This window comes from Sesamum indicum, linkage group LG11 (assembly GCF_026168435.1).
Source record: "Sesamum indicum cultivar Baizhima isolate 11 linkage group LG11, ASM2616843v1, whole genome shotgun sequence".
NCBI lineage: Eukaryota > Viridiplantae > Streptophyta > Magnoliopsida > Lamiales > Pedaliaceae > Sesamum > Sesamum indicum.
Window position 1 is genome coordinate 6,795,543 of NC_142667.1, and position 72,089 is coordinate 6,867,631.

At 39.1% G+C, this 72,089-nt stretch overlaps 3 protein-coding genes and 2 pseudogenes across 7 annotated transcripts; 3 read left to right on the top strand and 2 right to left on the bottom strand.

Annotated features, from left to right (window-relative positions):
- The first annotated feature begins 24,548 nt into the window (after positions 1-24,548).
- On the top strand, positions 24,549-25,301 carry LOC105173757 (uncharacterized). Its single transcript, XM_011095640.1, has one exon. The coding sequence runs from the start codon at positions 24,549-24,551 to the stop codon at positions 25,299-25,301; it is 753 nt and encodes a 250-aa protein (XP_011093942.1).
- Positions 25,302-26,309: 1,008 nt separating this feature from the next.
- LOC148785055 (uncharacterized) lies at positions 26,310-26,918 on the top strand. Its single transcript, XM_088875212.1, has one exon. The coding sequence runs from the start codon at positions 26,310-26,312 to the stop codon at positions 26,916-26,918; it is 609 nt and encodes a 202-aa protein (XP_088731338.1).
- Positions 26,919-40,821: 13,903 nt separating this feature from the next.
- On the bottom strand, positions 40,822-51,289 carry LOC148785056 (uncharacterized; annotated as a pseudogene).
- Positions 51,290-54,297: 3,008 nt separating this feature from the next.
- LOC105173758 (uncharacterized) lies at positions 54,298-57,327 on the top strand. Of its 5 annotated transcripts, none has more exons than XR_016062870.1 (6): positions 54,298-54,959; positions 55,164-55,253; positions 56,115-56,169; positions 56,264-56,360; positions 56,582-56,638; positions 56,732-57,327. XR_016062870.1 is itself a non-coding variant. In XM_088875727.1 (6 exons), exons 3-6 carry the CDS (start codon positions 56,158-56,160, stop codon positions 56,800-56,802), a joined length of 237 nt encoding a protein of 78 aa, XP_088731853.1. In that variant the 5' UTR covers positions 54,298-54,959; positions 55,164-55,239; positions 56,115-56,157; the 3' UTR covers positions 56,803-57,325. The 5 variants fall into 5 exon arrangements, 3 of the variants coding, with proteins under 3 accessions (XP_088731853.1, XP_088731856.1, XP_088731855.1); XM_088875727.1 differs by having other exon boundaries at positions 55,164-55,239; positions 56,732-57,325; XR_016062869.1 differs by having other exon boundaries at positions 56,115-56,360; positions 56,732-57,321.
- A 1,478-nt stretch (positions 57,328-58,805) lies between these two features.
- LOC105173354 (UDP-glucuronate 4-epimerase 3 pseudogene) lies at positions 58,806-60,987 on the bottom strand (annotated as a pseudogene).
- Positions 60,988-72,089: the final 11,102 nt, after the last annotated feature.

Consider the following 72,089-nt stretch of genomic DNA (forward strand, 5'->3'; position numbering starts at 1 on the left):
ACATACACCTGTCAGCTCTTTAAAGATATGTCAGGTTGTTTTTTTCACAAAATGAAGCTCATAACTCCATTCCTTCCTCTTCTCCTTCCTACTATTTGTTTTTTTTTTTTTTTCCTTCTCTTGCTTCTTTCTTCATTGCTCAGTACTTGAGATTCAGAGTTGTTTCCTAAAGAACTACTCTTAGGCCATGTTTAGTAGGCGGTATGGGATAATGGCTCTTTTGATTAAGTTGGGATTATTGTTGTGATTAATTAGTAGCATATTTACTACTTCATGACAAATTGTTTGATTATCCATTTTTCATATTTATTATCATAACATAGAAATAGGACTAAAATGGAAAATTACATTTGTATCCAGAGATAAGACTAAAGTATTATGCAAAATATGACTTCAAATTTCTTCACTCCTCTTCCTTTTAGATTAATGATTATATTTATTATATTCAAATAAATTATAATATTATAATTTCTAAATAATAATTAAGTATTTGTATTATTATTTGTGTATTTTTCATAATTTTCAATAATTTGTTGCATTTTTCTTAGCAATTATACCATCAATTAAAAATATTTTTCCAGTAATTTTTTTTCTTTCTCTTAGCAATTTCATTAGATATTTTTTTGTTGGCTTTTTCAACTTTATAATCAATTAGATTTTATCCTCAATTGTTTGCTTATAGTGAAAGGCTAGCAAATTACTCAATAATCCAAACTAGAAAATATTCAAATTTTAAAATCTCCTTCTCATAAAATGAATTTTGCCGTGTAATTTTAGTGAAAATCCCAACTAAAAAAATATTTTTTATTAATAAAATAGCAAGTTCATATCCTAACCACATTACTAATGAAAATCACAATTTATTTCCAAATTTAGTTGAAATACAATGGTTTCATGAAAAAGAAAAGTATCGCTAAATAAAATTAAATAAAATAAAGTGGTGTAATTTCAACCAAAATTGGCAGAATTTGAGCACTCGTTCATCTCAAATCGAGCTTGGCACATAAGAGCATCTATTTCAACAAATCTAATCCTAATCTATTTTTGCGAGCAGACAGACAAACTCATCTTCAGTTGCAGGGGCTACGAGCTTAGTCAGGTAGGGCTCCAGGTTGTCATCTAAAGCAGGGTCAAGCTGGGATAGGTCGAACCCTTCAGCAAACCCGTTAAGCTTCTGGATTTGCGACTGGCACTTCTCAAAGCCCATGATCATAAAATCACCAGCCTTGGTCTCAATCGCAGGAGCCTTCATGAAGTCGCGAACCCCGTGTAGACGAGTTTAAGTGATGGCATCCTTGTGCTCATCTGACTGCAAGTAAGATAGGCGACCCTCAGCCATTCTGGCTTCACCAGCCGCGAAACCCTTTCGTTTGCCTGTCTCCAAAGTCACCCGGTGATCTCTTTCAGCAGCAGCCATGGCCTCTGAAGTGGTTGAAGCTGTTGGGTGACATCGTCTAGCTTCTGCTCAGATTTCTGGCCTTTGGCTTCCAGTTGGGATAGCAGGGCAGCCTGTTCGCTATTTTGGCTTTGAGACTGATTGAGTTGCTGCTCGAGCTCAGCAATTTTAGCATAACCCAACATTCCTTCATGGCACCACATCAAGCATTGCAAAGAGAGGTTATGGCCAAAAGCAATTGCCTATAGAGTAGCTAAGTATGAGGCAAGTTAAGGATATTTAATCCAGCAAGAGGGATCTAAAGTTACCTACTCCATGTTGTGGGTGAAGTGCTGCTTGAACTCAAGATCGCCCAATTAGGAATCAACTTGTCCGTCGTTATTTCAGCCACCCTACTGTTTAGGGATCGCAAGGCTTCCCTGGCCTGCCTCGAGACCTCTTCTTGCGCTCGTAACTTGTCACGATTTTGGGCCTCGTTGGCTCGATCCGCTGCCTTGCAGGCTTCTTGTCTTTTCTGTTGACTTGATTTGGACGAGTGGGAGCTTTTACTTCTGCTCTCACTCTTACTCTTCTTCTTAGCCTTTTTCCTCTCCTTGTTGTTACTTGGACCAGCAGGGGCATCTACTATTTCGACTTGAGTATCAGGAAACTATTCATCAAGGCTTCAATAGGGGAGGGGGCAGCTTGAACATTGTGAGTGCTCCCTCTTGCAACCTCAGCCTCAATGTGAGCAACAATAGAACCAAAATGGCCATGAGAAGGGGTACTCTCTGGAGTAGGAGATCGGGCTTCAACCAACTCTTGGAAAACACTAGGAGGAAGGGTCCCCTTCTTTGCCCTCACTTTGTTGGAGATCTGAGCAAGCATGTTGATAGATTCTGTAAGAAAAGGTTAAGGTAAGTAGTAGAATGAGATCGAGGGAATTAAAATCACTTAGAGAACCCCTAATACGGAGAGGTGCTGAGGAGAGACCTGCGAGTTTCAAAGCCTTTTCTATAAGAAGACGCTTAGGAATACCATTATACACTAATGTGGTTTATGATATTGCCATCTATAACTCTCCCCAAATGTTTCAGGTTTGGGCTTTGAGGTACGTCAATCACATCGAAAAGACCAAAATTGAACTAGTGGGGGTCGAATGAAAATAAATCTCTCAAGCTAAGGACCTACGTTAGATTTGGGATCATCTAAATAGCGACAATCCTTGTCGGCTATAAGGTAAAACCAACCCCTCTTGTCCAATCTCTTTGAGGTCTTGAAAGAATAAAGCGATCAAAAATTCTCAAAGAAAGGGGGTAGATCCAAATGTCGCATAACTATGATGAAAAGTAAAATACGACTGACGGAGTTGGGTGATAGTTGCATGGGACAGAGATCTGATCTACTAAGAATGTTATCTATAGTGCGAGGCAAAGAGAAATGAAGACCTGCTTCTAAATGAAGAACCGAGATAGAACAGAACCCCTTGGGGGGGGCGATGTATCCTATCAAAAGAACAGGGAATCAAGATCTCATAATCATGGGGAATGAAGTATTTCTCTTTCAGTTGGTGAATAGGAGTCTAAATAGTGCTAAAGATCTCAGCCCAAGGATCCTTAGCCATCATATGTTAGTATTTTATCTGAAGGGAAATTTCGTCAGGATCAACCAACTCTACTGACTGAGCAGCGGTTGGGACCCTACCACGAGGGGAAGGAGATCATGAGATATTTATAGGGGAACTAGAACCTTGGGAAGTACCTACAAACTCTCTAGGGGAGGTTGCAGATGACCCTGAGGACAAATGCGAGCTAGACTCTGAACTAGAAGAAGACATAAAAGCAGGATAGCAAGTACCTGGGAGGAAGGAAGAAGGCTGAGAATGGGGACGATCTCTAGAGATAGCATAATAGCGATTACAGAAGGGGCGATCAAAGGAGTTAAATGAGGGCCTCTATATAGGAAAAAACGGGAAAAAGTGCGCTTTCCAAGAGCAATGGGATGGTGACACGTCAGCAATGACCTACGGCTAGGGAATGACTATCTGACAAATGACTGATCGACTTCTCCTAGTGTAATTAATGACACTAGAAGAAGTAGGAGAGTAACAATAGGGGTGATACCCCCCCCCCCCCCCGAGCAAAATGATAAAAATGCCCCTCAATTTAAGACAATTTACAAAAGAGGGATAAGATCCGCGTGTTTATTAGCGTGTCGGGTCGTTGGACCGACTCGCCCAATCCGACCTGCAACAAAAACTTGGATTATCAGCCGTTGGATCTTCTAGTAGGCATTCTTCCAAATGTTGCCACATGGAGCTACCCAATATGGTATGAAAACCTGTCAATACTGTCAATCATGATCACTTATGGTATGTTGAATTTATACTCTTTCGACTACATTTAAGCCTTCCAGATCATTTTCTACCCTACTAATTCTAATTTAACCATCGAATGGCCTTAGTTGGGAGGCTTCCCAACGAGCCTAACAGACTTTTTTGTTCTCAGAATCCACATTACAAGAAACTTTGGATTACCCGTGACCCGACCAATAACCATTAGTGGATCACAGCCCGACCTGTTTTAGCGACCTGGATAAGGTGCATCTCAGATTCCCAAACACTTCCTCAATGGTTATGTTCTCATGAAAATACACGCACAAACATGAAAGCCGTGCGTGAGGTCGTGGGTCGGGTCCCTTGGATCCGTCTTGTGTTTGGACCCATAAATATTGAGGATTGTGTGCCGCATGATTAAAGCTGGGAGAAACCCTAATGAAGACATGTGGAATGATCTACAGTGCCAAATTGGACCCTATAAATACTTCAGATCTAATTCACTCGAGGTAACTGGCATTTATTGGTCTGACTATTTAACTTCTAATCGCATATTTCTACCCCGACCCAAACCTAACTTGAGCATCAGAGGGTCTTTGTCGGGGACGATCCCGACAAGCCTGACGTACGTATTTTATTCCTCAAGACCCATCATAGATTTGAGGTGATTACGTGGAAAAATCAAGAGCATTGACCGAGGTCGCATATTTCGAGTTGGATCAGTTGGCGCCGTCTGTTGGAAACTCTGAAGATCGTCTGTCGGAAATATGAAAGAGAATTCAAGAAGAAATGTGCAGGAAATTGAGGATACGCCAGGAGTAGGAGAGCAAGTGATTCAGATAACTAGAGGTGAATTGCAACAAATGATGGAAGAAGTTGGGAGGAATGCTATCGTAGCATATGTGAGGAGGACTGCTACACTAATAGAGAGAGAGAGGCAACAAAGAGACGGTTGTTCAATGAAAAGGAGGTCGAGAGGGGATCTAAAGGAGAGAGTAGGATGTGCTCATGAAAGGCCGCGAGCCGGCCTCATCGAAGGTGGGATCTAGAAATAGAGAAAGGACCAGGAAGAGGGAACCAGAAATCTCTCGAGCTGAGAGGGATAGTGTAGGAAAGTAGATAGAAATGTTAGGCAAGCAGATCACCGAATTAAAGAAAAGGGGCGAATTGGTGGCCCACAACAGAAATTCTCCTTTTTTGCAACAAAATACTGACAGAAGTGGTAAATTCGAATTTCAGGATGCCCGACCTCCCAAAATATGGTGGGACCAAGGATCCCTAAGAGCACGTAGCGGCCTATGAGTTGATAATGAATTTATACAGACAATCTGGTTCCATTAATGCTAAACTGTTTGTTACTACTCTTGCAGGGAAGACACAAGAATGGTTTATGAGCTTGCCACCTAATAGTATAGAATCTTATGTACAACTGTTGAAAAAATTCACGTTTTATTTGCAAGCAAAAGGAAGCAAAAAATGTGAGCTACCTATTTGTTTACAATAAGACAGAAGGAAAATGAAACGTTAAAGAGGTTCATGGGAAGGCTTAATAATGAGAACTTAGAAGTACAAGATCTTTGGATAGATATGATGGTAAGCATTTTGATACATGGGTTGAAAAAGGGGTTACAGATGTAGAGAAATTGATGGGATTGGCCCAGAAATATATTGACGAAGAAGAGATGAATGCTATGAAAAATGGAGAGTGGAGAAGTAATCAGGATAGGGGTCAAGGTCAAGATCGTGTGAGGGACGATAGAGATCGACGCCAAAAGTTTGAGAAGGGAAGAGAATCGCCCTATCAACCAAAGTACCACAAGTATACACCACTCACCATGACCAGGGCAAAGGCATTAATGATGGTTGAAGACTGATGTACTGAAGTGGCTTAGGTACACTAGGTTTACACCTGCTAAGAAATATTCGAATAAGTACTGCAGGTTCCATCAAGAAAAAGGTCACGATATTGAAGACTGCTACGAGTTTAAAGATGAGATGGAGAGGTTGGTGCGACAAGGGTATTTCAAAGATCAGATACTTTGGGGTTGCAAGATGGATAGGGATGAGGTAGATAGGAGTAGGTCGAGAAATAGGGAAAGAGGACAGAACTGAGAACGAGATGAGAGAAGGGATTTGGGAGCTAGAGAAAACTCATCTGTGAAAGGTGTGATCCATACTATAGCAGGAGGAACCGGTGGAGGAGATTCTAGAAGAGTGACAAAAAGGCATGAAAGAGAAAGAATATTAAATAGAAGAGGGTAGTTCGTGATGGATGTGGAACCAGAAGAAGAAAATGTATTTGGGAGTAAGGACATGGATGCTGAGATGGGGTCGCAAAATGATCCTATGGTAATAAAGATGGACATCTCGAACTTTACAGTCCACAAGGTGTTGGTAGATAATGGCAGTTCGACAGACATCATTTTCAAGGACGTGTTAACCAAGATGGGATTAGATAATGCTAGGTTACAACCAATACGAACTATGCTGGTAGGTTTTGGAGGTAGTGAGGTCGCATCGTAGGGTACCATAGAGCTTCCAGTATCCATTGGGGAAGAGCCGAGGCGAAATGGTAAATTGTTTTATCGTAGATACCCCGTTCGCTTAAAATGTGATATTAAGAAGACCCTGGTTGAATTCATTTAAGGCAATAGTATCGACATCCAATTTGAAAATGAAATTCCCGACCAGAAATGGGGTGGGAGAGGTATCCTGTGATCAAAAAGAGGGGAGGAAGTGTTATAATTTGTCTTTGAAAAAGGGCAATCAAAATGGAAAGAAGCGGAAGTCGGAGGAAGAAAATAAAATGTTGTAATTCCAACCAAAATTGGCAGAATTTGAGCACTCGTTCATCACAAATCGAGCTTGGCACATAAGAGCATCTATTTCAACAAATCTAATCCTAATCTATTTTTGCGAGCAGACAGACAAACTCATCTTCAGTTGCAGGGGCTTCGGGCTTAGTCAGGTGGGACTCCAGGTTGTCATCTAAAGCAGGGTCAAGCTGGGATAGGTCGAACCCTTCAGCAAACCCGTTAAGCTTCTGGATTTGCGACTGGCACTTCTCAAAGCCCATGATCATAAAATCACCAGCCTTGGTCTCAATCACAGGAGCCTTCATGAAGTCGTGAACCCCGTGTAGACGAGTTTAAGTGATGGCATCCTTGTGCTCATCTGACTGCAAGTAAGATAGGCGACCCTCAGCCATTCTGGCTTCACCAACCGCGAAACCCTTTCGTTTGCCTGTCTCCAAAGTCACCCGGTGATCTCTTTCAGCAGCAGCCATGGCCTCTGAAGTGGTTGAAGCTGTTGGGTGACATCGTCTAGCTTCTGCTCAGATTTCTGGCCTTTGGCTTCCAGTTGGGATAGCAGGGCAGCCTGTTCGCTATTTTGGCTTTGAGACTGATTGAGTTGCTGTTCGAGCTCAGCAATCTTAGCATAACCCAACATTCCTTCATGGCGCCACATCAAGCATTGCAAAGAGAGGTTATGGCCAAAAGCAATTGCCTATAGAGTAGCTAAGTATGAGGCAAGTTAAGGATATTTAATCCAGCAAGAGGGATCTAAAGTTACCTACTCCATGTTGTGGGTGAAGTGCTGCTTGAACTCAAGATCGCCCAATTAGGAATCAACTTATCCGTCGTTATTTCAGCCACCCTACTGTTTAGGGATCGCAAGGATTCCCTGGCCTGCCTTGAGACCTCTTCTTGCGCTCGTAACTTGTCACGATTTTGGGCCTCGTTGGCTCGATCCGCTGCCTTGCAGGCTTCTTGTCTTTTCTGTTGACTTGATTTGGATGAGTGGGAGCTTTTACTTCTGCTCTCACTCTTACTCTTCTTCTTAGCCTTTTTCCTCTCCTTGTTGTTACTTGGACCAGCAGGGGCATCTACTATTTCGACCTGAGTATCAGGAAACTATTCATCAAGGCTTCAATAGGGGAGGGGGCAGCTTGAACATTGTGAGTGCTCCCTCTTGCAACCTCAGCCTCAATGTGAGCAACAATAGAACCAAAATGGCCATGAGAAGGGGTACTCTCTGGAGTAGGAGATCGGGCTTCAACCAACTCTTGGAAAACACTAGGAGGAAGGGTCCCCTTCTTTGCCCTCACTTTGTTGGAGATCCGAGCAAGCATGTTGATAGATTCTGTAAGAAAAGGTTAAGGTAAGTAGTAGAATGAGATCGAGGGAATTAAAATCACTTAGAGAACCCCTAATACGGAGAGGTGCTGAGGAGAGACCTGCGAGTTTCAAAGCCTTTTCTATAAGAAGACGCTTAGGAATACCATTATACAATAATGTGGTTTATGATATCGCCATCTATAACTCTCCCCAAATGTTTCAGGTTTGGGCTTTGAGGTACGTCAATCACATCGAAAAGACCAAAATTGAACTGGTGGGGGTCGAATGAAAATAAATCTCTCAAGCTAAGGACCTACGTTAGATTTGGGATCATCTAAATAGCGACAATCCTTGTCGGCTATAACGTAAAACCAACCCCTCTTGTCCAATCTCTTTGAGGTCTTGAAAGAATAAAGCGATCAAAAATTCTCAAAGAAAGGGGGTAGATCCAAATGTCACATAACTATGATGAAAAGTAAAATACGACTGACGGAGTTGGGTGATAGTTGAATGGGACAGAGATCTGATCTACTAAGAATGTTATCTATAGTGCGAGGCAAAGAGAAATGAAGACCTGCTTCTAAATGAAGAACCGAGATAGAACAGAACCCCTTGGGGGGGCGATGTATCCTATCAAAAAAAACAGGGAATCAAGATCTCATAATCATGGGGAATGAAGTATTTCTCTTTCAGTTGGTGAAAAGGAATCTTAATAGTGCTAAAGATCTCAGCCCAAGGATCCTTAGCCATCATATGTTAGTATTTTATCTGAAGGGAAATTTCGTCAGGATCAACCAACTCTACTGACTGAGCAGCGGTTGGGACCCTACCATGAGGGGAAGGAGATCATGAGATATTTATAGGGGAACTAGAACCTTGGGAAGTACCTACAAACTCTCTAGGGGAGGTTGCAGATGACCCTGAGGACAAATGCGAGCTAGACTCTGAACTAGAAGAAGACATAAAAGCAGGATAGCAAGTACCTGGGAGGAAGGAAGAAAGGTGAGAATGGGGACGATCTCAGAGATAGCATAAAAGCGATTACAGAAGGGGCGATCAAAGGAGTCAAATGAGGGCCTCTATATAGGAAAAAACGGGAAAAAGTGCGCTTTCCAAGAGCAATGGGATGGTGACACGTCAGCGATGACCTACGGCTAAGGAATGACTATCTGACAAATGACTGATCGACTTCTCCTAGTGTAATTAATGATACTAGAAGAAGTAGGGGAGTAATGATAGGGGTGATACCCCCCGCCCCTTGAGCAAAATGATAAAAATGCCCCTCAATTTAAGACAAGTTACAAAAGGGGGATAAGATCTGCGTGTTTATTAGCGGGTCGGGTCGTTGGACCGACTCGCCCAATTCGACCTGCAACAAAAACTTGAATTATCAGCCGTTGGATCTTCTAGTAGGCATTCTTCCAAATGTTGCCACATGGAGCTACCCAATATGGTATGAAAACCTATCAATACTGTCAATCATGATCACTTATGGTATGTTGAATTTATACTCTTTCGACTGCATTTAAGCCTTCCAAATCATTTTCTACCCTACTAATTCTAATTTAACCATCGAAGGGCCTTAGTTGGGAGGCTTCCCAACGAGCCTAACAGACTTTTTTGTTCTCAGAATCCACATTACAAGAAGATTTAGATTACCCGCGACCCGACCAATAACCATTAGTGGATCACAGCCCGACCTGTTTTAGCGACCTGGATAAGGTGCATCTCAGATTCCCAAACACTTCCTCAATGGTTATGTTCTCATGAAAATACACGCACAAACATGAAAGCCGTGCGTGAGGTCGTGGGTCGGGTCCCTTGGATCCGTCTTGTGTTTGGACCCATAAATATTGAGGATTGTGTGCCGCATGATTAAAGCTGGGAGAAACCCTAATGAAGACATGTGGAATGATCTACAGTGCCAAATTGGACCCTATAAATACTTCAGATCTAATTCACTCGAGGTAACTGGCATTTATTGGTCTGACTATTTAACTTCTAATCGCATATTTCTACCCCGACCCAAACCTAACTTGAGCATCAGAGGGTCTTTGTCGGGGACGATCCCGACAAGCCTGACGTACGTATTTTATTCCTCAAGACCCATCATAGATTTGAGGTGATTACGTGGAAAAATCAAGAGCATTGACCGAGGTCGCATATTTCGAGTTGGATCAGTTGGCGCCGTCTGTTGGAAACTCTGAAGATCGTCTGTCGGAAATATGAAAGAGAATTCAAGAAGAAATGTGCAGGAAATTGAGGATACGCCAGGAGTAGGAGAGCAAGTGATTCAGATAACTAGAGGTGAATTGCAACAAATGATGGAAGAAGTTGGGAGGAATGCTATCGTAGCATATGTGAGGAGGACTGCTACACTAATAGAGAGAGAGAGGCAACAAAGAGACGGTTGTTCAATGAAAAGGAGGTCGAGAGGGGATCTAAAGGAGAGAGTAGGATGTGCTCATGAAAGGCCGCGAGCCGGCCTCATCGAAGGTGGGATCTAGAAATAGAGAAAGGACCAGGAAGAGGGAACCAGAAATCTCTCGAGCTGAGAGGGATAGTGTAGGAAAGCAGATAGAAATGTTAGGCAAGCAGATCACCGAATTAAAGAAGAGGGGCGAATTGGTGGCCCACAACAGAAATTCTCCTTTTTTGCAACAAAATACTGACAGAAGTGGTAAATTCGAATTTCAGGATGCCTGACCTCCCAAAACATGATGGGACCAAGGATCCCTAAGAGCACGTAGCGGCGTTTGAGTTGATAATGAATTTATACAGACAATCTGGTTCCATTAATGCTAAACTGTTTGTTACTACTCTTGCAGGGAAGGCACAAGAATGGTTTATGAGCTTGCCACCTAATAGTATAGAATCTTATGTACAACTGTTGAAAAAATTCACGTTTTATTTGCAAGCAAAAGGAAGCAAAAAAGGTCAGCTACCTATTTATTTACAATAAGACAGAAGGAAATGAAACGTTAAAGAGGTTCATAAGAAGGCTTAATAATGAGAACTTAGAAGTACAAGATCTTTGGATTGATATGATGGTAAGCATTTTGATACATGGGTTGAAAAAGGGGTTACAGATGTAGAGAAATTGATGGGATTGGCCCAGAAATATATTGACGAAGAAGAGATGAATGCTATGAAAAATGGAGAGTGGAGAAATAATCAGGATAGGGGTCAAGGTCAAGATCGTGTGAGGGACGATAGAGATCGACGCCAAAAGTTTGAGAAGGGAAGAGAATCGCCCTATCAACCAAAGTACCACAAGTATACACCACTCACCATGACCAGGGCAAAGGCATTAATGATGGTTGAAGACTGATGTACTGAAGTGGCTTAGGCACACTAGGTTTACACCTGCTAAGAAATATTCGAATAAGTACTGCAAGTTCCATCAAGAAAAAGGTCACGATATTGAAGACTGCTACGAGTTTAAAGATGAGATGGAGAGGTTGGTGCGACAAGGGTATTTCAAAGATCAGATACTTTGGGGTTGCAAGATGGATAGGGATGAGGTAGATAGGAGTAGGTCGAGAAATAGGGAAAGAGGACAGAATTGAGAACGAGATGAGAGAAGGGATTTGGGAGCTAGAGAAAACTCATCTGTGAAAGGTGTGATCCATACTATAGCAGGAGGACCCGGTGGAGGAGATTCTAGAAGAGTGACAAAAAGGCATTGAAGAGAAAGAATATCAAATAGAAGAGGGTAGTTCGTGATGGATGTGGAACCAGAAAAAAAAATTGTATTTGGGAGTAAGGACATGGATGCTGAGATGGGTCGCAAAATGATCCTATGGTAATAAATATGGACATCGCGAACTTTACAGTCCACAAGGTGTTGGTAGATAATGGCAGTTCGAGCAGACATCATTTTCAAGGACGTGTTAACCAAGATGGGATTAGATAATGCTAGGTTAGAACCAATACGAACTATGCTGGTAGGTTTTGGAGGTAGTGAGGTTGCATCGTAGGGTACCATAGAGCTTCCAGTATCCATTGGGGAAGAGCCGAGGCGAAATGGTAAAATTTTTATCGTAGATACCCCGTTCGCTTACAATGTGATATTAGGAAGACCCTGGTTGAATTCATTTAGGGCAATAGTATCGACATCCAATTTGAAAATGAAATTCCCGACCAGAAATGGGGTGGGAGAGGTATCCTGTGATCAAAAAGAGGGGAGGAAGTGTTATAATTTGTCTTTGAAAAAGGGCAATCAAAATGGAAAGAAGTGGAAGTCGGAGGAAGAGGTCGAGATCAAAGGGCAGAAGATGAGTATTCTTGAGAGAATAGAGCCTGTTGAGGACCACAAAGAGATAGAGCTAGTACAAGGGGATTCAACCAAAACGACCAAGATAGGGTCGCACATGAGCGAGTAGTTAAAAACTTTGATGATAGCATTATTGAGAAGTAATGTGGATATGTTCGCTTGGAGTTCGTCTGATTTTAGAGGTATAGATCTGGAGGTGGTAGTACTAGGGGTGGGCGAACGGGTCGGGTTAATCGGGTCCCGACCCGACCTGATCAAATACCAATGATTCAGATCGATTTTATCAGGTTTTTGTACGGATTCGGATTAACCCGTAATCCAACTAAGAGTAGTCGGGTTCGGGTTCGGGCTCGGGCTATAGAAGCCTACCCGAGGAACCCGATCGGGATAAAGGAAATAAGGGCAGGGGAGGGTTCAGAGTCTTCAGATGGGTTTAGACTTCTTTCTCTTCTTTCTTCCCAACAATCTTCTTCCTCCAACGGTCCAACCGTTGCCGCCGGCGCCAAGCCTATTCTTCGTTGCTGCTGCCGCCGACGATCAGAACACCAGAAGCCTGCCACGGTACCACCGACCTACCACCGCGACTTCTCCTTCTTCGCCGATAGAGTTCGCCATCGCTATTTTGCCAGGTAATTTTTAATAATGGAGTTCTAATCATGTAATGGACCTAATGGTGATGCATTCTTTTGTAAAATTAGATTAGATTTTTGGTTAGTTGTTGGGTTTGTTTTGCATTTTGATTTTGAAGGTACATTTCTATCTTTCTATGCATGTTAAGTGTTTGTTGAAATGCCAAATTGAAGTGTTTGTTGATTACGCTTGAAATGCTCTATTTGAGAATGAAGAAATACGTGCAACATGAAATACTAGCTAAAGATCAATGTAAAATTTACTCTATGTATACCTATTAGCCAAATACGTGTAGCATGAAATACTTTAGCATGAAACACAGTGAACTATTAGAACTCTTTTGGCCATTTAAATTAAGAATTCCTCTGAGTTGAAAACAGCTTCAAGATTTCTTGCTCAAAACTAATTTTTTTCTCAAACCTCTTGCCATCAGCAAGGAGTGGTGCGGAATGAAGCTGCCACAACCTTTATAAACAAGAGATGCTATTAGTATTCCCATGGGGTTGAGGGGAAATTATACATTTGTGGGTGGTAATCATTTCATAAGGGTTTGGCAAGAGTGTTAGATAAATCCACAATTTGAGGAAACAGAGCATTGTCTAAAGCATTTTGACTTGGATGAGGACAAGAATGATGACATTTTTCCACTGTTATGAATGGTGATAGATGTTGTGAATTAGTATGTTCCTTTGGATAGATAACCTTTTTCTATTAAGTTCCTTGTGAATGATATGTTTAGATCAGAAGTCATGCATTGTACTCCTCAACAGCACGGTTCAATAGAATGGCTGATCATAATTTTCACTATTGGACAGAGCTTTACTTTTTTTATTCTTTTTGTTCTTATACTTTGCAGATTGGAAACATTGGTTTCTCAATGGATGAAATTCGAAGTCATTCTCAATCTCAGTCTAACTCATCACCGAATGCCCAAACTGTAAACATGCATGGATTGAAAAATCAGGTTAGTGGTGATCATCTTGAGAATTTTGAGCATTATATAGATGATAATATTGATAAAGATTTGGAGGGAGAGGATGAGGAGGAAAATCTTTTAGGTGATTCTAAAAAAAGAAAAAAGAGGGTAGTGACTTTCTATTTTGTTGTAGAGTTGACTAAGTTGGGGGTTGATTCGGCAATTTATCGACATTTAATGGTGCTAACTGCTACTTGTAAATTTTTGACAAGGTATTAGAACGGTAGAACCTCATTGTGTAATATTACATTTTTAATCTGTTTGACTTTCTCTAATAGTTCTTCCACTTTGTATTGTTAATGCTTGACAGGTCGAGGACTCGAGGATAAAAATGTGATATGAGCTGGTTGCTTTTTCAGTCTGTAGGCATTAGGATTTAGGAGGCCTTGGCTTTATTGTTGTTACTGAAATGATTTACAAAAACCTATGATAATTTATGGATGTGATTGAACTCTTTTTTTTTTTTGTGTCCATAAGTTATATTTTAGATTTACATGGAGTGAATTACTTTCATTTTGAAAAATTGACCTTCTACATATTTTGAAGCTAAAAACCCGAACCCGTCAGGTACCCGATTGGTTGGGTATCCTACTTAGTCGGGTTCGGGTTCGGGTTCGGGTTCATTTTTCCCAAATCCGATGTGTCGGGTACCCGACCCGAATAACCTGAACAACCCAACCCGACGCCCACCCCTTGGTAGTACATAGGTTGAATGTTGATCCGATGGTGCGACCTATGAAGCAAAAAAAGAGGTCGTTTTGGTGCAGAAAGAAATTGTATTATTAAGGAAGAGATCACCAAATTGTTAGAAACGGGATATGTATCAAAGGTAAAATACACGAATTGGCTATCAAACGTGGTGGTCGTCCCAAAGGCTTTTGGAAAGTGGCGAATGTGAACGGATTTCACTGATTTGAATAAAGCTTGCCCTAAGGATCCATATTCGTTGCCTCGAATTGATTTGCTCATAGATTCTACTGCTGGATATGAGTTCTTCTCGATGATAGATGCGTACCAAGGGTATCATCAAATTTTCATGGTAGAGGAGGATATAGATAAGGCCTCTTTCACAATTGATGATGGCATTTATTGTTATAACGTGATGCCTTTTGGCTTGAAAAATACAGGTGCCGCCTATCAAAGGTTGGTGAATAAAATATTGAAAGAGCAGATCAGAAAATCCATATAAGTATATGTAGATGATATGCTCTTCAAGAGTCGAATCTCGTATGATCACCTGATGCACCTAGAGCAAGCATTCAAAATAATGAGGACCTACGGCATGAAGCTGAATCCGACCAAGTGCACATTCGGTGTTCGAAGTGGAAAGTTCTTGGGATATATAGTTAGCGAGAGAGGGATAGAGGCGACCCCTAAAAAGATAGAAGTAATCATGAAGCTGAGATTACCCACAACGATCAAGGAAGTTAAAAAACTTATGGGTAAGATCGCATCTCTCAATCGTTTCATTTCTCAAGCTACTGATCGAAATTTACCATTCTTTAAAGTCTTGAGAAAAACCAAAGAGTTTAAGTGGACTGAGGAGTGAGAGAAAGCTTTGCAAGATCTAAAAATGTATTTGTCATCACCACCTCTATTAGCGAACCCGAGAGAGAATGAGACGTTATTTTCATACGTGGCTGTCTCGGATAACGCAATAAGTTCTGTGCTAGTACGTGAGAGTGAAAGGGTGAAAAATCCTGTATATTATGTAAGCAAGATGCTACAAGGGGCGGAAAAGAGATATGCAGAGATCGAAAATTAACCCTGGCATTAGTTGTGACTGCTCGTAAGTTGCGATCCTACTTTCAATAACATAAGGTAATATTGTTAACAAACAACCCGTTGAAGTGCATTATGTCTCGACCAGAAGCATTGGGAAGGTTAGTGAACTGGGCTGTGAGTTGAGGGAGTACGACATTGAATATCACTAGGGCAGCAGAAAAAGCACAAGTGTTAGCAGATTTTGTGATGGAGCTCGCAAAAGAATCGAATCAAGAGCACAACACTTGGATGTTGCATGTAGATGGCTTTTCTAATGCTAACAATGGGGGAGCAGGTATTCTGATACAAAACCCAAAAGGGAGATCGAGGTCGCTGCTAGGCTATCCTTCCCTACTACTAATAACGAGGCAGAGTACGAGGCTTTAATATTAGGGTTAGAGCTGGCTCACGAAGCAAGAGCAAGGGATTTTGAAATATATACTAACTCTCAATTAGTAGGAATGCAAATTGAAGAAGCATACAAGACTAAAGAGAAGTCTATGGTTCAATATCATCAAAACGCTAAGTTATTGATGGCAAGATTCAACAAATGCGCGGTACAATAGATTCCGAAATGTGAGAATGATAGAGCGGATGCATTGTCAAAGTTTGGTGCCTTCATGTCAGGAATAAAAGATCGAAAGATCACCGTGATGATCAAGGATCGATCAGAGATCAAAGAGGATGTGGAAGTTACCTGAAAGAAGGAACTCTACCTAGCGACCTAGTGCAAGCTAAAAGGATAAAGTTCAAAGCAGCTGGCTTCACTTTGGTTGAAGGCCAACTGTACAAAAAAAAAGATGGATGGTCCTTTGCTAAAATGCTTGGATAACGAGAGGGCTAAGTACGTGATGAGAGAAGTTCACGAAGGCCACTGTGAAAATCATTCGGGAGGGAGGTCGCTAGCTTAAAAGGTCGCAAGGTAGGGGTATTTTTTGCCGACTATGGCGGAGGATGCTAAAGAGTTCGTGAGAAAATATGGGAGCTGCCAAAGGTACGCCACCCTGATACATTCACCCGCGATCCCGATGAACTCTGTCAACATCCCATGTCCTTTCGATCAGTGAGGAATAGACATCCTAGGACCATTTTCGTCGGCACAAGCTCCAAAGAAATTTATAATTATTGCGGTCGAATACTTTTCGAAGTGGGTTGAAGCAGAAGCGGTCGTGAGGATATCGAAGAGGGAAGTGATCAATTTTATCTGAAAAAACATCATCTATCGGTTTGGGATCCCAAGTGTGATAATATTGAATAATGACATACAGTTCCAAAGAAAACAGATCGTGACTTGGTGCAAAGAGCTGAATATTCAACAAATTTCACATATGTAGGAAACCCGTAAGTAAATGGGCAAACAAAAGTCACGAACAGAACCATTTTACAGCACTTGAAAACAAGGATAGAGTCAAAAGGATCGTGGGTCGAAGAACTGCTCGCGGTACTTTGGGCATACCGAACGACCTCTCTAATAACGACAGATGAAACTCCTTTTTGTTTAGTTTATAGTTTTGAAGCTATTATTCCTGCAGATATAGGAAAGGAATCCTACTGAGTGATGACTTACGACCCAAAGACAAACGGAGAAAAGCGAGCTTTCGATCTCATGATGGTGGAAGAGAAAAGAGATGTAGTCTATGCAAGAATACTCGACTATAAAGGCATGACGATGAAAAGCTACAATCAAAGGGTAAAATCCAGGCAACTACAAGTGGGCGACCTAGTGCTGAAGAAGGTAGAAGTGTCCAAGCATGTTGTGAAGCTAGATCCCGGATGGGAAGGACCTTTCTAGGTGATCGAGATTAAGAAGAAAGGAACTTATCGACTTTAGGATCTACAAGGACAAAACTTACCTCGACCTTAGAACATTCTCAATTTGAAGAAGTTCTATGCTTTGATGACCCAGTCGTTAATGCTTGAAAAAGGCTGATAAATAATTTTTTAGCCTGAAAAAGGCCAGTGTATGTAAATGGATCTGAAAAAATCATTTATTTTTTTGGAGCTTGTAAATGAGCCTGAAAAAGGCCTTGTATTTTGAGATCTGAAAAAGATCGTTTGTTTTGAGCCTGAAAATGGCACCTGTATTAATTTGGATCGTTGATTTCTAATTACTTGTAAAATCTTATATGTTGATCTGTGAAAGATCGCTAGATTAGTGAAAGATCACTAGATCAGTGATCTATGAAAGGCCACGGAATTTGGAGAAATCATTAGATCTGGAAAAGATCGTTAGATCCATGAAAGATCACTAGATCCGTGATCTTGAGAAGATTTGGATCTGAAAAAAATTGTTAGATCTATGATCTATGAAAGATCGCGGGATCTGGAGAAGATCGCTAGGTTTGTGAAAGACCATGCGATTTGAAAACGATTAAAGTTTGCAAAAAGGCCAGTGAAGAGCCTAGGGGTCTCAAAGTGTAAGAGGAGGGAATACTAAAAGAACAATCACATAAATTTCATCAATCAATTCAGTTAAAGGAGATCCTATACATGACCAAAAGTCCATATAGCTCGAAATTGCAATCAAGAGATCGCAAAACCATCTACTTAGCAAAAAGTACTTAACAAGAGGGCTGTTCGATCTCCCTAACAAGATACAGAAAAAAAAGTCAAAAAGTTAGAAGTTTGAACAAAGTTAACCTATGTTTTCTATGTCTTCTATCAGGGTTGCGAACTCATCATTAGGAGCATCTGGGGCTTCCTCCTCTGGGTAGGGTTCGAGGTTGGCATCTAGAGATGGGTCGACTTTATTCTGGTCGAAGCCATCCATGAACCCATCCAGCTTCTTTACTTGAGCCCTGCACTTCTCAAAGCATTCATTTAGAAAATTGACTGCTTTGATCTCTACTGCGACCTAGAAAGCTGGGGCTTTGGGAAAGTCGCAAGCTCCCTGAAGTCTGACCTCGCGAACTCGAGCAGCATACTCTTCAGACTGAAGATACTCTTCGTGACTGGTTATCATGCCTTCAATTCTGCCGGCTGCTTGTCCTACAGAAAAATCGATCTCTCTCCCTTTGCCAAAGCTTGCTCACGCGTTTTAGCGATCACAGAAGCTGATTGGGATAACTGGTCTTCCAATTCTTTGACTCGGGCTTTCAAGGTCTTTTTCATGAATAGAGGCTTTATAGATTTTCTTCCTTAGCTCCTTGAGCTTGTGATCCGAGAGGATTTGTTTCCTACGGAAGCCAGTACACTTGAGGGAGAGACCACGACAAAAGGCAGCGGCCTGATATAAAAGGAGTTAGCACCAAAGGAAAATCATAGCAAGTTCGTGTAGAGAAGTAGATGATTACCTGCATGAGTGAATGTGTATAATGTTCCTCAAGGCGAGTGTGAGGAGTATTGAGAAGGGCGCCTTGAGTATGCAACACCAAGCTGCGATCTGAGACCTTCCAATTGGGAACAAGTTTTTCCCCATCCAGTTCAGCAGTTATGTGGTTCTCATTTCGCAACTCCTTGCGAGCCCCTTTCCACCACTGGGTCTCTTTAACGAGCACAAATTTTTCTCTTCCTCAACTCGTCCGGCTGCCGGCTCCTCCTCTAGTCGCTTGGCAGATCGCGATTTGTTGTGTTTACTAGACCTCGAAGGGCTCTTGCTATGCCTTATGTGCTTTCGCTTTCTTTTTTAACCGCTTGGTCCTTCGGTCGCATCGCCACCCACAGGAGAGTTGTCTTTGGAGCCCACGATATCAATGCTTGGAGATGGGTTCCTCGCGACTGGTTTACTGTGATTGTTGGGGCGGGTATCCCCACTCGCGACCGTGATTGGAATGATGTCACTAGGAGGAACCTCAACGTCCAGGGTTGGAGACGCATTCGGCTTGAAGGTACTCCACCTTGGATAGCCCTGAGATGTTGAGCGATCCGCGCTTGAATGACTACGTTGTCTGGAAACGCAAAAGGTTAGGAGGAGAATCTTCAATGCAAGAATAGAAACACATAAAAGTATAAAGTTCACCTAATGAACCCCTAACGCGGAGGGGTGTTGGAGAGAGATTCGCGAGCTAAAAGACTTCTTCTACCAAAAGTTTCTTCGGGTTACACTGATATGAAGTGAGCCTATTTATTTGATCTTCTTCTAGCCCCCCTCCCTCAATAACAAGCTCAGGCTTGTCCACACTCCAATCACACTGGAAGGGCCACTCGCAACCAGTTGGAGGTCGCACAAAAATGAATTTCTCCATCCAAGTACCAACATTGGAGTTTCTAAGAACTGTAGTCTTTCCGAGCTGATAAGTAGAAAAAGCCCCTATCACCTGATCTTTTCTAGGTGGTGAAAAAATATAGAGACCAAAAAATTGTCAAAATTAGATTCGAAGCAATGAACCCGCATTATTATAATAAAAAGAACGATGTGGCTGATGGAATTAGGGGATGATTGCATAGGGAAGAGATTCATGCCCCGAAGAATTTGGGATACAGATGGAGCTAAGGGAAGACATAGACCGACTTCAAAATGAATGAGGGAAGAGGCAAAACCCCTTAGGAGGATGGTGCATGCGATCAAACGACCATGGGATGAGAATCTCATCGTTATTAGGAATAAAATACTTCTATTTAATACGATGAATTTGCAGTTTTACAGTAAGATCTAACATTAACTGGTACCTTACATGAGTAGGAACTTTCTCTCGATCAGACTCATCTACGTGACGCCTAAACTTAGACCTAATCCTAAATGGATCCTTAGCAAGCATTGGGGTCGCCCCACTTAGTCGGGGAGAGATTGCAGAAGAAGATGAATTAGAATTGGAATTAGAAGAGCTAGAGGAAAATATTGTACCTTAAGATGGAGGTCGAGGTCGAAGGAAGGCAGACAACGATATTAGCAAATGAATGATTCGGTAAAAAAATTTTAAAATGAGGGGTATATATATAGGTTGAAGTATGGAGGAGCGCGCCAGGGAAAAGCCACTCAGATGGTGACACGTGGCAGCACGTAGATGAAAGCGATGGTTGGAATGGAAAGGTATGAGTGATTAACTTCTTCCAAGGTAAATAATTACACTTAGAAGAAGTGGGGGAGTTATGATGGGGGTTTACCATTTAAAAAGACAAAAAAAATCCTTCATTAAGGGCAAAATGGACATTAAAGTAGGATCCGCGCGTGAGGTCGCTGGTCGAGTCGCCTGGACCTGTCCCGCGTTTGGACCCGTAAATATCGAGGATTGTGTGTTGCACGATTAAAGTTGGGAGAAACCCTGATGAAGACACGTGGAATAATCTACAGAGGCAAATTGGACCCTAAAAATACTTCAGATCTGATTCACTCGACGCAATTGGCATTTACTGCTCTGGCTATTTAACTTCTAATTGCATATTTCTACCTCGACCCAAAAATTAACTTGAGCGTCGGAGGGTCTTCGTCGGGACGATCCCAACAAGCCTGACATACGTGTTTTATTCCTCAAGACCCATCACAAATCTGGAGAAATTACACGTCAAGATTAAGATCGTTGATTGAGGTCGCATATTTCAAGTCAGATCAAGATTCATTACCAAATCCACAGTCTCTTTCAACACAACATCCAATGATTGAGGCTTATCCCCCATCCTAGAAATCAATGACCTCTTTCTCTATTCTTCAAAAGAGAAACGCAAGTTCTTGAATTGAAGCTTATTCAAGAACAACCATGGGCAGAGTCTGTTGAAGCAGCAAAATTTTGTGCAGTTCCAAAGAAATCAAAGGGGACCCAGAAGAAATCAAAGGTCAGCTCACGATGGGGGCGCGAGCTCGGGGGCGCCATCTCAACAATCTATTGATTTTGGGTAGGTCGCAACTTTCATAGACCGCAAATCCGTTCTTGGATGGCGGCCGTCACAGGCGTGAGAATTTGAACATTTGGCTGGATTTGTTGGAGACAAAAGAAAATAAGACAAAAATAGAGTGAATGACCCAAAAATAATAAAAGCACACACAGTCAAGATGAGTCAAATTCTTCCTATGCAGATATAGCAGACATGGCATTAGCTCTATCAGACAGTTTACCCAGTTCCCTTGGCTGAATAGGGATTGGGCAAGGGATATTGATTGGGGGACGAAAAATTGGAGAGGGAAGCACATCATCAATGTCGCCTACCGTGCATTACTTGGCTTGTTCGTTTATCATATATGGAAGAAGCGGAATATGAGAAGATTCGAGCATGAGGAAAGACTGCCTTCTACATTGGCTAGGTTAATTATAGAGGATATTCGACACCGAATAATTAGCATTGAGTTAGCTAGTTTTGTGTGTACACGCGCATTATACACACAATGGTGTATTCCTTGGCCTATTGAGGATAGTGCCTAGATGAGAGCGTTATTGTACTATAATTTTACACATTTATGAAGATTACAATTTTCCAAATTAAATCCAAACATTTGGGTTGTTTCGACCCTTTTTAGAAATGGGCTAAAAATAAAAACGATCATAGTGCTTGGAATTCATATTGAGCCCATTTGATTTTCGTACATGACTTGACCCGTCTCCACCAATCTATGGTACGGGTCTGACCCGCTGAGCTAACCCCTGCGTCATCACAAGTAGCAACCCCCAGGAAATCAGCTTCAGCGTAGATGTGGGCTTCACTCACCAGCGTTGGCTTATGAATTCTGTGCAACCGCCATGTTTCTCTGCCATCTATCATCGCTGAAGCTCCTCTGTTGCATTCGGGATTCCGGAGGTCCAGATTCATCGAGAGTCGGCACAATCCCACCGTTGGAAGCCGCTGTTTCACTACCTGAGCTCATTCTAACATAAGGTTAATTTCTCATTTTCCTTGTTCTTTTATCTTGAAATTTCGTTTTTCGCGGTGGGAAAATTGGTGGGTTAAGCTATTTTTGTTGTTTCTAATGTCTTTTTGGCTGATATATTTTCTGTAATCTGTCATGGTAGTTGGGGTTAGAGGTAGAGGATTGGAGATGGAAGAAAATCGCCGAAGATCAAGAGGCCGTGGCACTTCGCAGACTACTGTACGTGATGGGTATCTAGTAAAATATGCTGGAAAATGCTAAAAATACCCTTCATTAAGGGTATTATCGTCTTTTCACTACAGATCCGTGCTTCTTCTGTCGGATGGGTCGGAAAGGACCCGGCCCGGATCCAGCCCCGCCTTTGAAGACCCGGACAACAGTAGCCGTCCGATCACGGATGCTAGCCAGCAGGATAAGGCCACGTGGCTCAATCAACAGTATCCAGCTGTGCTCTATAAATAGACCCAGACGCCATAGTTAGAGGTAACTGTTACACTTTCTTTGAGATCAAACTTTATGATCGCAAACTTTTCTCTCGATCAACCTAACTTGAGTGTCGGAGGGTCATTGTCGGGTACGTGCCCGACGAGCTCATTGTTCTTGTTTTATTCTCAGGGACCCAATACTTGGTCTTGGAGGAGTTAGCAATAGGTGATGGGATCGCATATCGACATCGCTGAATTCATGTAAGCTCAGTTGGCGCTGTCTATAGGAATACCTGAGAATCACCGTTCGTTATGGAAGGTTCGTCGAGGAGAAACGCCGGAGAGGAAGAGACACCGAGAAGAGGAGGATCCATGGTCCATATAACAAAGGATGACTTGAAAAGGATGATCGAAGAAGTAAGTCGAAAAGCTATTGTAGAATATGAAAGAAGAACTGCGACCCTGTTGGTCAAAGAAACTGCCAGGAGGCAATTGTTTGAGAACACAGAGCCTCATGGAGAGTTTAGGGAGCCTGATGAGCCAGAGCACCAGAGTGGGAGACCGACGACGTCAGAGGCCGGTTCCAGTAGTTATGCCCGAGCAAAGAAGAGGGAACCCGTGATATTGCGAGCAGAGGTGGAAAGCATGGGAAGACAGATAGAGTTCCTGAACAGACAGATTGATGAACTAAAGAAACGAGGAGAGATAGTTTCCCATAACAAGAATTCCCCATTCAGATTTGATATATTGGTCCAGGTGGTCGAACCAGGATTTAGAGTACCCGATCTACAGAGGTATGACGGAACCAAAGATCCGCGTGAGCACGTTACGACATTCGAAATGGTGATGAACTTGTCCGGGCAGCCAGGTCCCATCATGGCAAAGTTATTCACAACCACTCTTTCAGGGAAGGCACAAGAATATATATTTTTTTTTAAAAAATTTGAACATGGGCAAACAAATTGAGTCGTATGAACAGCTCGTGCAGAAATTCTATTTCCATTTTACGACAAGAAAAAACAGAAGAGGTCAGCAACCCACCTGTTCAACATCCGTCAAAGAGAGGACGAGACCCTAAAGAACTTTATGGGAAGTTTCAATAATGAAATGTTGGAAGTTTAGGAGCTGATAATCGACATGATCGTGAGCGTTCTGATACACGGTCTGAAGAAAGGTCCATTTACATCAGTGCTCGCACGCGATCCCCCAAGTGATGTGGAGCAGTTGATGGCTTTAGCTCAGAAATATATAGACGAGGAAGAGATGAATGCTATGAAGGATTCAGAGCGTAGAGAGCGCGAACAGGCGTGGAGACAACCGCGATATGTTAGAGAAGATGGCGGAAACAGGACCAAGAATGATAGGTCCAAAGAGCCGAAGTACCAGCCTAAGTACCACAACTACACTCCGTTGCCCATGTCGGGTGAAAAGGCCTTGATGATGGTTGAAAATGTAGATGTGCTGAAGTAGCTAAGGCACACCAGGTATACCCCCTCCAAGAAATTTTCTAACAAGTATTGAAGATTTCATCGTGAGAGGGGATACAACACGGAGGAATGCTTTCAACTGAAGGATGAGATAGAAAGGCTGGTGACATAAGGGTATTTTCGCGATCAGATCCCTGCCAGTTATAAGATCAATAAAGATGAAATCAGGAGGAGCAGGTCGAGAAGCCGGGATCGAAACCCTGGCCCCTCCAGAGCAGACAAGGGCCCAACTAGCAGAGCAATGCGCCGACAAAATGGGTGATATAAACAATTTCGGGAGGTTCTAGTGCTGGAGATTCGAATAGAACCAGGAAAAGGTGTGCCAGAACGCTAGGATCGAGTAGAGGGAGAGAATTTGTGCTGAAAGTTGAGGAGGAAGAGGCTATTTCTTTTGATAGTTCTAATAAACCAAGGGACATTGGAACGATGAACGACCCGATGGTCGTCAAGCTAGACATTGCAAATTTCACTGTTCATAAAGTGATGATCGATAGTGGGAGCTCGGCCGATATCATATTCAAGAATGTCGTCGACAAGATGGGGTTAGAAAATGCCCGCCTCGAGCCGGTAAAGACTCCTTTGGTAGGATTCGGTGGAAGCGAAATGGCATCGGTAGGCATGATCAAGCTGCCAGTATCCATGGGTGAAGAGCCTAAGCGAAAAACTTTGATGGTGAAATTTTTGGTGGTGGATACCCCGTTCGCGTATAATGTGACTTTGGGCAGACCAGGCTTAAATTTGTTCAGAGCAGTCATCTCCACCTATCACATGAAGATGAAATTCCCTGCAGAAAACGGGATAGGAGAAGTAGCTAGCGACCACAAGAAAGCTCGACCATACGAAGTTGAGCACATGAAACCCAGTGACGATTACAAGACTATGGAGCTCGTACCAAGTGAACAAGGAAAGACCACCAGGATAGGAGCGAACATGGAGGATGTGGAGATGGCCATGATCGAATTTTTGAGGAAAAACGTGGACAGGTTTGCATGGAGCCCATCAGATTTTACGGGTATCAACCCAGAAGTGATTGTGCATAGATTGAACGTGGATCCTGTAGCCCGACCGGTGCAGCAGAAGAAGAGGTCGTTTGGGAACGACAAAAACGAGATCATCAGGCAGGAAGTGGATAAGTTACTCAAAGTCGGGAACGTGTCTGAAGTTCAATACACTGATTGACTTTCTAATGTAGTGCTCATTCCCAAATCCTTGAGGAAATGGCGCATGTGTGTGGACTTTACAGATCTGAATAAAGGCCCGAAGGACACGTACCCATTGCCTAGGATTGATGTCATGGTGGATTCAATAGCCCGGTTCGAAATGTTCTCAATGATGGACGCCTATCAGGGATATCATCAGATTTACATGGCCAAAGAAGACAGAGATAAGACCTCGTTCATTACTGACAAGGGGATTTATTGTTATAACATGATGCCTTTCAGCCTGAAGAATGTAGGTGAGACCTACCAGCGGCTGGTGAACAGAATGTTCGGCGATTTGCTGGGTAAAACCATGGAAGTTTATGTCGATGATATGCTAGTCAAGAGCAAGAGGTCGCAAGATCATCTCAAGCATCTCGAACAAGCATTCAACATAATGAGATCGTACGGGATGAAGCTGAACCCAGACAAATGCACCTTTGGAGTAGGTGGCAAAAATTTTTTGGGGTACATGGTCAGTGAACGAGGGATTGAAGCGAACCCTGAGAAGATTCAGGCCATCATGAGCTTACGATCGCTAACTACGATCAAAGACGTGCAGAAGTTGACAGGAAAAATTGCCTCCTTGAATAGGTTTATTTCACGATCAGCAGATAGAAGCCTCCCTTTCTTTAAGGTCCTGAGAAAATCTAAGAACTTCGAATGGAGTGGAGAATGCGACAAGGCGCTACAAGAATTAAAGGAATATCTGACAAAACCCCCCTTGCTTGCTAACCCGAAGGAAGGAGAAACGTTGTTTTTGTACTTACCCGTATCAGAGAACGCGGTCAGCTCGGTGTTAGTGCGGGATGAAGGAGGGAGCCAAAATCCGATATACTACGTCAGCAAGATGCTCGAAGGTACAGAATCAAGGTATTCAGAGATGGAGAAACTAGCACTCACCTTAGTTGTCATAGCTCGAAAGTTGCGACCTTATTTTTAATCGCATAAAGTGGTGGTACTGACGAATCATCCTCTGAAACACGTGATGTCACGACCTGAGGCTTCTGGGAGGTTGATCAAGTGGGCTGTTGAATTGGGACAATATGATGTTGACTATCAGCCCAGGACCGCACAAAAAGCGCAAATGCTGGCAGATTTTGTTACAGAGCTATCTAGCTATTCTAAATTACCTCAAGCTACTGAAGGGCATGGTTCCATGTGGATGCTACATGTCGACGGATCATCAAATGCTAATAATGGAGGAGCAGGCATATTGATTCAAGGGCCCAAGGAAGTGGAGATCGAAGTAGCGGCCCGCCTATCTTTCCCAGATCTGTCAAGTAGTGGGTTAAAACTTGTGTATGAAGCTGGAGCCAGAGATTTGGACGATTTTATGGACTCCCAGCTGGTCGCATTACAAATTGAAGGAACCTATGAGACGAGAGAAAAAACAATGACATCCTATAGAGAGATTGTCAAAAGATTAATGGGCAATTTTGATAAGTGTTCTGTTTTGCAGGTGCCAAGGGCAGAAAACGATAAGGCAGATGCGTTATCTAAATTCGGAGCTGCAATGTCTGGGATCAAAGATCGCAAAATAACGGCCTTAGTGGAGAACGACCAGCCATCTCGAATAAGGGAGAAGTGCAAGTAGTCTCGAAAGACGGATCATGGAAAGAAGAAATTATCAAGTACCTGGAGGACGACACCTTGCCTCCTAATCCTGTGGCAGCAAAGAGAGTGAAATTTCGAGCTACACGGTTCACCCTGCTATCTGGTCAGTTATACAAGCGAATAGCGGATGGACCCCTCCTGAAGTGCCTAGATGAAGAGAGAGCCAATTACGTGATGCGTGAAATCCACGAGGGAAGCTGCGGGAACCATTTGGGCGTGAGATCGTTAGCCTAGAAAGTTATACGACAAGGATATTTCTGGCCAACGCTAGTAAAAAATTCAAGTGACCTGGTGAAGAAGTGCGAGAGCTGTCAGAAATATGCATCCCTGATACACCAACCAGCGACCCCCATCGAGCCGATCAAAATAGCATGTCCTTTCGACCAGTGGGGAATAGACATAGTAGGACCTTTCCCTGTTGCCCAAGCGCAAAAGAAATTCATCATTTTAGCGGTCGAGTACTTTTCTAAGTGGGTTGAAGCGGAGGCAGTGGCCAAAATCTCTGAAAGAAAAGTCATCAACTTCATCTGGAAGAACATCATTTGCAGGTTTGGAATACCAAGATTTTAATTTTTGACAATGGAACTCAGTTTCAGGGGAAGAAAATAACTGAATGGTGCAAGGAACTCAAGATCGCACAACACTTCACAGCGGTCGCGAATCCCCAAGCCAGCGAACAGACGGAGGTAACGAACAGAACGATCCTACAACATTCGAAGACACGGCTGGAGAGCAAGGGATCTTGGGTCAACGAGTTGCTTGGAGTTCTATAGGCTTATCGAACTACACCCCGAACGGCAACAGGTGAGACCCCCTTCTGTCTAGTTTATGGAACCGAGGCCATAATACCTACAGAGATAAGAGAAGCCTCCTGGTATCAGCATACGACCCAAAATCCAACACGAACGAGCGTGGTTTCGACCTTACGGTGATAGAGAAAATGAGGGATGCAACATACGTCCGAATCCTACATCACAAGGGGTTAATGATGAAAAACCATGACCGGAGAGTTTGACCAAGACAACTACAAGTAGGACATCTCGTTCTGAAAAAGGTCGAAGCCTCAAAGCATGTTGGTAAGTTGGACCCCCCTTGGGAGGGCCCGTACAAGGTAATAGAAATCAGGAAATAGGGTACGTACAGGTTGCAGGACATGCAGGGGCAGAACCTACCACGATCATGGAACATCAAGAATCTGAAAAAGTTTTATGCCTGACCGAGGAGATAGCATATCTAAGGTGCCTTTGAAAGGCCATCAACTGAGATCACATCTAAGGTGCCTGTGAAAGGCCATCAACTGATCGAAGATCGCATTCAAGGAGTCTGTGAAAGGCCATCAACTGCTTGGAGACCGCGTATCTAAAGTGCCTGTGAAAGGCCATCAACTGCTTGGAGACCGCGTATCTAAGGTGCCTGTGAAAGGCCATCAACTGATCGAAGATCGCATCTAAGGTGCCTGTGAAAGGCCATCAACTGCTTGGAGATCACATATCTATGACTAGAAACGTCGCATTTCTTGTGCTAGCATGGGTCACTAGTTCTTACCTTGATGCCCGAAAAAGCTGATCAATTTGTACAAATTCTGATTCCTCTTTCGAAACCTGAAAAAGTTCATATTTTCTTATTATGTTATACCAATTCGAAAATTATGCGTATTTTTATGTTTACTATCTTTTATCGGACTTCTTGATCAAAACCCCTAAACGCCAACTGAAAAAGAGGCGTCTAATACGGTGCGATCTGAAAAAGACGCACCTTTGAGCGCCAACTGAAAAAGAAGCGTCTAATAATGTGCGATCTGAAAAAGATGCACCCTTAAACGCCAACTGAAAAAGAGGCGTCCAATAAGGTACAATCTGAAAAAGACGCACCCCTAAATGCCAACTGAAAAAGAGGCATCCAACATACGGTGTGATCTGAAAAAGACGCACCCCTAAACGCCAACTGAAAAAGAGGCGTCCAGTAAGGTACGATCTGAAAAAGATGCACTAAAAATGCCAACTGAAAAAGAGGCATCCAACATACAGTGCAATCTGAAAAAGATGCACTAAAAATGCCAACTGAAAAAGAGGCATCCAACATACAGTGCGATCTGAAAAAGATGCGCTTGTTACCAATGAGAAGAAAAGAAGTCGTCAAACGTGCGAACTACAAAAAGGTGTATTCATTAACAAAAGAAGCATCATTCACAGAGCGACATAAAAAATCGTGCCCCTCAGGGTCAATACACGAAATTACAGCTCAAAAAATATCATCATCATCAGAAATTGTTCAAACACATCAAATCCCACATTACAAAAATATAAAGAATCACATCAAGCATCGGGTTCTATCTCGTCTCGGAGAGCTGCGAACTCATCATCCTCGAGAGTAGGTTCATCGGGGTAGGGCTGGAGGTTTCCGTCGAAAGACTCTGAAAAGCCACCAAGTTTCTCAAGTTGAGCTTCACATGTTTTGTAGCACTTGGTGAAGAAATTAGCAGACTTGATCTCTACAGCAGTCTTGAATGTGTCAGACTTCAAAAAATCGCGAACAGTGGGTACATGCGAGCTGGTCATAGCTTGACGATGTTCTTCCAAGGTGATTCGACCAGCTTTGCCTTCTTCCAATCCCTGCTTGTAGCCTTCTACCAAACCAACCTCTCTGCCCGCATCAAATCTCTCCTTCTGCCCTTCTAATAGCGTGACCTCCTTGGCCTTCTCAGCTGCTGAAAGTTGGTCTTTCAATTTTTGAAGTTCCTCGGCCAGAGTCTGCATCTCTTCGATGTGAACTTGATCCATCCTATCCCTCTCTGCTAGCTCAGCTGAAAGCTCCTTCACTTTCTTATCGGCTACCATGTGATTCCAGCGATAGCTCATGCACTTCATTGACAAGACCCAGAGTAAAGTGCCCACCTACAATAACGATCAAAACCAGGAAATAAACCAAGTATCAAAAAGTAAACCACGTGACCAAGAACACAACAGGTTACCTGTATCAAGGCATGAGCACCGTATTCTTCTATCCGGGCAGGAGTGTTCATGACCAATGACCCTTGGTCGCGAGGAAGAATTCCAGAGTCGCATATCTCTCAAGAGTCCTCCCCAGGCTCAGTGAAAAGGACAGAGCTAGAAGTGGAGATGTTCCACTTTGTAACGAGCCGATCTCCCTTCAGTTTAGATACAATGAGCCTGGTCTTCCTTCAGTTCACCTCTCATCTCCTCCCTGCAGGCAGAAAGTCGCTCTAGTCGCTGGTACCGATCACGATCATCTTGCTGCTCAGCTTTATCTGCAGCTTCCCTGGCCATCCTGCCCATTGATTTCGCCCACTTGTTTAGACCGGGCAGGCTAGATGGTGAAGATTTTGAAGATCCTGAAGGCTCTACCGGTCCTTTGTCCTTGGCCTTCTCCTGCTGCTTGTGCGAAGCCCGCTTTCTTTTCTTCGACTTCTCTCCACTATCATGGTCGCATTTCTCAGTAGGGTCGTCCCTCCGACCTTCGCTCAGGTCATCATCCAAATTCAGCTCTAGATCTGATGAATTATATCCATGCAGAGAAAGGGGAGGGGTTTCTTCACTGTCGACCTGGATTGGATTGTTAAGAGCGGGACTAATAGGGACAGGAGCACGAGAAGGGGCTGGAGCCGCAGGCGAGGTCAAAGAAGGATTAGCAGGGGGGACGATCTGCTTTCCCTTTGCTTTATTCTCGGCCGCTTTCAACCGCAGAGCATAGTGGGGATTCATAACTATACTATCTGCAAGATCCGAGGGACTAGTGAGTAAATTCGAACAGAAGATCAAAGAAATACGTCATCAGATAAGAAAGGTCACCTAAAGACTCTTGAATGTGGAGGGGTGCTAGAGATATAGCCGAACCAGTCGCAACACTTTCTCAGTGAGTAGCTTCTTGGGGTCATACTTATAGGACGCTAAGCTGTTTATTTGGTCGCCCTCCAGCCCTCCTCCACTTGTCTTAGGAATGGGTTTATATTTACTCCATTCCAGTTTAAAAGGCCAAGTTATACCGGGTGGAGGTCGAACAAAAATGAACCTATCACGCCAAGCTCCTACGTTCGATTTTAAAGTATCTAGATATCTGCAATCTAGTATCTCCAGACCGTTTGAAAGTGGTGAAGGAATATAGGCTCCAGAAATTATCAAAACTGGGCTTAATCCCCAAAAATTTTATTATTATGATAAAAAGAATAATATGAGAAATGAAATTAGGAGATATCTGCACAGGACAAATCTTTGATTTATTCAAGATAGCGGATAGAGGGAAAGCTAAAGGGAGCCTCAATCCGGCATTGAAATTTTTAATAGAAAAAGCACAGCAACCCGGGGGAGAACGATGCATGCGATTAAAAGCCCTAGGAATGATAATTTCATATTCAGGAGGTATGTAGTATTTTTCCCTAATCTTGCAAACAGGGGTTTTGACATTACAAACTATGGCTTCCCAAGGATTTCTAGCTATCATATCTTGGAACTTCTCAAGGGTAGAGGGCCCGGATTGCTTATCAAGAGGAGTTTTAAATTTTTGGGGCTTCTTAGCTTCTCTAGGATATGTGGAAACAGAAGCATGTGCAGACCCAAAAGGGGTCGCGGACGACCCTGAGCGAGAGCTCGAACCAGAATTTAAACTAAAGCTTGAGGACATCGTAACTTAGAACAGGATGGCTCTAGAAGCTGCAGGTCGTAAGCGAACTCGAAGTTGAAAACACTGGTCGCTGAAGCTTGTAAGTGGGGTAAGTGAAACCATTTGAATGAAAGGCGTATTTATAGGTTCATTCTTCTGGGGAGCGCGCCACAGACAAATTGACAGATTGGCCAGATGTTGACACGTGTCCGCCCTACGGGCGAGATCGACGGACGCGACCGTTCTACTTCTTCAAGAGCAATAAATTGCACTTTAAATAAGTGAGGGAGTAATGATGGGTATCTAGTAAAATATGCTGAGAAATGCCAAAAATACCCTTCATTAAGGGTATTACCGTCTTTTCACTACAGATCCACGCTTCCTCTATCGGACGGGTCGGAAAGGACAACAGTAGCCGTCCGATCCAGCTCCGCCTTTGAAGACCCGGACAACAGTAGCCGTCCGATCACGGATGCTAGTCAGTAGGATAAGACCACGTGGCCCAATCAACAGTATCCAGTTATGCTCTATAAATAGACCCAGACGCCATAGTTAGAGGCAACTGTTACACGTTCTTTGAGATCGAACTTTGTGATCGCAAACTTTTCTCTCGATCAACCTAACTTGAGCGTCGGAGGGTCATTGTCGGGGACGTGTCCGACGAACTCATTGTTCTTGTTTTATTTTGAGGGACCCAATACTTGATTTTGGAGGAGTTAGCAATCTGTGACGGGATCGCATATCGAGATCGCTGAATTCGTGCAAGATCAGTACGTGTGCAGTTTACAAATGCATTTGGTTTTCTATTTAAGTTTTTGAAAATGTTTTGTTGTCTTTTAAGACCCCGGTGGATGCTGATTACACATGTCAAACTAGATTCTGATACACTGAAATGAAAAAGGAAAATGATAAAAAATTGCCAAATTAAGCTTTCAGAAAATGGGGAAAAAAAAAAGAAAAGTTGAAATTTCATGAAAATGAAGTGATGGCGATCAAGGAAGAGTTTTGTCAGGTTGGTTTCTAAGATTTTGGAGCTCACTCAAGGGAATTTATAAATTGTAAATAAATGCTGAGACTGTTTTGAATTAGATTGGTTTGTGTATTCTTGTGTTGTGTTCTTTTGCTGATTTGCTGCTGTGCTGACTGGTTGAAAACTTGGAACGAAAAGTGTCAATGTAGGTTTTGTGTCCATTTTTGTTGTAGTAATAAAGAGATAACATAAGTTCTTTTTGTTTTGTTGATTTTTAATATTTGTTCCATGTTTAATACTTGGTTGTCTTTTCGCTGCAAAAAGGGTCTTAAACATGAGGTGTTTTCTTTTTCTTGTTTTTGGATTGAGAGGAGATGAGTGTCTTTCTACATATTCAAAAGTTAAGAGAGTTTTATTGGGTTTCAGATTATGCTTCTATCGATTCCATCAATTTTAGGTGTAACAGACAGAAAATGGGTTATTGAGCTATTGGTCTATGCAACTGAATTAAACTAAAGTGAAGATACTTGTATTTAATTTTAACTTAGCTGTTTTTGACAAAGCCATTAAGGACACATATACTGCGGCACATGGCTTCTGAGTTGAAGTTAGTAATGAGGAGTGAAATGGATATGTCAAGGTCCAAGATGTGCTTAAGCTCAATTTGAAGACTTTCGCTAATATTCCTCTAAGATCGCACACAATAGAGGATGTTAGAGAGGTATGACTCTTTTTTCCATTTTATTTGTATGAAATTCAGAACTTTACTGTGATTGAGTAGTTGAGACTAGTCTTCCTTCAGTTCTGCCAACATTAGAGACTTCATGTCATATGATTGAGACAAGAATCATGTAAATCCGTTGTATCTGTGTAAAATGAAATGGCCCAAACCAATATGATTGGGCCTTGCTCATTGGATGGCCGGATTCACTAAGGCCCAAACCTCACTAATCCACCTACCCGGCCCACTTAAAGGTTTGACCCGGCAGCTCTCTTATTTAATCCTTTCTCCCTCTATTCTTAACCCTAATCCGCCGTCTTCATCTTCTCCCCTTCTCAAATGACCCTTTGGGTCCTTCACCTATTTTTCGTCTTCTGTGTTCTTTCATTCTCTAGACAATGGTTGTTAATGAGCCATTAAGAGCCAGCATCTTTAAATGGCTTGTTCTTGCTGGCTCATGGTTAACGAACAGATTACACTACTGTCTTCTTCCTCCCTAAATCTCTAAAGCCTCTGTGGCGAAAACCTTTGTGGTTTCTGGTTCAAAAGCCTTACTGGAAAATCCTTGGTGGATTCTTGAGTATAACCTTTGTGATTATAAGCCTTTGTGGCTTTGGTGAGATCTGTGCAACCGTGAGCAGGGTTGTGGCCTTCGGCCTTTCTAGGCCCTGGGTCTTAGGCCTCTGAGCCGTTTATTCTGAAACTGTTAATGACCCCTTATTCTGTATTATTGCATTTCCCCGGTTTATTTCTTGTAAGCTTATTTCTGTTCTATAGGCTTCTTGTAATTTGTATTAGAAAGGTCTCTAGTATTTTTAAGTCTCAGTAATTCTTTATATTATAAACTTGCCGATGACCGATCCACATCCAATAGTGGTATCAGAGTGGGGTTAAGTCTCTGGCCCTGAAAAACACCACACGGTAATATTATTCTAACTCTGAAACTTTTAAATTTTTTGGTCCCAGATCCCCAATCCCTTACTGTTAAACTCCCTTGGCCGGGCTCGAGAAGCCGTCGGGTTTCTAGTGGAGAGGCAGTCAAGGCCCTTGCAATATACTATTATAAATCTGTGATACTATACTACCACTCATTTATACTCCATAATCTGTTTGATACTTTGTGTTCTGTGTATTTCTGATATTACCCTGTGCTTGATATTTTTACTGTGTAACTTGTTGTTTTTCTCAAATGTATGGTTATAATCTACAACCGTTTGATGGAAAATCTAATTTTTTTATTTGGCAACAAAAAATGAAAGGCATTTTAATGCAAAAAAAGTCTTTAAAGCAATTGATGGAAAATATTCTGAAACTGTTTCTGAGGAAAAACGACTTGAAAATGATGAGTATGCATATAGTTTTATCATTTTAAATTTATCTGATACTGTAATTAGAAAACTTGGAAAACAAAACACTGCTAAAGAACTTTGGAATAAACTTGAGGAACTTTATACTGAGACATCTCTTCCAAGTAAATTATTTCTTTTAGAAAAGTTTTTCAGGTATAAACTTGATCTTTCTAAAAATATTGAAGAAAATATTGATGATTTCACCAAATTAATTCAAGACATAAAACTGAATGGAGATAAAAATATAGATGATTATACTCCTATAGTTTTATTAAATGCTATATCTGAGTCTTATGGTGATGTTAAGGCAACAATAAAATATGGTTGTGATAATGTGACTTTAGAAACAGTTATTAGTGGTTTAAAATCAAAAGAAATGGATTTAAAAACAAATACTCCTAGTTCTAGTATTAATGAAGTAAATTATGTTAGAGGAAGACCTAAGACTAGTAATAATAATAATAATTCTAAGTTCAAAAAATACAGTAAAAGTCATAGCAGAAGTAGGGGAAGAAGTCCTTCTAGGACTAGATATAACAATAATAACAATAATAAAAGAGATGAAGACAAAAACACTAAAAAGGATTTTAGGTGTTTAATTGTGGAGGTAGAGGTCATTTTATTAAGGATTGTAAGAAACCTAAAAAGAACTCTCAAAATAATGACTCTGCTAATGTTTCTGAAAAAACAACTGATGAAGTATATATGGTATCTGATGTAAATTTTGTTGAAAATTCTTTGAATAAATTTGAATGGCTTGTGGACTCTGGATGTACTTTTCATATGATTCCTTATAAAAATTTTTTGATGAATTTTAAAACTGAAAGACTAGGTTTTGTATCAATGGCAAATCAAAAGTTATGTGATGTGCTTGGTTATGGTGATACATGTCTTACTTTTGAAAATGGTTCAAAAAATTACCCTTAAGAATGTTAGGTATGTCCCTGATCTTGCCCATGATCTGATTTCATACTCTGTCCTAGAAGAAGAAGGGTTAGAGGGGAAATGGGGTAAGGGGATTATGAAAATTTCTAAGTGTCCTATGACTATTTTGAAAGCTGTGAAAAAGAGAAATTTGTATTTATGTACTGTGAGGTATGACTCTTTTTCTGGAAATGTTTTCACACAAAATAAATCTGAACTTTGGCATAAAAGATTGGGTCATATCATTTTAGGGGACTTGAGTTATTACAAAAAAATGGCTTCTTGCATGAAAAACCCTCTGTTTTAAATTTTTGTGATAATTGCATATTAGGAAAGCAACACAATGTGCATTTTCCTACTTCCTCATACCCGTCTCCCACTTCCCCAAATAGCATCCTAGAATATGTACATGCAGATGTATGGGGTCCTGCTAATGTGAATAAGTATGGGGTAATAAGTATTTTCTCTCTATAATAGATAATTATTCTAGAAAAGTTTTTGTTTTTCTTATGAAGCAAAAATCTGATGTTTTTGAAAAATTTCAGAACTGGAAAAATCTGGTTGAAAACCAAACTGGTCATAAGCTTAAAGCTTTAAGAACTGATAATGGTTTGGAGTTTTGCAACAAACAGTTTTCTGAATTATGTAATAAGTATAGTATTAAAAGACACAAAACCACACCATATACTCCTCAACAAAATGGGGTAGCTGAAAGAATGAATAGGACTCTGTTAAACAAAGTAAGATGTCTTTTAATCAGTTCTGGTTTACCAAAAAAAATTTTGGGGTGAAGCTTTGTTAACTGCATCATATTTGATAAATATATCACCTCTGTGCCTTTACTTGGTAATATTCCTGAAAAAGTTTGGTCAAATTCTAATGTTGATTTTTCTTCTCTGCGCATTTTTGGATGTACTGCTTTTTGTCATAATAATGGTGATAAACTTGATCCTAGATCCCAAAAATGTGTATTTATTGATTATCCAGGTTTATTGATTATGGCTCAGGAATCAACCTGGTTTTAAAGTTGTAGTTAGCAGAGATGTAATTTTTAATGAATCTGAAATGTCATGTTTAAACACTTCCTCTAAAAATACTGAAGATTTTAATATTAAAAATACATTTAATAAGGTGGAACCTAGCAATCAGGATAACCAACAAGGGGAAGAAATAGTAAATAGAGAAGAAAATCAAGACGAAAATAACAAAAAAGAACTTGAAAATGAAAATCCAAATACTTACTAATTAGTGAGGGATAGAGAACCTATGGAACGTAGGATTCCTTCTAGGTTTAAAGACTATCACTTAGCTCTAAATGCTGAAAATTTAGAACCTAGCTCTTATAAAGAAGCTATAGAAAGTTCAAATTTCAAAAAATGGATAACTGCTATGAATGAAGAAATAAAAGCTTTAAAAGATAATTATTACTTAGGTTTTAGTTTTGAAGCCTAAAGATGCTTCTATAATTGATTGTAAATGGGTTTTAGTTTCAAAGCCTAAAGATGCTCAATTTAAATGAGAATTAAACAGATGGATGTAAAGACTGCTTTCTTGCATGGAAATTTAGATGAACAAATTTATATGTCTCAGCCTCATGGTTTTGTTGATAAGAAAAAACCAAAACTTGTGTGTTTACTCAAAAAATATTTATATGGATTAAACCAATCTCCTGGACAGTGGAACAAAAAGTTTGATCAGTTCATGCATTCCTTGGATTACAACGGCGCCAAAATTTGATGGGTGTTGAATCTACCAAAAATAATTCCACAGAGATTGGTTTAAATTAATTCCTTCAAAAACGAAAATAATTAAGGGGAGTTTTGATTGTGAAGAGAATAAAACTAAAAAGCTAGTAAAATTAGAAGAGATAAATATAAGAGAAGAGTATTCCAATTAAAGACAGGATCACGCTTAATTCCACGGTTGATCATAGATGCAAAGATAATAATTATTCATGATAGATAAATTGGTTATGGCAATTGGTACGACCTAACAACCTCACCTTTCGTTACCTTGTGGATAATCAAGGAACGTCCGTTTACTAAATCCCTAATCAGTAAACAACCTTGGGAACGTCCTCAAGATTTAATTTACCGACAGCATTAAGAACTAGAAAGGCCCAATTCTAACCAATAAATTCCTACGAGAATTTATTTAAGTTAGATTGTGCATTCCCCACAACATAATCGAAAACTTCTACATAATCAATTATGTTATGTTACCACTAGTTATCGAACTAAACAAACAATTACGGATTTGAAAGTTCAATTGGCTAGGCAAATATTCTTGACAATAAATCAGATTATTTGTAATAAAAGCACAAAGAACAACACAAATACCAATATGAATAAAAGTAGAAAGCACAAATTAGATCTCACAATCAGTTGGATTTAAGCGTTCACCAAGTCTTCAACCGGAATAAGGGAATTAGCTAGACATGCTAATGGAAGAATGCATGAAAAGCAAAATAAGAAAATATTATAAAAACGTAGAAAAATAGAAGAGTTCCAAAGTTGTCTCTGAAAGTGAATTACATCACCTATTTATAATAGCTAGATACTTAGTTCTACTAGGATTAGAAGTAGATTCCTAGTTGAACTAAAAGACTTATAGAGATAAAATTATAATTATAGTTAAACTCTTCCTTCATCAGAGGTAGTCCAAGCAGCTCCAAACTCTTGCCAAAAATTGAGTTTGAGTCTTGTTTGAATTTTCATTTTGGTGCTTTTCTTCATTTTTCATTTCTTTTGTCCTAATGCTGCAAAATAATATTTAATTTGGAGCATTTGGTCACAAAATTGGCTAAAATATTATATAAAATAAGCACAAAATGCGATCCTATCAAATATCCCCCCACTTAACCCTTTGCTCGTCCTCGATGCAAAGAGATAGAGATAAAATAGTTGAAGAAGTTCATTCCAAACTTTATGGATCGCAGACGAAAGTAACAAGCAAAAATCTAGTTAAGTGTTCAAAAAATAGTACATCATATGATAAAAGACAACTCAGCAAGCTTCAAACAAATTTTCACAAGATGATTTTCATAAAACACTAAACATGGGAAACAAGTGGGCTATGCTCTCATATCTCCCAATCTCTCGAGTATTTTTGGTTGTTGAGTGTTTCGCTCAAATGCTTGCTATGAAAATGCTTCACCATAGGCTTGATTATACACCAAAAATCTCCACCACCTATAAATATGCACACACTTGAATCAAGAGGTCTTATATTTTGGTTGTAATGGGGCTTTGGTTTAGGGGAAGGAAGAATTAGGAAAAAATTGAGGTGAAGATCCAAGGAACTAAATTAGAGCACCAAGTAATAGATGTAGGAATCCAAGCTTTTCAAAATTAATCTATCTCATGCTCTTTCATGTCCCACTTTCCTCGACTTGAACTATGCCTTTCTTTCAAAGAGAGAATTTTCTTTTTCTTCTTCCTTTTTTTTTCTTGATTTTTTCTTCTTTTTTTTTCTCTTTTTTTTTTTGAAAGTATATATTTTTTTTCTCTCTCTCTTTCTTTGTCTATTAAGGCATAGAACAAGATTGTCATGTAACATGTTAGCTCATAAACGTCCTTTACAATAATTGAGATATCCCCCCATTTAATGTCAAAACATATACTTAGAATACATCTTTGTTTTCTTGACGCTCTACTAGTCTCTTGTCAAAAATTGAGTTTGAGTCTTGTTTGAATTTCCATTTTGGTGCTTTTATTCATTTTCCAATTCTTTTGTCCTAATACTGCAAAATAATATTTAATTAGGAGCATTTGATCACAAAATAGGCTAAAATATTATATAAAATAAGCACAAAATACGATCCTATCAAATATCCCCCCACTTAACCCTTTGCTCGTCCTCGATGCAAAGAGATAGAGATAAAATAGTTGAAAAAGTTCATTCCAAACTTTATGGATCGCAGACGAAAGTAACAAGCAAGAATCTAGTTAAGTGTTCAAAGAATGATACATCATATGATAAAAGACAACTCAGCAAGCTTCAAACAAATTTTCACAAGATGATTTTCATCAAAAATTAAACATGGGAAACAAGTGGACTATGCTCTCATATCTCCCAATCTCTCGAATATTTTTGGTTGTTGAGTGTTTCGCTCAAATGCTTGCTATGAAAATGCTTCACCATAGGCTTGATTATACACCACTTATAAATATGCACACACTTGAATCAAGAGGTCTTATATTTTTGTTATAATGGGGCTTTGGTTTGGGGGTAGGAAGAATAAGAAAAAATGAGTTGAAAATTCAAGGAACTAAGTTAGAGCACCAAGTAATAGATGTAGGAATCCAAGCTTTTCAAAATTGATTTATCTCATGCTCTTTCATGTCCCACTTTCCTCGACTTGAACTATGCCTTTCTTTCAAAGAGAGAATTTTCTTTTTCTTTTTTTTTCATGCCTTCCTTGATTTTTTTGTTTCTCTCTTTTTTTTTAAAGTATTTTTTTTTCTTTTTTCTTTTTTTCTCTTTCTTTGTCTATTAAGGCATAGAACAAGATTGTCACGTGACATGTTAGCTCATAAACGTCCTTTACAATAATTGAGATATCCTCCACTTAATGTCAAAACATATACTTAAAATACATCTTTGTTTCCTTAATGTTCTACTAGTCCTTGGAAGGGTCAAACAAGGATAATAAAAAGACGGTAGAGTTTGTTTATACTTGGGGTTGCATAACAAGGAATTAAGGCTTATAAGGCTCAAATGGGATACTAAGGGGATTTGTATGTAGGTGGTCTTTTTAAGCTAAGGGGTTTTTTATCCTAGTGCCTTTATCATTTTCAAGTGTATGCATAAAGATGTGGCCTCAATATGGTTCAAAGCAAGTTCTAGGAAGAGAAAATCATGAAGCATTATCTCTCAAGAAAAGAAAAACTGTAGATTTTGATGAGTGTATAGGCTCAAAATTCCTCTCTAGGTAGGTTATGTCCACCAATTTTTCACATTCAATTTTCAAATCAAATCACCATTTGCAAAAATAAGTTCTTAACCGTAAGTTGTCAGAAGTCATTAGATGCACATCCTTATCACACATTACCAAATTATTACTTGATTAGCCTAAGTCTTTGATCATAAAGCTAGTGTGAGGACAAGATAAAATAATATTTGCTTCAACAAATATGGAAGGGGTAGCAAGCATCAATTAAAACGATTAATCCACCAAGACTCATTTTCTATCAAAGCAATCAAAACACCCTCCCCCCACTTAATTCCACATTGTCCTCAATGTGGTAAGCATGTATATCTAGGACGATAAAATAAGAGAAAGGGAGAAAGAGAACGTCCCTTAGTGATTCGGGGTTAACTGCAGGAGCTCGGGAATTGTGAGATCTTGGATGAGAGGAAGAGTTCCTTGTGGATGTTCATACCTTTTTACCTGCGAAAATCGATTTTAGTGATATAACAATATTCACAAGAAAAGAGAAATAAACACTTGAGAAAAATAAAAGGACATGGGTTGCCTCCCAAGAAGCGCCTTTCTTTAACGTCTTTGGCTAGACGTTGTTGTGCCTCAACTCAAATGAGTTAGACACTCCAAATCCACTTCTTCTATGTAATGCACCCGGTGATGGTGTGGATTTAGGAGAACTTGGCGGTCCATGTATGACTTCTTTCTCGAACTTATTTTGTCATGAAAGACTTTATTCTTGTAAGTTTTTGGATTCGAGGTGAGACTTTCGGTAATTGTTGTCTGAAATGCTCCTCCACCATCGAACATAGCATCTTTTTGCACCAAAGGGTCAATAAAATCAGTGAGAAAAATAGAATGCACATCATTAGAATATTTCATGACACCACCAATTTTAAAACTCATAACCTCATTATCAAATTCCATAGAGAGAATTCCGGCATCAACATCAATTTTGGTGTTTGAGGTTTTAAGGAATGGTCTTCCTAGCAAGATGGATGTAGAATTGGGAGAAATACCCCCCTTATATCAAGCACATAAAAACCAGCAGGAAAAACCAATTCATTAACTTGCACAAGTACATCCTCAAGAACTCCTTCGGGGTAAACTACGGAATGATCGGCAAGTTGAAAAATATCCCCCGTTTTTTTCAATGGGCCAACATTTAAAGATTCATAAATGGTAAGAGGCATAATATTGATAGAAGCACCCAAATCACACATTGCTTTTTCTATTCCAATCTTTTCAATTTTGCAAGGGATAGAAAACGTACCTGGATCATTGCATTTAGGAGGTAGTTTTCTTTGAAAAATGGCAGATACATTTTCTCCCATACTTACCCTTTCATTATCTCTCAATTTGAATTTGTTAGTGCACAATTCCTTGAGAAATTTTGCATAGCGAGGTACTTGTTTAATTGCATTAATTAGGGGAATATTTACCTCAACTTTGAGTAAAGTTTCAAGAATCTCCTTTTCCTCTTCCTCCTCTTTGGACTTGGCGAATCTCTCTAGGAAGGGGGGTTTGGACATGAACACCTTGGAATTGTCCTCGCTGACTTGGTTGGGTTTTTCAATTTCTTTTGGAGGAATTTCGAATGCATCCTCTGTTTTGCGCTGCTGTGCGTGCCCACGCCTAGTGCTATTTTCGAGTTGTAACTCTTTTTCACTGCACAAGGTAATAGCACTAACATTTTGTTTAGGATTAATAATAGTTTGGGAGGAAAACTTACCTTGAGACTCCAAACGGCTAACGGAGGAGGCCAGTTGGCTCATTTGGGATTCTAAATTTTGTATGCTCAAGCGAGTTTCTTGTTCGAATTGTTGGGTACTCAAGGCGAGTGTCTTCACGATATCCTCCAAAGGCGTACCACTATTGGGATTGGTTTGAGGTGGTGGTGGTGGTTGGTGTGGAAATCTTTGAAAGTTTTGAGGTTGATTGTCATACCTCAAATTTGGGTTATCTCTCCATCCGGGATTATAGGTATTGGAAAATGGATCATATCTCCTTTGTTGTTGCTCAAAAAATCCACCGATGGCGTCAGCATGTTCGGTTGAATCATCGTGAAGTGTAGGACAAGCGTTGGTGCAATGTCCCGAAGATGTACATATCCCATAGGTCTTGACTTGTTGAATGCCTCCCCCTATAAACATTTCAACAAGAGAAGTAAGTTTATCTAAACGTTCATCAATAGAAGTACTTACCTCGTTCACCCTTCGTGGGGGGTTGTCGTTTCTACTACCGAATTGTTGATTATTAGCCGACATAGTTGTGATTAGTTTACGTGCTTCGGTAGGAGTTTTATCATAGAAAGCACCTCCACTAGCTGCATCCACCAAGCTTCTGTTTGCCTCGGACAACCCTTCATAAAAATATTGAATTAGAAGATGGTCGGGAATTTGGTGATGAGGGCAACTCTCCACCAATTGCTTGAATCTCCCCCAATATTCATAGAAACTTTCACCGGAGAATTGGCGTATTCCACTTATTTCCTTCCGGATGTTTGTAGTCCTTGAAGCGGGGAAGTAGTTCTCAAGAAATAGTTTCTTGAGCTCGTTCCAATTAATAATAGATCCCGAATGTAAAGAGTAGAGCCAATCTTTTGCTTTATCTCCCAATGAGAATGGAAAGGCTCTTAGCTTGACTTGTTCTTCGGTGACTCCCTGAGATCTCATGCCGGAACACACCACATGGAATTCCTTGAGGTGTTTGTGTGGGTCTTCACCTACAAGGCCATGAAAAATGGGAAGTAAGTGGATGAGACCGGATTTAAGTTCAAAATCAACATTTAAATTAGGATATTCAATGTAGAGTGGTTGTTGACTTAAGTCAAGCGAAGTCATCTCTTTGATCGTTCGTTTGGGATTATGGGCCATGACTTCGTCTTTAGAGTCGTTAGACGTGGACACGTCTAACTCAGAATTTGTTGCTGGTTTGGAAGAAGTAGAAGCCTCTTCCTTATGTTGCTTGGTTTCTTTTCGAAGTCTACAAGCGGTTTTCTCGATCTCTGGATTAAATTCAAGTTCACCTGTATGAGAAGAACGTGACATAAAACCAAGTAACACGAAAAAGAAATTAATTTAAAGACACCAATCCCCGGCAACGGCGCCAAATTTGATGGGTGTCGAATCCACCAAAAATAATTCCTACGAACACTTTTGTAGATGCGTGAGTAGGGTCGAATCCACAGAGATTGGTTTTAAATTAATTCCTTCAAAAACGAAAATAATTAGGGGGAGCTTTGATTGTGAAGAGAATAAAACTAAAAAGCTAGTAAAATTAGAAAAGATAAATATAAGAGAAGAGTATTCCAATTAAAGACAGGATCACGCTTAATTCCACGGTTGATCATAGATGCAAAGATAACAATTATTCATGATAGATAAATTGGTTATGGTCAATGATAAGACCTAACAACCTCACATTTCCTTACCTTGTGGATAGCCGAGGAACGTCCATTGACTAAATCCCTAATCAATAAACAACCTTGGGAACATCCTCAAGATTTAATTTATCAACAACATTAAGAATTAGAAAGGCCCAATTCTAACCAATAAATTCCTACGAAGATTTATTTAAGTTAGATTGTGCATTCCCCACAGCATAATCGAAAACTTCTACATAATTAATTATGCCATGTTACCACTAGTTATTGAACTAAACAAACAATTACGGATTTGTAAGTTCAATTGGCTAGGCAAATATTCTTGACAATAAATCAGATTATTTGTAATAAAAGCACAGAGAACAACACAAATACCAATATGAATAAAAGTAGAAAGCATAAATTAGATCTCACTACTCGTTGGATTTAAGCGTTCACCAAGTCTTCAACCGGAATGAGAAGACTAGCTAGACATGCTAATGGAAGAACGCATGAAAAGCAAAATAGAAAAATATTATAAAAGCGTAGAGAAATAGAAGAGTTCAAAAGTTGTCTCTTAAAGTGAATGACATCACCTATTTATAATAGCTAGATACCTAGTTCTACTAGGATTAGAAGTAGATTCCTAGTTGAACTAAAAGACTTATAGAGATAAAATTATAATCCTAGTTAAACTCTTTCTTCATCAGAGGTAGTCCAAGCAGCTCCAAACTCTTGCCAAAAATTGAGTTTGAATCTTGTTTGAATTTCCATTTTGGTGCTTTTCTTCATTTTGCAATTCTTTTGTCCTAAAATTTGATGGGTGTCGAATCCCCCAAAAATAATTCCTACGAATACTTTTGTAGATGTGTGAGTAGGGTCGAATGCACAGAGATTGATTTTAAATTAATTCCATCAAAAACAAAAATAATTAGGGGGAGTTTTGATTGTGAAGAAGAATAAAACTAAAAAGCTAATAAAATTAGAAGAGATAAATATAAGAGAAGAGTATTCCAGTTAAAGATAGGATCACACTTAATTCCACGGTTGATCATAGATGCAAAGATAACAATTATTCATGATAGATAAATTGGTTATGGCAATTGGTACGACCTAACAACCTCACATTTCCTTACCTTGTGGATAATCAAGGAACGTCCATTGACTAAATCCCTAATCAGTAAACAACCTTGGGAACGTACTCAACATTTAATTTACCGACAGCATTAAGAACTAGAAAGGCCCAATTCTAACCAATAAATTCCTACAAGGATTTATTTAAGTTAGATTGTGCATTCCCCACAACATAATCGAAAATTTTACATAATCAATTATATTGTGTTACCACTAGTTACCGAACTAAACAAACAATTACGGATTTGAAAGTTCAATTGGCTAGGCAAATATTCTTGACAATAAATCAGATTATTTGTAATAAAAGCACAGAGAACAACACAAATACCAATATGAATAAAAGTAGAAAGCACAAATTAGATCTCACAACCCGTTGGATTTAAGCGTTCACCAAGTCTTCAACCGGAATAAGGGAATTAGCTAGACATGCTAATAGAAGAGCGCATGAAAAGCAAAATAAGAAAATATTATAAAAACGTAGAGAAATAGAAGAGTTCCAAAGTTGTCTCTGAAAGTGAATTACATCACCTATTTATAATAGCTAGATACCTCGTTCTACTAGGATTAGAAGTAGATTCCTAGTTGAACTAAAACACTTATAGAGATAAAATTATAATTCTAGTTAAACTCTTCCTTCATCAGAGGTAGTCCAAGCAGCTCCAAACTCTTGCCAAAAATTGAGTTTGAGTCTTGTTTGAATTTTCATTTTGGTGCTTTTCTTCATTTTTCATTTCTTTTGTCCTAATGCTGCAAAATAATATTTAATTTGGAGCATTTGGTCACAAAATTGGCTAAAATATTATATAAAATAAGCACAAAATGCGATCCTATCAAATTTCCCCCCACTTAACCCTTTGCTCATCCTCGATGCAAAGAGATAGAGATAAAATAGTTGAAGAAGTTCATTCCAAACTTTATGGATCGCAGACGAAAGTAACAAGCAAGAATCTAGTTAAGTGTTCAAAAAATAGTACTTCATATGATAAAAGACAACTCAGCAAGCTTCAAACAAATTTTCACAAGATGATTTTCATAAAAAACTAAACATGGGAAACAAGTGGGCTATGCTCTCATATCTCCCAATCTCTCGAGTATTTTTGGTTGTTGAGTGTTTCGCTCAAATGCTTGCTATGAAAATGCTTCACCATAGGCTTGATTATACACCAAAAATCTCCACCACCTATAAATATGCACACACTTGAATCAACAGGTCTTATATTTTGGTTGTAATGGGGCTTTGTTTTAGGGGTAGGAAGAATTAGGAAAATATTGAGGTGAAGATCCAAGGAACTAAATTAGAGCACCAAGTAATAGATGTAGGAATCCAAGCTTTTCTAAATTAATCTATCTCATGCTCTTTCATGTCCCACTTTCCTCGACTTGAACTATGCCTTTCTTTCAAAGAGAGAAAATATATTTTTTTCTTCTTTTTTTTTTCTTGCCTTCCCTTTTTTTTCTTTTTCTCTTTTTTTTTTGTAAGGCATTTTCTCTTTCTCTTTTTTTTTTTTTAAGGCATAGAACAAGATTTTCATGTGACATGTTAGCTCATAAATGTCCTTTACAATAATTGAAATATCCCCCCACTTAATGTCAAAACATATACTTAGAATACATCTTTGTTTCCTTGACGCTCTACTAGTCCTTGGAAGGGCCAAATAAGGATAATAAAAAGACGGTAGAGTTTGTTTATACTTGGGGTTGTATAACAAGGAATTAAGGCTTATAAGGCTCAAATGGGCTTACTAAGGGGATTTGTATGTAGGTGGTCTTTTTAAGCTAAAGGGGTTTTTATCCTAGCACCTTTATCATTTTCAAGTGTATGCATAAAGATGTGGCCTCGATATGGTTCAAAGGAGGTTCTAGGAAGACAAAATCATGAAGCATTATCTCTCGAGAAAAGAAAAATTGTAGATTTTTATGAGTGTATAGGCTCAAAATTCCTCTCTAGGTAGGTTATGTCCACCAATTTTCCACATTCAATTTTTAAATCAAATCACCATTTGCAAAAATAAGTTCTTAATCGTAAGTTGTCAGGAGTCATTAGATGCACATTCTTATCACACATTACCAAATTATTACTTGATTAGCCTAAGTCTTTGATCATAAAGCTAGTGTGAGGACAAGATAAAGTGATATTTGCTTCAACAATTATGGAAGGGGTAGCAAGCATCAATCAAAATAATTAATCCACCAAGACTCATTTTCTATCAAAGCAATCAAAACACCCTCCCCCCACTTAATTCCACATTGTCCCCAATGTGGTAAGCATGCATATCTAGGATGATAAAATAAGAGAAAGGGAGAAAGAGAGCGTCCCTTAGTGATTCGGGGGTAGGTAGTGGAACTGGGGGAGCTCGAGAATTGTGAGACCTTGAATGAGAAGGAGAGTCCCTTGTGGATGCTCATACCTTTTGACGTGTAAATTCGATTTTAGTGGTATCACAACATTCACAAGAGGATAGATGAGAGAGAAATAAATAACTGAGAAAAAGAAAAAAGGACATGGGTTGCCTCCCAAGAAGCACCTTTCTTTAACGTCTTTGGCTAGACGGGATGGTGTTTCTAGGTGATGGTGGGTTCCATGAGTTGTATTGTGTCTACTAAGGTTGATTGAAAACCTTCGTAGAACGGTTTAAGCCTATGCCCGTTCACCTTGAACACTTTTTGAGTGGTTGGACTTTTGATTTCAACTGCACCATGAGGAAAAGTATGAGTCACAACAAAAGGTCCAATCCAACGAGAACGCAGCTTACCTGGAAAAAGTTTAAGTTTGGAATGAAAAAGCAGCACTTTTTGCCCAACAACAAAGACTTTTCTTGAGATGGCTTGATCATGGAAAATTTTAGTCTTGTCTTTATATATCCTTGAGTTCTCGTAAGCATCATTTCGAATTTCCTCAAGCTCTTGGAGTTGTAATTTTCTTTGACACCCCGTCTCATCCATCGTCATGTTGAGTTGTTTGATTGCCCAAAAAGCCCTATGTTCAAATTCAACAGGAAGATGACAAGGTTTACCAAAAACTAAACGGTACGGGGACATACCTATTGGAGTTTTGTATGCAGTGCGGTAAGCCCATAACGCATCATCCAAGCGAACGCTCCAATCCTTGCGATTGGGATTGACCGTCTTTTCAAGTATGGACTTGATCTCACGATTGGAGACTTTGGCTTGACCATTTGTTTGCGGGTGGTAGGCAGTGGAGACTCGATGAGTTACATTGTACTTTTTGAACAAAGCACTTACCATCTTATTGCAAAAGTAAGTCCCTCGATCACTAATGATGGCTCTAGGCATCCCATACCGAGAAAAGATGTTAGTCTTCACAAAATCTATGACAGTTTTAGCATCATCCGTACGTGTGGCTTTTGCTTCATTCCACTTAGATACATAATCTACCCCAAGAATGATGTAAGATTTACCGAAGGATGAGGGAAATGGTCCCATGAAATCAATTCCCCATACATCAAAAATTTCACACACAAGTATGGAGGTTAGGAGCATTTGATCACGGGGACCGAGATTTCCCATCATTTGGCAATTCTTACAAGATTTGCAAAATAGATAAGAATCTTTAAACAAATTTGGCCAAAATAAACCACATTCTAACACTTTCAGTGCTGTTCGTTTAGGCCCAAAATGCCCCCCACAAGCATGAGAGTGACAGAATTCAAGACTAGATGTAATTTCGGATTCGGGTACGCACCTCCTTATGATTTGATCTGAGCAATACTTCCACAAATATGGATCATCCCACACATAGTACTTTGCATCACTTCTAATTTTTTCTCTTTTTGCTCTAGACAAATCATTAGGCAAAGCATTAGTAGCAAGGAAATTTACTAGATCAGCGTACTATGGGATTATTCCTTGTGTGGCGAGGAGTTGTTCATCCTGGAATTCATCTTTTAAAGGGGGTGAATGTTCGTCGATTATTAATCGACTGAGATGGTCGGCAACGAGATTTTCCGCCCCCTTTTTGTCCTTAATGGTTAAGTCAAACTCTTGTAGTAAGAGTATCCACCGTATGAGCCTTGGCTTTGCGTCTTTTTTTTACAAGAGGTACCTAAGTGCTGCATGATCAGAATAAACAATCACTTTAGTACCAAGCAAATAAGAACGAAACTTTTCTAAAGCAAAGACAACAGCTAATAGTTCTTTTTCCGTGGTGGTATAATTGCTTTGAGTTGTCTAACATCCTTGAAGCGTAGTAGATGACATGAGGGTCCTTCCCAACTCGTTGGCCTAGAACGGCGCCAATAGCATGGTTGCTTGCATCACACATGACCTCAAATGGTAGTTTCCAATTTGGAGGTTGAATTATTGGTGCGGAGGTCAAAGAATCTTTCAACTTGTCGAATGCCAGTTTGCATGCTTCATCAAACACGAAAGTCTCATCCTTTTGCAACAACTTGCACAGGGGTTGAGTTATCTTGGAGAAATCCTTAATGAACCGTTTATAAAATCCTGCATGACCAAGAAAAGAGGGAATCTCCCGCACACTAGCGGGGTAAGGTAGGGATTTTATGACATCAATTTTAGCTAGATCAACTTCTATTCCTTTAGAAGATATGATATGCCCCAAAATCAAACCTTGATCAACCATAAAATGACATTTTTCATAATTAAGCACAAGGTTCTTCTCTATGCATCTTTCAAGAACTTTAGCCAATTTTCCCAAACAGTAATTGAAAGAATTTCCATAAACAGTAAAATCATCCATGAATACCTCTATGAATTGTTCCACATAGTCAGAAAAAATGCTTACCATACATCTTTGGAATGTGGCGGGTGCATTGCATAAACCGAAGGGCATTCGTCGGTAGGCAAATGTGCCAAAGGGGCACGTGAAGGTTGTTTTGTCTTGGTCGGCTGGTGCCACGGGTATTTGATGAAAACCTGAGTAGCCATCAAGATAACAATAATGAGAACGCCCAGCTAACCTTTCTAACATTTGATCAATAAAAGGAAGTGGAAAATGATCCTTTCTAGTGGATGCATTGAGTTTTCTATAATCCATACATACACGCCAACCATTTTGAACACGAGTGGGTACCAAATTTCCAAAAGAATTTTCAACCACAGTGATACCCGTTTTCTTAGGCACAACTTGAGTAGGACTTACCCATTCACTGTCAGAAATAGGAAAGATTATACCTGCATCAAGAAGTTTTAAGATTTCTTTCTTTACCACTTCCATCATAGGCGGGTTCAATCGACGTTGTGCCTCTCGTGATGGTTTGGCTCCTTCTTCAAATAGAATCCTATGCATGCACGTAGAAGGGCTTAGCCCCTTGATGTCGGCTATGGTCCAACCAATGGCGTCTCGGAACTCTCGAAGCACACGGATTAACTTCTCCTCTTCTAAGGAGGAAAGCTTGCTAGAGATGATCACCGGTAGAGTGTCGTTTTCTCCTAAGAAGGCAGATAGAAGGGACAAGTTTAGTATGAGATTGTGGCAACTCAATGAAAGCAAGATTGGAGGGTAAAGGTGGAAGGGCTTCAAATTCGAAGACGCTTTCTCCTATATTTGGATCGAGTGCTATAAAGTCCTCCAAAAGTTGCACTTGTGTGGGTGTGAGGCTCCTTTCTAGCACTAACTTTGCGTGGTCTTCAATATCATAATTTGTCAATTCCTACACAACAGGGTCAAGTGCATCCAAAAAGAAAGCAGTAGGTACATCACTAGGATATCGCATGGATTCATATATATTAAATCTTATAATTTCACCATCAAATTCCATAGTGAGAGTACCATTGTGGACATCAATTTTTGTTCTAGCGGTTTTAAGAAATGGCCTTCCTAACAAAATAGATGTAGAATTGGGGGAGTTATCTTCCTCATATCTATCACAAAGAAATCAGCAGGAAAAACCAATTCATTAACTTCTACTAAAACATCTTCAAGGACTCCTTCAAGATAAATAATAAAATGATCAGCAAGTTGAATCACAACACCCATTTCTTTTAATGGACCAAAATTCAAAGATTTAAAGATAGTAAGAGGCATGACATTTATAGAAGCACCCAAATCACACATGGCTCTCTTAATACCTATTAAACCAATTTTACAAGGGATAGAAAACATATCAGGGCCTTTGCACATTTGGGGGGTAGTTTTTGTTGGAGAATTGCGGACACATTCTCCCCCATACTTACCCTTTCATTGCCTTTCAACTTTACTTTGTTGGTGCACAGTTCTTTGAGAAATTTGGCATAGCGGGGTATTTGTTTAATTGCGTCAAGTAATGGAATGTTTACCTCCACTTTACGGAAAGTTTCGAAGATTTCCCTCTCTTCTCCTTCTTTTTTACCCTTAGCAAACCTTTCCGGGAAGGGTGGTTTTGTCATCAATGCCTTAGAAATGTCATTGCTAGTTTGTTTGGATTTTTCAAGCTCTTCCTCTGTTGTGCCTTGTTGAGCGTCTCCATGCTCAATGCTAATTTCGGACTGTAGCTCTTTTCCACTGCGTAAAACAATAGCACTTGCATTTTGCTTAGGATTAATAATAGTTTGGGAAGGAAACCTACCTCGAGACTCCAAACGGCTAACGGAGGAGGTAGTTGGCTCATTTGGGATTCCAAATTTTGTATGCTCGAGCGGGTTTCTTGTTGGAATTGTTGGGTGCTCAAGGCGAGTGTCTTCACGATATCTTCCAGAGGCATACCATTATTGGGATTGGCTTGAGGTGGTGGTGGTGGTTGTTGGTGTGGAACCCTTTGAAAGTTTTGAGGTTGATTGCCATACCTCAAATTTGGGTGATCTCTCCATCCGGAGTTATAGGTATTGGAAAATGGGTCTTATCTCCTTTGTTGTTGCCCAGAAAATCTACCAACGGCGTCAGCATGTTCAGTTGATTCTTCGTGAAGTGTAGGACAAGCGTCGGTTGATTCTTTTGTCCTAAAATTTGATGGGTGTCGAATCCACCAAAAATAATTTCTACGAATACTTTTGTAGATGTGTGAGTAGGGTCGAATCCACAGAGATTGATTTTAAATTAATTCCTTCAAAAATAAAAATAATTAGGGGGAGTTTTGATTGTGAAGAAGAATAAAACTAAAAAGCTAATAAAATTAGAAGAGATAAATATAAGAGAAGAGTATTACAGTTAAAGATAGGATCACACTTAATTCCGCGGTTGATCATAGATGCAAAGATAACAATTATTCATGATAGATAAATTGGTTATGGCAATTGGTACGACCTAACAACCTCACATTTCCTTACCTTGTGGATAATCAAGGAACGTCCGTTGACTAAATCCCTAATCAGTAAACAACCTTGGGAACGTCCTCAACATTTAATTTACAGACAGCATTAAGAACTAGAAAGGCCCAATTCTAACCAATAAATTCCTACGAGGATTTATTTAAGTTAGATTGTGCATTCCCCACAACATAATCGAAAATTTCTACATAATCAATTATGTTGTGTTACCACTAGTTATCGAACTAAACAAACAATTACGGATTTGAAAGTTCAATTGGCTAGGCAAATATTCTTGACAATAAATCAGATTATTTGTAATAAAAGCACAGAGAACAACACAAATACCAGTATGAATAAAAGTAGAAAGCACAAATTAGATCTCACAACCCGTTGGATTTAAACGTTCACCAAGTTTTCAACCGGAATAAGGGAATTAGCTAGACATGCTAATGGAAGAACGCATGAAAAGCAAAATAAAAAAATATTATAAAAACATAGAGAAATAGAAGAGTTCCAAAGTTGTCTCTGAAAGTGAATTACATCACCTATTTATAATAGCTAGATACCTAGTTCTACTAGGATTAGAAGTAGATTCCTAGTTGAACTAAAAAACTTATAGAGATAAAATTATAATTCTAGTTAAACTCCTCCTTCATCAGAGGTAGTCCAAGCATCTCCAAACTCTTGCCAAAAATTGAGTTTGAGTCTTGTTTGAATTTCCATTTTGGTGTTTTTCTTCATTTTTCGTTTCTTTTGTCCTAATGCTGCAAAATAATATTTAATTAGGAGCATTTGGTCACAAAATAGGCTAAAATATTATATAAAATAAGCACAAAATACGATCCTATCACAGTGCCTATGATCCATGCTTATATTTCAAGTATGAAAATAATGTTCCTTTGTTTCTTGTTTTATATGTGGATGACATGCTTATAGCTAGTCCCAGTTTTAGTATGATTAAATACTTACAAAATAATCTAGACAAGAATTTTGAAATGAAAAATTTAGGAGATGCTAAGAAAATACTTGGTATGAATATAGAAAGAAACAGAACCAAATCAACTATTTTCTTAAATCAAACTTCTTACATTCAAAGCATTCTTGAAAAGTTTCCATGGAAATATCCAAACCATCTTCAGTACCTCTTGCTGTACATTTTCAATTAAGTAAAGAACAGTGTCCTGAAACAGATTTTGAAAAGGATAAAATGAAAAATGTGTCCTACTCAAATGCTATAGGATCTGTCATGTATGTAATGGTAAGTACTAGGCCTGATATAGCATATGCAGCTAGCTGTCTAAGTAGATATATGTCAAATCCAGGTACTCCCCACTGGGAAGCTGTAAAATGCCTCTTTAGATATTTAAATGAGACTAAAAACCGTGGAATAACCTTTTCTAAAAACACTAATGGTGTCAAACTTGAAGGTTTTGTGGACTCTAACTATGCTAATGACAAAGATAATAGGAAATCAGCTACTTTTTATATTTTTACTCTATGTAATGCATGCATAAGTTGAAAATCCCACCTACAAAATGTTGTAGCTCTTTCTACTACTGAAGCTGAGTATATAGCAACTACTGAAGCAATTAAAGAAGTAATATGGCTTAAAGGTTTAATTTCTGAAATTGGTTTTCTGGAAAATAAACTTGTAGTTTTCTCTGATAGTCAATCCAGTATTCAACTATGTAAAAACCCAGTTTTCCACTATAGAACCAAACATATAGATGTAAGGTACCATTTTATTAGGGATGTTATAAATAATGGAATAATCAATCTTGCGAAAATAAAGTCGGAAGAAAATCCTGCAGATATGGGAACAAAATGCTTAGCAATTGAAAATTTTAAAAATTGTCTTGATATGCTACATCTATAAACTGTTATTCCTTAACTTTTCTTTTGTGCAGGTAATGGAAGCTAAGGCAATAATGACCGCATCTTGACCTACCATCTTGGTTGGGACCAAGGTGGAAAATTTAAAATGAAATGGCCCAAACCAATATGATTGGGCCTTGAATCATTGGATGGCCGGATTCACTAAGGCCCAAACCTCATTAATCCACCTACCCGGCCCACTTAAAGGTTTGACCCGACAGCTCTCTTATTTAATCCTTTCTCCCTCTATTCTTAACCCTAATCCGCCGTCTTCATCTTCTCCCCTTCTCAAACGACCATTTGGGTCCTTCACCTGTTCTTCGTCTTCTGTGTTCTTTCATTCTCCAGACAATGGCTGTTAATGAGCCATTAAGAGCCAGCCTCTTTAAATGACTTGTTCTTGCTGGCTCATGGTTAACGAACAGATTACACTACTGTCTTCTTCCTCCCTAAATCTCTAAAGCCTCTGTGGCGAAAACCTTTGGTTTAAAAGCCTTAGTGGCAAATCCTTGGTGGATTCTTGAGTATAACCTCTGTGGTTATAAGCGTTTGTAGCTTTTGTGAGATCTGTGCAACCGTGAGCAGGGTTGTGGCCTTCGGCCTTTCTAGGCCCTGGGTATTAGGCCTCTGAGCCATTTATTCTGAAACTGTTAATGACCCCTTATTTTGTATTACTGCATTTTCCCGATTTATTTCAAGTAAGCTTATTTCTATTCTATAGGCTTCTTGTAATTTGTATTAGAAAGGTCTGTAATATTTTTAAGTCTCAGTAATTCGTTATATTGTAAACTTGCCGGAGGCCGATCCACATCCAACAATCTGTCATAAAACCAAGGCAGTGGTGGCTAGTTTGAGCCTGACCATTCGTGTGAAAAGATCTTACACTAACATGTTTGCAAGTTATACGTTTCATCTTAAGATTTTCTTCGAGTTATTTGTAAGTGATCACCTTTTAAGTTTTCTCAAATTTTTTTGTTGCGTGCCGTGGAGTATGACACTTTCAAGCTTGTTGAGATATATAGCATGTATTCTGCTGTCATTGTGTTGTTATGCATGTTTTCTTCAATGTATTCGGTTATTTTATACATCATCACCTAATGCCTGACAATGCTATGATTTGGTGATTTTTTTTGTTTTATAGGCCGTTAGAAAGGATAATAAGCAGCGGTTTAGCCTATTGGAAGAAAATGGGGAGCTTCTTGTACGTGCAAACCAAGGTCACACTATAGCGGTAACATATCATTTGAAAAAGTGCAACCATGACTATATTTTTCTGTAAGATATCCAGATGGAAACAGGATATGAAAGCAGACCATCTGATATCTTCTAAATGTTCTGTACTGTTCATCTGTTTTTTTTCTCGTTCTTTTGCTGGTCGTAAAAATGATCTTTATTTATGCATTGGGTTAGGATGGTGGATGCTGAAATATTAAAAATTCTTATTGATAGCAGAAGTTAAAAGTTGAAACAACATTAGGAGAATTTCAATTATGGATAATGGAGGCAGGGAATGAATGTATTTTTTGTGTTAGTTTATGGGTGGTTTTCTTGAGAGTATCTCTAGAAAATACTCAAAATCAATCTTTAAAAGCTTCTGACATGATGGGCCCTAAAACTAGCATTGCTAATGGGGGCATCATCACTCTAATCAGTACTGGCTATATTTATGTTGCTGTTGGATGGAATCCAAAATATGAAAATAGACTTTCCATGCCAGTATTCAGATCTGAGCTTGAGGCAGAATCAGCCGACTTGTTGTTTCCATAAGATTGAGCAGTTGTCTTGGATCAATTGTGATAACACTTATTTAACCTTCTACTTTATATCTGACAAAGTCAATGCATCATCAGTTGCTTTGCTGTTTTACTTTTTAGAATGTTAACTGTGTGGTTATGCTGTGCTGAAATTTGTTGAGTATTTTCTCTTAGCATTCAGAGGGCAATTTTATCCAGACAATCCACCAGTTGTTCTCCACATATATGTCGTTCTTCAAAGCTCTATGCAAAGCTAATTTCATGTTTTATTGGCTGGGGCATTTGGTTGTTTCAGACCTTTCCTAATGTCTCTTTCTTCATTCTTAATGCTTTGACAGACAGCTGAAACTGAGAGCTTGCTTAAACCTATAGTCTCACCTGATGAAGTTCCAGGTTAGATTTACCACTGTGTTCGCCTGTTTCATTCTTGAAGAGGTGTAGAGCGCCATGGTTATCTACAGTTTGTGTGCATGGAACCTACAAGAAGAACTTGGAATCAATTCTAGAGGCGGGTCTCAAGCGCATGAAGAGATTGCATGCACATTTCTCTTATGGCTTGCCGACAGACAGGGAAGTCATTAGTGGTAAGATATCTGATATTAGAACCACATGCTAAAGTGGTCGTGTGCAATTTGTTGCTTGAGAACCTCACATGCTCAGGTTACTAGACTTGGTGAGAATAACAAAACGATAAAAAGTTAGTTAAGGTGAATATATGGAGATGGATCTGAGAATTCAATTTTTACATTAGAAGACCTTCACATTAGTGCATTATTCGTGTTGATATGTAAACATGATTTTTCAGGTATGAGACGAGATGTTAACGTGTTAATCTTTCTTTATGTAAGAAAGTCTTTGGAAGGTACAATATTGTTACATCTGAATACCTCTTACTATTGAGAACAAATGGGCTCCTGTGCTTTTCTATTCTCACACCTTCTTGTCTTGTACTCAGAGGGAATGAAGCTTTACATATCAGATAACAGGGTAATTTTAACAGAGGGTTCGATGGAATGGTCCCTGTGAAATACTTCCTGAAGATAGAATCATGGACAAGGAGAGAGCCCATACCTTTTTAGATGGCATATTGTCAATGGAAACACAAGTAGAATTGTCTTTTAAGTTTCCTGCCCAGTAGGGTTTTTCATTTTCTTTTATTTTTCCCCTGCATACAAGCAGTTACAGTTTAATATCTACAAGAATCTCGTTGTTCCGCTGCAAACATCTGTTTGCCACTTATTCTCTCGCCAATATATGTATATGTGTGTGTGGGTGGTACAAGATGGGAAAACAACGAACTTTTGTTCTGGGACTCTTATGTAATCTTCTTTCCTAGGTGCTTGTTTGGACTTCACAGTTTGAGAAAGTTTTTGAGGTCTAGAGTGATGCAAATGATTTGGGCCGATCCACAATCATGAGTGTCTTCCCATTTTCTTTCAGTTTGAACCTTGAAAGTGTCTTTTTTGTTGGGGAGTTGAGAATTCTCACTAATTGGAAAACAACAAAAGTGCAGCTATTGTTGTGCTTACATGATACACTTGTCGATGTTGCTTGTTAATGTGATGCCAAAAATGTGACAAAAGATTGGTCCAACATTGTTGTTTGTTAAGATTGAATGAACATGGATTGATTTTTTGTGCATATTTGGACATTGATGTCCTCTTGTTGCCATACTTAAAATAGTAGTTTGTTAAGACCATGTTACTTGAGACTTGTAAGGAGATCTGATCAATCATACCCCTCAATTTTGGCAATGCCAAACAAAAATCTTAACACCTTTTGATTCACCTGTGCCTCTGCTTACAACATTACAATCTCATGACTGGGATTTCTCAGTGCAGACAACAGAAGACAATCATTTCATTCCAAGAGTGAACATCTTTGTGGAACTATGATAGTACTGAAGAGATCGAGGTGGTCCAATATACTACACAAATAGACAGGATGATAAAATATGAAACCAGAAATATGCAAATGTACAGATGAAGTTGTTAGCAACACTCAACACATACCAAAACGATATCTAACACGACATTATGTGAAAAAAAATCCATGACCAGGAGCTTAAGTATTAGGCCATGTTCGAGCAGCAACCGTCTCTTACCTGCCAAGCAGCAACCGTCTCTTCCGTTCACTTTATACACACCAGCAACCGTCTCTTACCTGCCAAGCAGCAACCGTCTCTTCCGCGTCACTTTATACACACCAACAACTCTACGAGATTACAAACTTTTCCACCGGCACTTTCAGTATTTTGATTATTTGAACAAGAATGAACAACAAGATTCTCCTCTTTCCTTCATTTCTTTCATTTTTCTCATATCAGTAATCCAGAATCAAGAGCACGAAGGAGATCACAAACCTAATTCGCTCCTTCAACAAGTAACAATCAGCTCGCAAAACTTTGGTTCCTTTTACATTCACAAGTTACAAAGATAGCTTTCTGGACTAACATCTATCTGCATGATATTCATCCAGGCATATTAATATGGGAAGCAGTTGGTAGCATTTGTAACATGAATGATTCCACCAAGATCTTCTCATTGCATCATCACTTCAACCCACACACATATTTTGAGGTTTATGTTGTTTCTAAATGACTTGTCCCTACGTAAATGGATAAAAGAATACAAATAACACAGAACCGTATTCCTAAATCCAGTTCAAATGAAGTTCTTGTTAAATGATCACACTGAACTCATTGATATCTGATGCTAATGTTAGTGAACCTAACGGGAAAACTATAGTACTGACAAATGTTGCTTCTCAAAGATCAAACAAAGATTCTTACCGGGATGAGCTGTCCAATGGTTCCAAGTATTAGCTGCAAGATTGTGTTGTTACAGAAGATAACAATGGAAGTTATTGTTAGCTGGTGCATGACAAGTTCATAAAGAATGTAATAATACTTCAGTAATAAAAGAGACAACAAAGTCGGTTAAAACCAATACTGTTTCAAGTTTACAGCAACAACAACTAGGCAGCAAGTGAGTCAAGATCATCTAACGAAACTACATTAACAATTGTAATAGCCAAACTACCATGAGCTATTTTTATTTGAATCGGGATTCAGATGATACAGGGTCCACCAAATCAGTAATATCTATCAGTCATAAATTCTACAAACGATAAAAATACAACAATTACAATCCCATGAGAGACTGGAGTTGGTTTGTCCTTTGATGCAGATGAGAACATCAGGGGAATCAATGTCCACCAACCAAAAAAAAAAATTCTTCATCATGGGATCAGGAAATTCATCCTTAAATGGGATCATCAAGATATATGAAAGCAAGACAATTGGGAAGACGAGCAAAATAGGTTAAAAATCAATCACAAGAATCAAAAAGAACAAGAATAGAACGATTCTACCGCACAATTGAAAGAAACCGAATCACTGTGCGCTCTTCTTCCCTTCAACATAGTAACCGAGATACCATTCAACAAATTTCTTCAACCCTGTCTTCAAATCCGTTGTCGGCTTATATCCAAGCTCTCTCTGAGCTGAACTTATGTTGGCATGAGTAAATTGCACATCCCCATTCCTTGGCAACTTCATAACCAACCTCTTCGCCTTCACCTTGAGCAATTTCTCCAAAATGCTCACAAGATCTGACACGGGCACAGGCGACGTATTTCCCAAATTATAGACCCGTAATTGAGCTGGGCCCTTCTTCTTGCCACCACTGCCAGTACTCTTCTCTGCAGTATCCAACGCAGCTAAACAACCTTTCACTATATCGTCAATGTATGTAAAATCCCGGGCCACTGTGCCATGGTTAGCTGCCTCAAAGATTGGAATCGACTTCCCTTTCAAAATATCCCTGGTAAAAAAGAAGTATGCCATATCTGGCCTACCCCAAGGTCCATAAACCGTGAAGAATCTCAATCCAGTAAGCGAAAGCCCATATATGTGGTTATAAGTATGAGCAATTTCCTCACCAGCCTTCTTAGTTGCAGCATACAAACTAGCAGGCTGATCAGTTCTGTCTCTCTCAGAAAACGGCACCTTTGTATTCAATCCGTATACAGAACTACTCGATGCCCACACAATGGTGGGCTGAGGATTGGCATTCTTGCAAGCTTCAAGAAGGTTAACAAGGCCGGCAATGTTACTATGCACATATGAGCTAGGATTCTCCATAGCATATCGCACACCGGCCTGAGCCGCAAGATGCATAACATGAGTAAACGGGACGATATCGAAAAGCTTCTTCAACAAAGCAGAATCATTAATATCACCCTCCACAATATACACCCCGCTACGCTCTAATAGCGCTTGTCTAGCCCTTTTGAGGGAGGGGTCATAATAGTTGTTGAAATTATCTATCCCCAAAACACCATCGCCCCGCCGTTTAAGGGCTGCGGAGACATGACTGCCAACAAAACCAGCAGCCCCTGTTACTAAAACGGAAATCCCATTTCTTGACCTGATTTTAGCTGAGGCTCTAACCCTTTTCTCAAAGTTTGGACCTCCATAGGAGCTTCTGAGAGACCTCCTAGAGAGATCTGAGGGAACATGGGATGATGAAGAGGGTGATCTAAAAAAGAAAACAAAGATCAGGCCAAGAAAAACAAAAGACCAGAAAGTGAGCTTGGCCAGGGAAGAATGCAGCCTCAGCCTATTGTATGCAGACTTCTCCATCTTGAACTTTCCTGGGGTTGATGGGGTGTTGTCAATGTGCTTCATGTGTAACATAATCCACTGAAAATCCTGGAGATTTGAGAAGCGCCCACTTGGAAATTCCCCTGTTTCTTGTCCAATCTGACGATTTTCTTGGAGTTATCCTCAAACCACAAACTGGGGCTAGGGATCAATATATCAAACAAAGATTTGATTCTTTTCAGATAACATTTGATGAATGTGTTCTTTCTTGTTTCTTCTTTCAAGAACAAATAATGAATGTGGCGTTAAAGATTGGGGAAACAAAGAAAAGAGTGCCTGGATATGAAGGGTTATACACTACTATTCATGTGGAATCTCATGGTTTTCTTGGGAGGGGATTGGTTCTTGTTGGTGGTGATGGTATATTGTCCCTTTTTGTGTTGGAGGGTCTTTTTTATTTTCTTTTCTTTTTATTTTTTATTCTTCTCTGCAAAGAAAGAAAAAAAGATTTTGAGATTTTGATGATTGATGAACAAGAATGGGTGATTGGGAAAGAGAAAGAAAGAGATTTGAGAGGATGGGAGAAGGCAGAGGAATGAGGTTTGAAATTTAAAGTTGGATTAACTTGAGTAAGAGTGGACTAATGTTAATTAAGAGAGTCAAACGGAGAGTAATTAATGCAATTGTTTCACATGATTAATAAGTTAATGCAAATGGGCTAGCTTACTTTCTTCCTTTCTTTCCCTTTTCTCTTTCATGACTTGTTCCTAGATCATTACTTTTCCTTTAAGTGCGCAATGAATTCAAAGGATAAATAGTAAAGACAAGTGTGTTTGTTTGTGTGTGTGTGTGTTTGGGGGGGGGGGGGGGGTGAGGGGGTTGGTTTACTTTATTTGCCTTTAACTCCCTAATTCTTGAAATTTATTTCAGTATTTCATATTACACGATTATAATAACATCATGTTATCGTATTATAAATTTTTATTATTAACGCGATAATTGTAAGAAGACAGTTAACTTTAACTGACTTTGAATGCCCCTAAGTTTGAGAGTTCATTTCATTATTCCATATTACATTATTATGAGAATATCATATTATTATATTATAGGTTCTCACTGTGAACGTGACATCATAACAAGAGATTTAACTTCAACTATCTAAAAAACGCATACACGATTATGTTTTCCTTTCAAACGATTATGATAATACCACGTTGCCGTATTATAGCTTCTAAATATTTACATGCCATCATAACAAGATACTGTTACATTACACGATTACGATAATATCATGTAATCATATTACAGATAACAAAACGATTAGAAAACTGCGTGATAAAAGACGGTTGAGGAACAATAAGAAAGCAATCACGACAGTTGCAACCACTATCGTTATTATTGCAACGTTTAATGTGAAAGTATCGAGATATATATAAGATTTTTTATTCTTCCAATTTTACTTTGATTTTTACACTGTTTCATTCATGCGGTTAAAAATCATGTAAAAGTTGTGAGTATTTTTGAATGACTCGTTTATAATTATATCATTAATTTCAATTATCAAGAATCAAAATATATATATGTTGATTATTCATATCAAACATGTATAACTAATAAATAATTATTATTATCTTAGACCAATATTTATTACTACAAATAAAAGTAGAATTTGAAGTGGGTTTAGAAACGGTTTTTTTTTTTTTTTTTTTTGGTCTTTGGAACGATAGGTTAAAATTTTTAGGAACGGTTCAGGTAAGACCGTTCCTATTTGGGAAGGGAATTGCAACATTTTATGAAAATCGTCCCTAATATTGAATTTGTCAAAAAAAATATTTTTTTAATTGAAACGGTTTTAGGAACAGTTAGTCTTATTTAGGAACATGTATATAAAATTATTTTAGTAATGGTATTAGGAAAGATCTTTTTGAATTTGAAACACATACTCAAAACTCAAATAATAATGGTATTAGGAACAGTCAACCACTATTTAGGAACACTTATTTGAAATTATTTTAGCAATAGTATTTGGAACGGTCAATGCAGTTTAGGAACACGTGCTTAGAATTATTTTAGTAATGGCATTTGGAACGGTTATCTATTTAGATTTGTAGCATTTCTTGACCATTACTAAGACCGTTCCTAATATTTTAATATTATAAGTTATTTTATAAGTTTATAATTTATTCATATATTTAATAAATTATAATAAATAAAAATATATATATATTTTAATAAATTTTAATATATAATTAAATTAATTTAATACGTTTATAATTAATTATATTTATAAATTTAATTAATTAAATAAATAGAAATAATACAATGTAATAAACATTATGACATATGAATAATTAAGAAAACATATTATATTAATATAAAAAATTATCTAATTAAAAAAATAAAAAAAATTAAAACCTAATCTAACTCTTCCTCGTCAGCAACGTCCATATTGTCCTGGTTCGAGGCTGAGGGGGTTTTGTTAGGATAGATAATCAAAAAATCAATTAGATTGACTTGAATGTAATATGTTCTGACAATTGTCGGTGTTATACAATATTATTTAGTGAGTAAAATGAGTATTCACTTTATTGGCTTCTTTATTTGTTTTGCTCATTCTATACATTTACATCTGCTTCAACATCACAACAAAGCCCACAGACCACTTCAACAACCATGCAGTTGGACCACGCATTGGATGACAGTCATGAAATCAACTACCGAAGGGTCGGCTCTGAAACGTTCTTAGTTGAGGACCTCAAGATTGGGCATCAAGTGTCATATGGAAACTTGCACAAAGAGTCGCATTCATTTGATGAGTGCCGCATTTCATTGGTGACAGACGAGGTGCATCTACGCGATCTTAGTGGGTTGATTGGCTAGGTATCGAATCAACTCATCTGACCGGCGAGGATCGTCATATGGAAGCCTTGAGGGCTTGATTGGTATGACTTGGATCCCTGGTTCTAATAGTACGGGAGTAGTCCTTGTACTTGAGGAATCACGGCAGTCACGTGCATATGATGGTTGTATCTTGGATGTGCGTGAGATGTGATTGTGTCACAAACATAATCATTATAAGTCTCGTCCAATGCAGTCAGAGTATGTAGCAAGAACGGTGAGTTCCAAGAAGAAGATCCTTCCCCTATCAGCATATGATGGAGGCATCTCCTACACACTTGGAGACGCAGTCACGCTTTATGAACCTGTGGCCACAGTAATTTATCGAATAGGAAAAGAGGTTCCTATGTCGATCAATTAAGCGTAACGCGGTCTCAAGTATTAAAGCATAGATGCCTAGTCTAGGACGGGAACCGACATCAAATTCCATACCCTAGACTATGGCCGGTAGACGGAAGGACTGTACCCATATGTACTCGAGAGCCTAAATGTTCATATTGACATTCACCTAGTCTCTAGTGACATAGACCGTTGCTAGATGGCCATCCATGGTAACGAGCTTTCTTGATCAAAATTACTAATAGTGTGGTCACTAGTTCAAGTCTAGCTGAAAGGTGAACCTAAAGAGTCACAAATAAATCATCGAGAAAGGACAAGGAATTAATTTGAAATTCTTAAAAGGTATCATTTTCACCCTTTTAATTTCTCATTTCACACCAACTAATCTCATACAATTTTATTTTTATGTTTTTTTTTATATTACATCGAACACCGTGGAACTCCAAGGGTACACCCCTTGATTAGGTGGTTTAAAATTTTATTTTACCCATTTTCATTTCCCGCTTCCACTCGCGCATGCTTGGGTCAATCGGGTTGTCCCTTCAAGTGACATCATAGCTAGTTCGATTAGAGAATATTGGTTTTGTGTGATTAGCATGCTAACGTGTCTTTTACAATTTTTTTTAAAGCATGTTTTATTACTTTCCTTATTGACAATTGTATGAAGAAATAACTTGTTTGAATTTTGCAATTATTTGTATGATTAAAGTAATTTTGAAATATTAGTATTCTCTGGTAATATTTGTATTTTAATTTGGTGAAACAAAAAAAAATTAAAACTATATCAGCAGCATACGGCAGCACCGCGCGATGCGCACGCGGTTGTGCGCTCATAGGTGAAAGCCTGCACGCTAGCAGGCCAGGGCGCACGCAGGCAAGCGCTTACGTGCGGGCTGGCGAACGGGCCCGCAAATCGCCCGCGTTGTGCAGGCAGCGCGCGCACTGGCAGCACGCACGCATGCAGCAGCAGCGTTGGGTGTGTCGCGCGGGCTGGAGAGCGCACACACTATTACGCGGCTGCAGGCTAACGACCGGCAATTGGGCCGCTTTTCATCAAATTTTCTGAAATTTTGATTTTCTGAATTTTTTTGAGAAATTATTAAACTTTACTGTTTTAATTTTGGAATAAATTGGATCTTTTCCAAAATTAAATTTGGTATAATATGTGCATTGGATGCACATCGTTTTTGGATCATTCTTTTACTTGCGAATTTCGAACTTGTGTTTTCTTTATATGATTTATTTTATTGGATATCATGGTCAATGATTTTACATAGAATGTATGTTATGTGATGATGGATGATCATGGGGTCCTTGATCACTTGTATGCTTATGTTTATGGTTGGGCTCGTATGCCCTTGTAATTTTTCTTCTCTCTCTCTCTCGTTTTTTTTTTTTTTTTGCCTTGGAATAATAAGGCTTTTTATCCTCCTCATTATGTACTCCCCCGACTTTTGATTGCGGTTTCTTTTCAATTGTAATGAGAGTAGTATAGGATTTTTGGTGAGGTTTTATATTTTTGTAATAAAGCAAATCCATGAAAAATAAGGTCCACGGGGAAGAAGGCCCACGGAGGAGTTATAAGGCCCATTTATATGTTAATGGATAAATTACTTTTGTAAGCATTTAAAAATAATAAAAGAACAATTAAATTTTTATTTTTAAAAATATGGTAATTGTAATTAAATATAATTTATAAATAATATAACTAAAAACAGTTTGTACTTTTTATAATTTATTAAAACATATTTAAATTAAATAATAATTTATATTTGTTATAATCAAATTTTCTTTATATTGATATAAACATTTAAACTTGAAAAGTTAGTTTTAGCATATTAAATTTTGTATTGTGATTTGTTAATTTAAATTTTTAAACTAAAAGTTATATATATTTTAGGTATTTTAATATTTAGTTAATATCTTTTATAAATAAATATAATTTATTAAATATATCAAAACTAAATAATAAATAAAATTAATCAAAAAGATATAATTTATTAAAATGTATTTAAACTAAAATAGTGTTTTTCTCTTATATATCAAACAAAGGGGTAAAATAGATATTTACAAATATAAAATAATGTCAAAAAGTGTTAAAAAAAAAAAAAAAAGAAACACACTCTCATTTTAGGCGTGTGAAATGCACTTTCCATTAATTTCTAATTGGGAGGGGTATTTTGCTTCCTTTTAAATAACACAGGGGTTTTTTGCCCATAAACGTAACACAGAAAGTTTCACGCTATTTTTCTAAAACACATGGGAGTGTTATGCAATTTACCCTAAAATTAATATAGGAGAATTTCGCTTTATTTCACCAAAACACAGGACTATTATGCAATTTACCCTTTTTTTAAATATTAATGGTTGCAATTTTGGATGATCTTCATTCTTAACACATTTGCCACAAGTATACTAGATATGTATATAGCTTATCTGATCTTTATATTTACTTTAGAATATTATTTGCTTGATTTTTCTGATCAGTTTTTATTTATGAATTATATTTTTCAGGCATACTCATTACATATTTTTATCTCTTAACACATATAATGCTGAGAATTTTAAAACTTTTCATGAATAATCTGAAAAGGACAAATCATCTTATATGCAAGTAAATGTATAATTAAATTCTTATATTTGCTGTCTTTTAAATAATACATGAATTTTTTTGCCTATAAATATAATACAAGGGGTTTCGCACTATTTCTTAAAACACAGGGGAGTGTTATGCAATTTACCCTTCTAGCTTATATAGATGGTCTTTATTGTAATTCTTTTAAAACTAGTTTACAGTTCATGAATAATTATATTTTAATTATATATCAATACTACTGATAACTCTGCAATTGTCACAATTTTATAGCGATTTAATCTTTCTATTTAAGCCAAATCATTCCTAATTATGTGATTTTATTGCATATTCAACAAAAAAGGAAGATATGAGGCAAATATGGCAAAAATCAAGCTAAAATCGAAGTTGAAGGCATCAAAAAGGAAAAAAGTAGAGTACAAAAAAATTGCTACAGAATTGACTAAGCGTGCCCACGCTCAGTGGAGTGGTCAACTCGCGTCAAGGAGGAAAACGAGTAATTTCCACAAAAGAAAAAGGAATGAAGTGTTTAGGTTTAGAAAGGATTCTTTAAAACTTGTCTCTTGTGATTTATTTGCCTTTTTAGAGTTAATCATGTATTTATCCCCTGCCTACGTCTAGATTCGTAGGAGACTTTTATTATAAATAGGGGGGTCTCTTCATTCGAAAGAGTCAGTTATTGATTGGAACTTTATAGAATTCTTTGTTCATTCTTTCTCTTTTATTTTTATTTTATAACCGGAATTAATGGAATTCCACTTTTTAATGTGTTCTTCCATTAACATGTCCGGCTAAATTTCTTATTTTCTGGTTAAGGTATGGTGATTGCTTGATTCGTAATATGTTGTGAGATCTAATCTGTCCCTTTTACACTTGTTAAATGAATATTCATGCTATTCTCTGTGCTTTTATTACAAACGTCTGATTTATGAATGATTCAGCCGGTTATTCATTATCAAGAAGGTTTGCTTAGCTAATTGGACTTTATAAATCCGTGTAATTGTTTATTTAGTTCAATACTTAGTAGCAACATAGCATGATTAATTATGTCGTAGTAATTAGTTGTGTTATGGGGAATGTATGATCTAGTTTAAATGAATTATCCTCGTAGGAGTTTGTTGATTAGAATCAGGCCTTTCTAATTCTTAATGTTGTTAATAGATTAAATCTTGTGGACGTTCCTAGGGTTGTCTATTAATTAGAAATCTAGTCAATGGTCGTACCTTGGCTGACGAAAAGGTAAGGTGTTAGGTCGTACGAACACTATAACTGATTTATTCATTTATACATGTGTTATTCTTGCATCAATGATTAACTCAAAAGAATCAAGCATGATCCTAACTTTAACCGGAAAATCTCTCTCTCTCTCTCGTATCTTCATCAGGTAATTTCAATTAATTTATTTAGTTTTCGATTACTTCTTTTTATCATCAAATCTCCCCTCTTTTATTTTCTTTTTTTCAAAGAAATCAACTTAAAGTCGGTCTCTGTGGAATCGACCCTACTCCCACTTTCACAAGTATTGTAGGAATTATTTTTGGTAGTCTCGACACCCATCAAATTTTGACGCCGTTGTCAGGGACTGGCGTTATTAAGTAGATTTTTTTAATTCTAATTACTTGATTTTTATCACCATTGATGTCAAGGTCTTCTCATACAGGTAAACTGGTATAAGACCCCGAAATCGAGAAGACTGCACGAAGACTTCGTTGGGAGACTAAGCAACAATCGGAAGGAACATCCGGTCCCTACGAAGACGAAAAAGACATAACTTTGGAATTTGAGGAATCCCCAAGCGAATCCAAAGAAGAGATAATGGCTTTGATTCCTGAAAGATCGATCAATGACATGACGTCGCCCGATCTGAACCAACAGCCACTGTGCATTGAGTACCCAAATTTGGAGGTAAACTTTGAACTGAAGTCTGGATTAATTCATTTACTTCCCACTTTCCGTGGCCTCGCAGGTGAAGATCCACACAAGCATTTGAAGGAATTCCATGTGGTATGCTCTGGAATGCGACCATAAGGCATAAGCGAGGAACAAGTCAAACTGAGAGCGTTCCCCTTCTCTCTTGCTGACCAAGCGAAAGATTGGTTGTATTTTCTACCTTCAGGATCCATTACAAAATGGAATGATCTCAAGAGGCAGCTTTCTGAGAAATATTTCCCAGCCTCAAGAGCCACAACAATCCGGAAGGAGATCAATGGGATTCGTCAATTCGCAGGAGAGAGTCTTTTCAAATATTGGGAAAGATTCAATCAACTAGTGGGAAGTTGCCCCCATCATCAGATCCCGAACCACTTGTTGATCCAGTATTTCTACGAAGGTCTATCAAGTATGGATAGGAAACTGATAGACGCGGCAAGTGGAGGAGCACTGATCAATAAAACCCCTACCGAAGCGCGTAACCTGATCTCGATTATTGCGTCCAACACGCAACAGTTTGGGGTTAGATACGATGATCCACCAAGGAGAAGCAACGAGGTAAGTAACCTTGAAGATCGTTTAAATCAACTCACATCTATTATTGAAAAAGTTGTTGTAGATAATCATCAAGTCAAAGCGTGTGGTATTTGCACTTTAACGGGGCACGCTGCCGACATGTGCCCAACTCTTCAAGAGTCAACTACCGAGCATGCCGATGCTGTAGGAGGATTCGCTGGACAACAACAAAAAAGATAAGATCCTTTCTCCAACACATACAACCCCAGATGGAGGGATCATCCGAATCTGAGTTACGGTAACCAACACCAAAACTTTCAAAAACCCCAATACAGACCACCTCCGCAGCCTGATCCCACGCCTAGCCCATCTCTCGAAGACATGATGAAAGCACTAGTGACCAACACACAGCAGTTCCAGCAACAGACCCAGACGAGCATTCAACAATTCCAGCAACAGACCCAGACGAGCATTCAAGACCTAGAATCTCAAATCAGTCAACTGGCGTCGTCTATTTGTAACCTAAAGTCTCAAGGTAAGCTACCTTCTCAATCTGTCATTAATTCTAGACAAAATGCTAGTGCTATTGTGCTTCGTAGTGGAAAAGAATTGCAGGAAAATATGAACGAAGATGGCACTGTGGGCACGTGTGAAAAGGAAGCCAGAAAAAAAATTGAGGTCCAACAAGAACAAACCGAACCCGAAGAAGACCATCCGAAGCCTTTGGTAACCAGACCACCCTTCTTAGAAAGATTCACCAAAGCAAAGAAGGAAGAGGAGGAAAAAGTGATTTTTGAGACATTCCGCAAAGTGGAGGTAAACATCCCTTTACTCGATGGCATCAAGCAAATACCCCGCTACGCGAAATTTCTCAAAGAACTATGCACTAGTAAGGGTAAACTCAAGGGAAACGAACTGGTAAGTATGGGGGAGAACGTTTCTGCAACTCTCCAACGAAAACTACCCCCAAAATGCAAGGACCCAGGTACGTTCTCTATACCCTGTAAAATTGGTGTGATTGGAATGAAGAGTGCTATGTGTGACCTTGGAGCGTCTATAAATGTTATGCCCCTCACTATTTTGAGTCCTTAAATGTTGGTCCCTTAAAGGAAACAGGGGTAGTCATCCAACTTGCAGATCGCTCTGTAGTCTATCCGGAAGGAGTGTTGGAAGATTTTCTCGTACAAGTAAATGAATTGGTGTTTCTCGCCGAATTTTACGTGCTGGACATGAGGGAGGACAACTCCCCGAATTCTACGTCAATCCTGCTAGGAAGACCGTTCCTCAAGACAACTCGAACAAAAATCGTTGTGCATAGTGGAAGTCTCACCATGGAATTCGATGGGGAAATCATAAGATTCAACATTTATGAATCCATGAGGTATCCGACTGATTTACCTACCGCTTTTCTTGTAGATATTTTTGACCCTCTCATGCAGGATTCCACAACAATTAACGATGAGGACCATGTGAAGTACAGATTGGAAGAAAGCCTCACGTTAGAGAAAGCAAAAATTTTGGAAGAAAACATGATTATAGATCCGTTGGTGCAAGAAAAAGCTAAATTCGATGGTTATAAAGACTTCAGCTCTTGTCTGAGAACTTATAAGAACAAAGCATTTCACGACAAAATAAGTTCGAGAAAAAATTCTCTCATGAACCTCAAAATTTCCCTTGATCCACACCATCTTTGGGTGAAGAACGACGAAGAAGAAGAGAATTTAAAGTGCCCAACTTATTCAAGTTGAGGCACAACAATGTCTAGCCAAAGACATTAAAGAAAGAAGCTGCATGGGAAGCAACCCATGAAATTTCTATCCTTTTCATTCCTCTTTCGTTTGATTTTAGTTTTTGTAATTTTATTCAAGTTTTGCGATGCGTGCCACTCTTAATGAAGCATCCAAATATGTTTGGATGGCTAAATTGGACAGATTTGAAGTTCCCACTAAGCGTGCCCACGCTTAGTCGATCTTTCAAAACTATTTAAATTACTTCACCAAAACAGACTTGGAGTTTCCACTAAGCGTGCCCACGCTTAGTCGCACTTCATAGACTGTTATTCACTTAATTTACTTTCATTTACTTGATTTTATTTATTTATTTATATATAAAAAAATAAAAAAATCAGAAAATCGGAAAAAGTATATATATATATATATATATATAGGTCAATAATTTTCTTCCCTTATTCAACTATTTGACAACAATCTTTCTCTCTCTCTCAGCTCATCACCAACAGCTTCAAATCTGCCATCTCCCACCAAGCTCTTCCCCTCTCGACGTCGCCGTCCCAACTCCGCCCACAATGATTTCTCCTCTATCTGTTGTTTGCCTTTATCACTCACGAAGTCCAGCTGTTGTTTCACCGTCGCGTCGTCCAACCCAACACCACCATCTGCTATTTCTCGCCTCCAACCACTGTCGTTGTTTCTCTCGTCCACAACCGCGGCCTCCATTGCTGTTTCTCTCGTCCACCACGACGCCTGCGTCCTTCCTCTCTCCCGATGGAGAAAAACCCAGATCCGCTGTTGCGCCGCTGCTCTAAAACCGCCTCAATTTCTCGCCATCGCTGTTCAAAGCTCACCAACTCCACGATGCCGGAACCCTCCGCCGTCATCTCAACAGTCCATCGCTCTCCGTCGTTGACCCATGTCCACCGTTCTTGTCTCACCGTCGTTGCCTGCTGTTGCTGCTGCTGTCGCGTCTTTGAGACCATCTGTGCATGGTTTTTCTACTTCTTTTCTCTCATTCTTCATCTATTTTATTTTTTTTTTGCTTTATTTTCTCTTCAGTTGATTTAGGATGAGTAGCCGAAAAATGAGCCGAGAAGAAGGAAGATCCTCCAGATTGGGACCCCATTCCCGTAGCATACTTCGACCGGAAGTCGCCGCACCATCTGCCACCAAACCCCCCACGCCCTGAACTCTTCGCTACATGCACTCAGGAACGCTTCCTTAAACTCTCTCTCATTTTAATTTTTAATCCTTGAGTTGCATGTCAATGTCCACATTGAGGGCAATGTGAATTTTAAGTGTGGGGGTATGGTTGTTGAGCTTATACTTGTTTATATTTGATAATTTTTGTTGATGTGCTTGGTGATAGATGAATTTTCTTTGTGCCTAGCGAAAATTTTTGCTTTTTCTTTTTCAAGTTGACTTGAAAAGAGAAACTTTTTTGACAAGTTTTGGTGAAAAAAAAAACTTTGGCATGATAAAACCCTTTCAATTTTGGACTAATCTTGGCCTGATGGTGCTATGTGCAAAAAGAATACATGTTTTATGTTTGAGGATAATTCACCAGTTGAAAGCTTGTTTTTACCAAAATGACTTGAGTTAAAATCTTCTGATGTAGGATTAGTGGACTAAAACATACCGCGTGAGATTTTGAGCTTGATATGTCCATAAAAAATCTTCATTCTTTCTTGAGAGAATA

Coding starts and splice junctions, on each gene's coding strand:
- LOC105173757 (XM_011095640.1), top strand. CDS start 24,549: ATGAACGACCCGATGGTCGTCAAGCTAGACATTGCAAATTTCACTGTT.
- LOC148785055 (XM_088875212.1), top strand. CDS start 26,310: ATGTCACGACCTGAGGCTTCTGGGAGGTTGATCAAGTGGGCTGTTGAA.
- LOC105173758 (XM_088875730.1), top strand. CDS start 54,912: ATGTTTGCAAGTTATACGTTTCATCTTAAGATTTTCTTCGAGTTATTT. Junction 54,960..55,163: donor AGATTTTCTTCGAGTTATTT/GTAAGTGATCAC, acceptor TTTGTTTTATAG/GCCGTTAGAAAGGATAATAA. Junction 56,170..56,263: donor CTCACCTGATGAAGTTCCAG/GTTAGATTTACC, acceptor ACCTACAAGAAG/AACTTGGAATCAATTCTAGA.